This window comes from Lipophrys pholis (genome assembly GCF_963383615.2).
Source record: "Lipophrys pholis genome assembly, chromosome: 20".
NCBI lineage: Eukaryota > Metazoa > Chordata > Actinopteri > Blenniiformes > Blenniidae > Lipophrys > Lipophrys pholis.
Genome location: NC_137648.1, coordinates 15659507 through 15731595, shown reverse-complemented (window position 1 = coordinate 15731595; position 72089 = coordinate 15659507). Strand labels below are relative to the sequence as shown.

At 43.3% G+C, this 72089-nt stretch overlaps 1 protein-coding gene across 1 annotated transcript; it reads left to right on the top strand.

The window, feature by feature from the left end:
- Positions 1-33938: 33938 nt before the first annotated feature.
- Positions 33939-71536, top strand: tmtopsb (teleost multiple tissue opsin b). Its single transcript, XM_080490017.1, has 4 exons — positions 33939-34763; positions 43831-44159; positions 59688-59921; positions 69461-71536. Exons 1-4 carry the CDS (start codon positions 34376-34378, stop codon positions 69755-69757), a joined length of 1248 nt encoding a protein of 415 aa, XP_080346143.1. The 5' UTR covers positions 33939-34375; the 3' UTR covers positions 69758-71536.
- Positions 71537-72089: the final 553 nt, after the last annotated feature.

Genomic DNA, 72089 nt, shown 5'->3' with positions numbered 1-72089 from the left:
CTGAAGGAGCAACAATCCCCGCTTCCGATTTCTTCAACAGCCATTTGTTCCCGGCTTAACGTTTAACATCTTATTTGAAGGCGATCTCGCAAATGTTTTCCTCCCGAGGACTAAAAGGTGCAACACGAGCCGGACTGCCGCTGTTCGTCTCCGACTTTGAAGTCGGGCTCCGGGCTTCTCCCACTGTGAAAATGCTTCAGTGATGTCTCCCAACCTTTTTCTGCACACTTGTGTTAGATTACTGCTATAAAGACTTTGCTTAAGGGAGCCGCAACTTTTAGCAGCTAAATGCTATGTGCAAAGATCAAGGACGAGTTTGAAATGATGAAAAGAAATTCCCAAAAGCTTTGGGTTGATGTAACAAATGTAAATAAATGCACAATTCAAATATGTGCCAAATCTGATAAACTCATATTTATTCAGAGAATATCATAAGACTTCATGGATGTTGAAAGCGGACTTTGACGAAGGCAACACATTAAAAAAAAAAAAATAATGGAAAAGGGCCATGATTACCATTATGTGGCGTCCAGTTTACGTTTAACACACATGTACGAACATCTAACTAATGAAGACTTGGGAAGGAATCCACTCCACTCCCTCGACGCCCTGAACCGCAACAAAATCAGATCGGAGAAGTGGCACCGCCGGTTTGTGTTCCACCTTATTGACCTCATGATCGTGACCTGAGCTTTGGTATAAGACGAGACGTTCAAGTCATTCGTTGCAGTCCGTGCAAAAGTGGAAAGGACGTGGTCCTAAGAGGTCGTCTGAAGAAGACGCAACACCAATCCCGGTCCCTGATGTAAGCCTGGATGCAGTTTGTGCAGTTTTATTGTCTTCATCTTCAATGGCAAATGATGTTTGTGTGAATTTGCTTTTATTTGCATTCCACACGTCGTGCCAGTCTTCCTGTAATTGAGGACTGCCTGGAACAACGTGCGAGCCTTGCGGCGACTGGAGGTGAGGTATGATTTCACAAAGTGCCGCTTTGTTCTTCATACTGCATTAGTGCCACTCATGCTGATCACACAGGTGACACCCGGCAGCGTCACAAACTTGGAAGGCTAAGTGCCGACTTATGTTGGCATGTGAGACATGATGCTTGGGCCACTTTGCAAATCAAAAACTCAGGAGGACCGGCGCTCGGAGTAAAGATGGAGGCCCGTCGCTGGGGAGACAGAGCAATTTTGGAAAGTTACCAACGGATTGAAACTTCAGGCTTAACTAGAGCGTTCAGATTTCGACCATGTTTTTTAACTTTACACTTTTACTCGGGTGTCTTCACTTCAATCTATATGAAAAGTTTGTTCCTCCATTAGTTTGCACTTCACATTTAGAAGATGAACCGTGAAGAGAAGGTGCCTGTTGAATCTGATGTGTAAACCAGATCCCATTCACAGTTGTGTAGAAACAACTTGGAGGGAGAACAAACAACAACAATTACTCTGTTACAAATAAAAAAAGTGCCGCCTGAGACTTTTATTTTTCAAATACCTTCCTTAGCAAACCTGTGGTTGAAATAGTTTATTATTCATGCTTGCTCTAGAGAAGACCCGATTTAATCTACTACTAAATTCCTTTTATAAGCTCCTATTTATTTTTAATTAGTTGATTATTTTACTTAATTTTTATTTTTCTTATCTTTCTGATGTAGCCAATGTTTTAGCTCGATTTCTTTTGTTTTCATGTATTGATTGTGCATGCGTATGTGTGCTTTTGTTTTTATAGTATGTGAAGCACCTTGTGCTTCAGCCTATGTATGAAAAGTGCTATATACATAAAGTTTGATTTGGTTTTTATTTTGCGGTCTTTGATCAGCCACTGCTATGTATTACTTTAGTACCTTATAAGATTTATGTGTCCATCTCGGAGTTTAAGTTTAAAAGTTGATACTCGAACAACGGCAGGTGGTAAAGATACATTTCTCTAAGATTTCAGCTTTCATGCATCAACAGTGCATTTTTTTTTCCATCTGTCACAACAGTTCAAGTAGCATATTTCTCAGTACAGTTTCCAACGTCATCAGCAGCATATGTTTAAGACTTTGTTTTAACTGCAACTAGAATTCCAATGAACAATCACTTTGTTTGCACACCATATTTTTGATTATAACCTAAATATTGGGACAAAACTTCGTACTTTCTTGGGCTTACGTTAACACCTTAAGACCTAATGTGTCTATAAATCTTCAGGTTTCTGTTGCAATTTCTTCCCCAACATGTTCTTATCAGCCCCATACGTCTTCATCATGCCTTCTCTGATCACATCCAGCCGGGTTCAGCTTTGTTCTAAACATGGAGGTGATTTAAAACTGCTGAAAACATGGCTCAGTAACTTCAAGTGAAACCAGCCAGCTGAGACACAGGCAGTTAATGGAAATGCACCAGGCTTTTGTTGAGGTCAAACTGATGACCTTTCACTTATGGAGGTTTGTCTCTTAACGCTTCTCTCTGCCTCAGTAACCTCGGAGTGCAGTGACTGAAGTATAAAGAGAGAAAACTCTTTCCCTGCTGGTATTGATTGGCAGCACAAGCATCTGGCTAATGCTCTTTCTGTCTTGGGTCTTTTCCTTCAGGTGGAAGAGGGGAGTGAAATGGTCGACTCCTCCTCCTCCTCTGGGACGTCTCGGGCTTTATTTATCCTCCCTGTTGAGCTTTTATCTAAAGCTTCCCTCTGTTTGCGTATTCCAAATCAATTAGATTTTCTTTTTCTTATAGACCTTCAATAACAATTGAAATGGTCTCCAGACGCTGCACAGAGCCTTGAATCGCCAATAGCGAATACTGTAAAGGAGCATTGTTGAAGAATTCTTTCATTTAACAGGGAGGAACTTTCAACAGATCACAAGCCTGTTGCTGGTCGGGCTCAGTGATAGGAGACGGGCGGGGATGGGAGAGGCATTTATTTCCTGGATGCTTTGTTTTTTTGTTTTTTTTTAAATCCATATGCTGGAAACGTCTGCACAAGTTTCTGAAAAATAAATCACTTTAATTACTGTCCCTTTTCCCATTGAGCCAGCTTATAATGATGACACCATTAAAAGCTTTTGTTTTGACAGAGCCTGTTGTTGTCACTTAATTTTACCTGCAACTTGTTCTAAAAGTAATGCTTCCTTTAGGGGTGGAAGGCTGATTTCTCTCTTTGGAGTTACTGTCAGTTTTTCTCTTCTTGTGTTTAGAAGGACTCTCTTGCTTATCTTTAGAGCTGCTCATCACATGTTGGTGCTCTGTCATCAGCCTCCTCCATATCGTTAGTTCTTCCTCTCCTACAAGTTTGTTCAAGGCAAGTCGTGTTGATGCCAACTCACTCATGACAACAGTCTTTTCTGTCACACGCTCGAGTTTTGATCGGATGTGGATCCATTTTGGGATCACATAGGGTTCATTTCTACGAGGCCGGTTAGTTTCATGCGATCAATGATGTCTTGTTGCAATCGGGCTCATTATGAGAACAACCGCAGGTTCAGACATTAGGCTGAGGTGCCAATAATGCAGTGGGATTATGACTGAACACCTGTAAGGTTTCAAGTGAAAGCACTGTGGTTTTGCATTTTCAGTTCAGAAAAGCTTAGCTTTCCGTGGCTCTGAGCACCGTTGGCATGTACACTGGCCCAAAATGCAAGTAAAGTTTTCCATTTTCACTTGAAAATGTCGTGTAAACAGGGTTTAAGTCAGTATCCTCCTGAAATGTAACAATAATGCTGTGCCATGGAACTTCGGTTGGTCTCAGGTGCCCACTTGGAGGATGGTGGTTTGCCTCTCGCCACGCAGATCACACAAATTGGTGTTTAAGACTTGCACAGTTCTTTGAATGGACTTGGAATGGCCTCAAACATTCAACACAGAATTTGCACGGAGAGCAACATCAGTAATCATTTTTATGATTGAAACATTTTGACTAATGATTTAATAAATAAATAAACACATTTCTAGGTAGCCATGTTGACAAGTATAGCTTTGTTTATGCTTCGATGAGGTAACAACATACCCAATGAAAATAATACAACGTCTTAATTAAACTAAAGTACATGCTCTGTTGCTTCACGTCTGCACAAAACATTGTTTATTTTTTATTTTATATTTATGCTTAATGTTCCAAATGAAGTCGTCTTGGCCTTTCTTTGATTTCCCTGACTCCATACATTATTGCTCATTACAAACGTCACGGTCATATCTCCTGCCTTTTCACTACAGTTGGGTGCAGGAGGCCCTGCTATCAGAAACCCCCGGGACCGATGACATTTAAATCCACTGACACTCTCTTTAAGTGAGTCTGCTGGATGCTGTGTGTTCTTGCAGACCTTTTATGTGACAGATTACCTCTCAGAGTGCAAACGTAATTGCCCTAAACTGTCTAACCTGCGTGTTTCTTATTGTGTCGCTGACCGGTCAGAAACAAGGTTACAATTTTTTTTCCCCCTAAAAGATAAAATGCTAAAAGATAAATTTATAACCTCATCTTTTCATAAATAGGATACGTTGTCTGAAGTTCCGGGACTTGGGAAAGTGCGTGTAATGTAAAGGTTTGCAGATTCTGTACATTCAGCATCTAGACGTCCTATTAATATGGAAATATGTGCATCAGCTCTGGCATGTGGGTCTTCAACTGTTGCTCAGAGGTGCAGCGGCGCAGAACCGGGTGGGAATGGGTTGCAGGCATAACATTTCATGTTGCGGACTATAGCGAATGGGGAGAAAATGGAGAGTGTGACTTTTTGTCATTGTACCGCATCAAGCTGCTGATCATTCAAACGCCAACCTTGAGTTCATGTGTCTTCAGTTCCTGCTTATTCCACAAGGACACGCGGGTTGAAAGGGTGGAAGACATTGAAATGCAGCACGATGCACATGATTAGCATGTCTTTAGACTGTAAAGACAAGAAATTGGAAATGGAAATCTTGTGGTTTCTCACAAAATGTGGTTTTTCTCATATTTTTGTAACTTTTGTATCTTGGTTCGTGGTGTAACGTCATATTCCTTCCCTGATTGAATTGACTTTCACAGTCCAAAAAAAAAAAAAAAAAAAAAACTCAAATCACCTTTTACAGCCCACAAAGGGGGCAGATGCCAAAGTCACATATTAATATAAGACAAGGTTTTCAAAGAGCGCCGCACACGGGGTAGCCTGGAAAGGGACTAAAGTGTTTCACGAGCTCATTATTGATGTCAGGGCCCGGGGCAAAACACTGCCCCAAGCTCTCATTAATTTCTGACCCCAATGTTAACCGCTCCTAAAATTTAATTGAATGTGAGATGAAGAGTCGACATATCACTCTAGAAAATGAAAGCTTTTCCATATCCACTGTCGTAAGTTAAAGGAAAAAAGAGTGCTTCCGTTGAGCGGGGTAAAACTAAGTAGAGAAATTCAGGGACAGGTTTCCTGTTGGATTTGAACCGTCGTGCATGTAAACACACAGAATCTCCTCGGTACCAGTGGGACGCCGGCATCCTGCCGACTGTTTGGCCGAGGCTCAGGCACAAACCGCCCGTCACATCTCGCTGTCAATCATCAAATCAATACCGCTGCTTGTTCACAGTTTGTGAAAGTCTCCTTCAGACGCTGGATGCCGACTTGCTCTCAATGCTGTTCGAGCTGTGACCATTGTGTGGGTGCATGCTACCGATCATGTGACGCATGTTGAGACTACTGAAGCAGGGACATTTATATATCATTTACTGTTGGAGAGTGGATTTGAAAGTTCTCAGAATGTTATCAGTAAAGTTGGCATTGAAGAGCCCAACCAAACACTGTTAAAATGGGAGCTACTGAGCAAGAGCCAGACTATAAATACTCTGCTGCTCTCCCGAACAGGAGGTTGTTCAGAGAAATAGTAACCAGCGCTGCTCTTGAATGGAGACAACAGCCTCGACTAATGCTAATATTTGGATGTGTGTGCAGGACAGGGAGAGACAGGGGCTTGGAAAGTGTTTACATAAGAAGAAAGGAATAATGAGCCCGCTGGGACTCAAGAAATGCTTTAATATTTCCTCAATCATGAACAATTTCAATTCAATTCGATTCCCTTTGATTTATATAGCATCAAATACAACACAGTCATTTCTAGGTGCTTTTAGCAGAGAGAAACCCAACCTATCAAATCCACCTGAGCGAGCAGAGCGACTGTGGAAAGGAAAAACTCCCTGTAACAGGAGGAAGCGTTTGCAGAAACCAGACTCAGGGGTGGCGGCTTTTGGTCAATAATGCGTTACTGCTAAAAAAAACTGTCGCTCTATTTATTAGGTTTTTTTTAGTTTGCGTGTTAATTCTGATCAGACTTCCCTGAAATCTTTGTGTTCTTAAAGCCTTACCACACCGTGTTGAGGATAAAAGTTGCAGTACATTCCCAGAACAACATTCCTCCTCTGTTGCCTATCACATGGCGACTCTTCCCAGAGGTGTTGTCTGGTGGACAGGAGACTGGCGACCGGATCCAATGTGTGTGTGTGTGTGTGTCCGTGTGTGTGCGTGTCTGTGGATGCAGTGGTGGAGGTTGGGTAATGATGTGGATAAATGGATGCTGATGGCTCTCCTGACTCGGCCGTTTGCTGGCAGCCAAACGAGTCCCCCGATGGAGCGCAAAGAACCTGCGAAGGACGAGGGAAGAAAGAAACATCGAAAGTAAAAAGCAAAGGCGAGTCCCTTTCATCTCCTCCTGTCAATTACCTCCCCGAATTCTTCAATGAAAATTAATTTTAAAAACATTTGATTGAAGGATATGGAGTTGGCCCTTGTGCTCTGCCGCGAGCCCCCCCACCCCCACCCCACCCCCTTCCTTCTCCCTTTGCTTCCCCGTTCAATCGTCAGTTTACTGGACTGACGGCAAGAAAATCATCCAAATGAAACACCAAAAGCATTTCTTTTTTGATCTGGATGAAAAATGTCTTTGGTCAGTCACTGTTTGATGCTGCGCTGATTTGCTACAGTCGGCCGCCTCACCCTGAAGAAGAGCCTCACACATATATTTGGTTTGTTTTTCCACTTCTCAAACACTCAAAGGGATTCGCTGTCAGTTCTTTGGGCACGTTTGATTACGTTCTTTCTGGTCAGGTCATGGGTGAAATAAGCAACATATGCCACCTAAATTTGAATGAATTTTTTGCTTTTCGCAATAACAAATCGGTTGTGTGTGATGTGAATTATTAGTTATGTTGTGGCTAAGGTCGCTTACCTTCATAGATCTAAACATTGGCGTCTGGCTCGATGAGAACATTGTTCTAATTTTGGCTTTTATCAAATGAACATAAAGGTTTTTTTTCTTGCTATTGATTGAAAAAAAACAAAAAACTAAAATGTTTTAAACCATGTAATAGTACACTTAGCCTGGAGATATTTAACTCCAGGCTCAGTGAACTCGATGTTTGATCATTATAATGTATTCAAATTATGCCTCAGTTATATGCATGTAAAATGCCCAATATTATCTCTGGATAACCAAAAACACACGTTCCGATTGAAATGACTAACATGGGTTATTCAACATGCTTAACTATGCCTAAGATATTCCCACAATCAGTGGTCTGAAAATAACCTAAAGATCAGTAAAAAAAAAAACAAATCTTACTTGACTAATAAATGTATGGAAAATACAGGTGGCAAATGTTTTTTTTTTTCTTTTTTTTTCTTCAATTCCTCTGAGAATAAACAGTTGTGCTTTGACATTTTGAAGGCACATAGCAAGTAGCCGCTCACGAGGTATCCTCTCGGGGATTTCGTCACAGGCAACGGTGCTCCCTTGAAATGCAACACCAACACACACGTTCATGAATTCGTAAATCTCTCCCGGACGCTGCAGACAGGATGTGAAAAATTTGATATGTCTCAAAAAGAAAAAAGGACGTTTGGTCACCCTCTGTAATGGCTGCACGTTACAGTGTTTTGGCAAACATTGTGTGTAAGAGCTTATCTTGCCTCATCTTATCAGTCTTGCACCAGATCTGTGCAAGTTTCTGTGCAACTGCAGCTTCAACCTCAACCACTCACACTATACCCTGCACACCTCCCCATGTAAACTCCTTTGTCTTTCTAAAGAAGTAAAAAATCACTTCTTTTTCTTTCTAAATGATTTTCAGAACAGTTTATGGGCACGATTACTGCCATATGGATTATTGAATCAAAGGGCAGAGCTTCAGGGAGGTTGGAGGGAAGTCGTCCCATGGCCCGTGGAGGCGACTGCCCCCTTCGGACCCCCTGAAGCTCTGCCTCCAGCCCGGCCCTCGCTTCCTCCACCAGCAATTCAAACGCCTGCATTTTATTCTGGAATAAAGAAGAAAGAGCTTGAAGAAACCTGCTGACCCATCTGAAGTGGTGTTTGTGTCTTTTTATGCTGCTTGGCATTGTTGATGCTCAAATCAGAATTTCTTTGAGGGGCGTGGAGCCGCATGGTGGTGTAATGCTCCGTACTCTCGCTGCATAGAACATCAAGACTTTCTGTATGAAATGTGTATCCTCTCCTAAAGTGCGGGCTTCCTGAGAGCTCACTGAAAATGCATTGCGACTCTGTCGTCAGCAGGGAGACCGAACAGGTCACAGAATCACCTTTCCGCTCGTTGCTCAGTTGGCCCACTTGCGTTGCTCTAAACTCTGGTTTGATCTACTCCAGAATGATTTATTCTAATTTGTGAATTCTGATTTTAAGACATGGTTAGATGTGATCACAGTAAAACACATTCACAGTTCTGAACATTACGACGTTCATTCGTGTACAAAATAATCTTGTGTTTTTCCCGCGGTAAGAGAATACTAAAAACAAACATAACTGAGTGAACCTGATCTCAACAAGTCAACAAAAAAAAAACATCTCCAGACATTTATAAGTGGTCTTTGGGTTTCTATGCTGGTTTCTACTGGTCTGTTTCTGGTTTTTGGTGGTTAATGGTTGATGTGATGCTGGGTTAATCTTACCTGTGCTGGTCTGTTGCCGGTCTGTTGCTGGTTTGTGCTCCTTTGTACTTCCTGATGATCGTTCAGCTGGTGCAACATCAGCATACTTGCTCTAAGACCCAACACATGCCGGTCGGACAGACCGATGTTATATTTTGGTGCTGGTTTGCTGGTGGTGACAAACACTGGGAATCTGCTATTTCTTAATTAAACCAGCACCAGAATAAGATAGACCAGCAGAGGAAATAATGCCTGTATATGATAACTAGTGTAATCATATACAGGTATTATTATTATTATCTTTAAAGTTGATAACCTTCTGAGCCAATGAGGAGAGAGGAATTATGTAATTTGTGACACTTAAACATCAAAAACATGTATTTATTCAGGTTGAAAATAAAAAAAATAAAACCTGAGACACCAAACTGAGCAGGATCTCTTATTGTACTTGTGTTTGTGGAGGTCGATGTGAATATCACTGGAAGCAACCTTTAGTTCACAAAGAAAGGGAGACTGAACAGCAGCTTTATTTTCCATCCTTGTCCTGTTAATTGATCAAAAACAATCTTTTCGCCGGGGGGCAGGAAATACCGTTAATCCCTCCTCCGTGCTCCAACACCTGTCACTCATGTTGATGCGCTTAAGATGACACGTTGCCCGAGGCGGGGCTGATCAGCCGCTGTGAAGGCTGGAGGAAGAGGAGCAGCTGGCGAGAGTAACGTTCGCAGTACAGTGCGGAATCCCGATGTTAACTGGGTCTCGTCTCGGGGGGCTGTTAAAATATCCCCCATGCATATTGTGAACGTCTATTAATGCGGGAAACATCAAAGAAACAGTAAATCTGAATGAAGTTGGCCCTATGGATGTACAGTCTTCAAAATAAGTTCCGCTCATACATTAATGGGGGGAGGGAAGAAAAAAATAAAAAAAGCATAAAACTGCATTGATGTGAGAGTTAAGATGTCTTGTGCACACACATCAGCCTAATCTCTGTGATATCTGAGCAAACACTTGCAGTATAATAATAATACCTTTTCCCAGCCACTTCATGGGATCAGAAATCTCTTGGGCCGCTGGAGGAACTGACGGACCCTCGGCCACCTTGAAATGGCCACGACACTCCCCGTTATGTCGCATGACTGTTTTTACTTCTCTGCTCAATTAGCACATGTGGAGATTAGAAGCTCCTACAATAGAGGCTAATTAACACGCGCTGACCTCCCCCGTGTTTCCATGTTCACCTCTATTCACGCCACAATCCTGCAATCAGCGCTCAGTGGCCTCCAGCGTGTCACCTGTGCCCCTCTCAGTCCCTCTGGCTGGCTCGACTCAATGCACCTGAATGAGGCCGTTAATGAGCACTAATGACCAAATGCTTTGGAAATTAATCATCACGCTGAAAGACTGCACAAATAAATATTTTCAAGTAAATATGGTTTCCGCTCACTCAAAACCAGAGACCAAACAGATTTATGTCCGGCGGGCTGGACAAGGAAAAAGAGACAAATATGACCTATAATCACGATTAATCTAACCAGATTGTTTCCCTTTTTAATTGAGAAAAAGTACAAATGCATTAGGAAGTCAATTTTAATGCACTCGAATATGTTATTCAGTTTAATCTGAAGTCCTCTTTGCCCTTCTCAGACTAAGGGTTTGTTTACATGAGAATGTTTTTCAGGTGAAAACTCATTGCTCTTGCAAAGTTTTAATTTCAGAAAGGTTTTGTCATTTCACTGCAGTATTTTGAAATCGAGTTCCATTTCAGTTTCTTCGAGAATAATACAACCCACTGTTTAGTTCAAGCTCATTGTTGTTACATCTGCTCATTTGATCAGAACAGCAGAAACAGCAGCAGACAAATTCTTTCAAATGCATTGTCTTCTTACATCCATTTTTCGTTCTACACGTGTTTGACAACCCTGCCTTAGTTATTCTAACAGATCCTCCCTGATCTCCATTCCTCCAAGTGACCACAGTAATCTCAACTCGTCAGAAAGTGCCGAGTTTCAGCCGTCGGCGGTATTTGAACATGTTGCACTGCATGAGAGTATCAGATTTAATGAACTCATGTCACTTTATGTCCTCCTGCTTCATTTTCTCCTGCTTTTGGTGCACTTTGGTAACAGCACGACGTAAACCTGACTGAACGCGTTTCTGATTTGAGCAAAATCGGCTGAATGGACTCAATAATTTGTTCTGTCGGGGAAAGACATTAAACTCTGCATCAACAACAGCAACTGTAAAAGCAACATTATAGGAAAGATTTCCCTGTATTTACCTTGATGCATGGCAAAGTCGCTTTACTGACGTGTAAAAACGTCGAATCCTTCATTTGTATGTCAAATGATCAAAATATTACTGTTTTTACATAAGTAAAAGTACATTGTGTGCAATTTTCTGTTATCGAAGTGAAGTTTTATTTGGGTAAATAATAAATGATTGGATTGATGTGGTTTGCAGACGCTACCCGCTCATTAAACTACATTTTGCAGAACGATGCACGGCTCAGACGGCGCAGACTGCAGCCCATATGGTTATTTTCTAATACGTTTTGTTGCCAAACATTTTCGCATTTCGAAGTCAACATTCATTGACTCCGTTGGACATAAAGAAACTGAAAATTACAAGGATACTTGTCAAACAATGCCATCTAAACATCTTCAGAAACCCCAATGCCACATTTCAAAGTTTTCATGTTGATCGATTGATGAAAAGTTTTCATGGAAAAAAAAAAAAAAGGAATCGGAACGTGTTTGGATGGAAGTGAGGATCGACATGAAGTTGCCTTTTGTTTTTGTCTCGTGTGGCAGGAAGATAAATTGTCATCTCGGTTCGACGTGTGACACTTTGGTCACACAGAAAAGCAACGTGCTTCAGGGTCAGACAGACGGCCGAAGGTCACTTTTCTTCATTGAACGAGGAGCTACAACTCGGCGTCAGCGTCATAGCATGAGGTTTGTCACAGGGAAAGTATTATGAATGGAAAAAGGGCGTTATTGATAAAGATAAAAAGTTACTTCTCTGACAGACGGACGGATGGATGGATGCCCTGGCAATAACCTTTCTTCCTATTGTTTAGGCATTTTCTGATTAATGATGATTTTGATATAACAGAATAAGTGGACAATATAATTTTATTATCAAGGGAAACATATTTTAGTACTGAATGAAATGTTTTATTAATTGTGACGAACAGCAATATTATAACTAAAGGCTTTTAAGGTTTTTATAAGCCAACGTGACGGATGTGTATTAGTATTGTTCCTAAACCTGAGAGGCCCAACAACAGTTCAAGTGAAAATGCACAGTTTTTATGTTTCAAAAACGTTTTGCATTTACACGACAATGTTTTGGGAACAATGTGAAACAGGCAAACAGCAGAAACCCTGAAAATGATGTAGTGAGAATGCCGGGACAAGAGTTTGCGCTGTTGGTTGTTTTTGTAATGAAACCACACACACACACACACACACACACACACACACACACACACACACACACACACACACACACACACACACACACACACACACACACACACACACACACACACACGTGTAGAGAATAATGCGCTGTAAACATTAACAGTGAAAATTCATATCAGTTGGATTGTTATTACAGTGACTCTCAACCATAAAACCATCAAATCCCAGGAAAACTATGGACAAGACGTGATGACACTCTGGAGGTCTGCCGTTGTTGTTGTTGTTGTCAACGCGCCGGGGCACGTGCAGTAGCAACGTTTCAGAAACGTTGCGTGTTCAGTGGCTCCGAGCGCCGCTGTCATGTAAACTGAGGCTCAAAACGCAACGGAAGCTTTCGGTGTTTTCACTTGAAAAACGTTGTCGTGCAAACGGTCCCTCGTATTGCCACCATCATGTCGACCAGTCGTAATGTTGCCAGTTGTGCTTTGCGGTGATTGGTTGATGGGAGGAAAGAGGCGGGAACTGAACAGCGGAATCAAGTAAAACAGTTTTATTACAGCACAACTGGAACAGGTCTTTATTTCCACACCTGTCAGCTTTAACTTAAAGTCTTTAAGACGCCAGACCTGAAGAGTGACTGGAATCTATTTTGTACCACAAGTCAGACTTGGATCTTTCCAGAGTTTCTGATAATTATTAATATATCAATAATATTCCTGAGGAAAAAAATGCCTTCAAATGTTCCATAGTCCCACTTAAAATTTGATTCATCTAAATAAAGTGATTTTGGCCTATTCTGCCTGAAATTGTCATAACTGTTTTTTTTTTAACCAAAGTACTTCCAATTCCATTTTTAAAAACAAGAATTTTGGTAAGATTGGTTTTATGTTTTAATCTCCCGATGGGAAAAGGTATCCCCCTGAACCACAGGTAGACTTTTCTTTCTGCTCTCCGCTGCCTCCTAGAGGACGTCTGCCCCACGCTTTTAAAACCCACTGACTTTAAATGTCACTTTTACAGCTGAAAATGTCAAAAAATGGAAAATCTGACCTACAATTGAGTTCCCCAGCACTTTCTAACAAGCACAAACCTTTTCACATGAACATTTTAATTAACGCCTCTAATTTCAAGAAATGTTCTAGATTTCCTAAATTGCAGAAATGATTAAAACATCTTTCTGCTTGTCGTATTCATTTATTTATTTATTTTTAGGTATTTAAAGCAGATGGCGAAGACACTGAATTACTTGTGACATTTATGCAGAGTTTTATTTGATGGTTAATGAATGTGCCCAACTTTAAAAAGTGTGAAATATTGATGTCAAGCTCAAACTTCGTATTTCTCTTTTTTTTTCAGACTCAATTTGATGGAAGGAAGTAGGAAAAAACCTATGATCACGACTACATTAATAATGACGTTATTATTATTAATGCAGCATTGTAAAGAATTCCCTGATTGCATGGCTGAATATATGATATTACGATTTAAAAAAAATGTCAGAACAAGGGTACCTGCCTCCTGGGAAAAAACAGTGCTTGCAAATGTGTCCTATATTTAAGCTTTTATGAACACTGCTACATTTTTAATGAGGCAAATTTCATTAAATTAACTCATTTTGTTTAATTAATAATTCATATCCCGCTGGAGCACACCTGTTGGCAAGGTTACATTTGAAATCAAAGGGAGAGTAAAAGAGACGGAGACATGAGAGAGCGGCGGAGTGAAAAACGTGTTTCCTGCATAATAAGTTGTAGTTTCATTCAAATGACACGACTGGCTTTGCCGTTTGAAAGTATAACAGAGTGGCTTTTCAATGCTGAGCTAATGTGGGGTGTGTTTGTGCAAATAATCCTTCCGGTGACTGACGTCAAGCGTCGGTTTATGAAATGAAATGGAGAATGAGGTTAAAGTTCATGTCCCGTCGCAGCTGCTGTGTGAGAATGTTGAAAAAAAAAAGTCATGTTTTTAAGAAGTGTTGACACTTTATATTTTTACAAGAAATAATAAAGTTTGCTCTTTTTTTCCCCTCCTGAATCATCCTCTGTTCTCACTCTGCAGAATGATGACAGCCTCTCAAACAGCCCACAGCCAGTCATCTGCCAGTATTGTTCATTTATTAAACTGTTAAACACAATTCTTTGTTCAATCATAATTCAATAAATATTTGGCGTCGGAGTCTTATGTAAGGTTTCACCTTTTTAAAACATTTAATTGAGTCCGTAGGTATGAGCATGAGTGTGTGCGATTGCACTGTGATGATGGGCTGGCAACCTGCCTTCACTCACGACTCTACATAAGAAAAAGTGCAAATATGCGATAACGTTGAAAGTTTTTGGACAAGCTCAGTATTTATTGACCGCAGTCAGAAATGCATCATTTCATGTTTCATCACAAGTATTCCTGAAAGAGAAGGATACATCCAACACTAGCGTTCCCCTGGGTCAGTGGTTTTGAAAGTGAGATTCAGAGCAGCCACTGGGGGCAGTAGAGAGCTTCAGGAAGGGGGACGCTGTTTCCCAGTGAAGAACTCTGTTTTTTGTTATAGTATTTTTTCAATTTTTTGAAATAATTTAAAGAGAAAAAATACATTTGAGTGAAAAGTAAATTTTTATTATTTTAATAAAACACAATCCTTGGAAGGACTTTACCTGGAAGTTTGTAGTCTGAGCCTCCAGCCTCCATTTTTATCTATTTGCTTGTTGGGCTCTGTCCTCCACTTTTCTTTCCCTCTGTCCCCTAATACGCAACCGGAACAACACAAATCTACCACCTCTATTCCTGGTTCAGCAGGTTTATGCCTGTTTAAAGGCAGTTTTTCCTTTTCACTGCTTGCTCTTGTGGAATTGTTGGGTTTTTCTCAATAGACATTCCTTGAAATAACAACCTGAGTTCTAGTTCTAAATAAATCTGAAGAACAAATTTTGTCAGATTTTTTTATTCAAAATTCCAAAATAACTTACAATTATTACAGTTGCAGACCATTTGAGCATCTAACTAACAAAAAAGTATATATTTTATATGTCTTTGTCTAAGGACCCTCACAGCCACTAGCAATAATATCTTATAATTAGATTTGAGAGGACCTATGGCCGCCATGAAACTGACTCACATGTCTCAGTGGAGCCCGTGTTTAGTTTTTTGTCTGTTTCTGTGGGGACCATTTACAAACGCGGCATCATGTTTTCAAGGGAGAAGATGGAGAGAAACAAACCCACAGACTCTCAAGTGTTTTATCAAAAAACCTGCTTGTTAATGTAAATTGTCCAATCAGCCAGTCCGGTCGCAGTAAGAGGTTTAGTTGATATTCACAACAAACAGCATCAGAATGATTGTCTCAGATTGACTGGACGGTCTGAGGCTCTCTGAACCGGTTGATCTCTTGAGAATTTCACCATAAAAGCCTCTGGTTTGCTCCAGATGGTGTGAAAACATAAATACAGTGAGACAGAAACACCTTGTTAGTGGGAGAGGTCAGAAGAGAGGGCCATGCTGACTGACAGCTGACAGAAAAACTGTGGTGCCTTCCATAACCACACTTTCATAACTAGCTTCCATAACCATATTTTAGAACTGTGGTGGTCAGGAGTGCTACACAGAATTAATGATACAGACCTGCCTTGAGGCAGATCGGCTACAGGAGCAGACTGTGCCAGGCTTGAAGTCTCATCAACCAGGAAAATAAATAAGACAGTGATGATAGTAACAACACTGGAAACGTGCAACCGGTTTGAAGTATCCAGATTTTCATCTTTGGCTGTAGAGTTGCGAATTGCGAAATGAGAATCTGCTGTTAACAGCTTACATGTATTTAGCACAGCCATGAGTTTAATCAACCGGGAGCGATGAATTTTGGGAAGCCATGGTAAAAGCAGAAAAAAAAGCAAGAAGTGTGTGATTAGAGGTGGAAAAATAAAAACATTTATTTTCACATTCGAACAAGAAACGTTTCTTAGTTCACCTGAGGAATTTCTTTTCAGTTGCCAGCGAACTGATCATTCTGGGGCAACTTTTCAATGTGTTCAGTCATATATCCTGTGATTACTGAAACAAAATGTTGTTGGAGCCAAAATCCTTTGTTCACTCACCCTCATGAGGAAGGGGGGGGGGGCGAGGAGGGGGGTGAGCCACGTTTCTTTGAGAACAAAGAAACCATGTGCTCAACCCTGGAAAATTCGCCATTGATCACATGACCCCCCCCTGGGGGGCCCCCGGGTCCCCCCTCCTCTAGCTGCGGCACTGCAGCTCGACGGCAGGGGGACCCAAAATCCCGTCATCACCGGGTCACCGGCCCGGTGACGCGCAAGCCAACCCCGCGTGGATTGGCTGAACCACGGCCAACGCCGCGGGGAGCCCGGAAGACATCATAACGGTATAAATTCAGGCCCGGGAAGAGATCCAGCCTCTTCCAAAACGAAATCGCGTCAACCCAGACGCACCTTTTCGTAAGGAGACAAAGCGCCTCGTGTTAACGCACCTGGACCGGGCCTGAATTTGCTTCACCTCGCTGGACGAGCTCAAGAAAAGCGGGAATTCCCTTTATTTTTGGTTTCCCCTTCTTTTTTTTCTTCCTTTTTTTGTTTGCATCATCCGGACCCCGAGCGCGCGCTGCAACCGCACGCTCGTCTGCAGACCGACCTGAGCATCGCTTCTTCACTCCCCCCCTCATCGCAAGAAGCTGCTGATCGCCCCTCGGATCACACTACGGGTTTCCCCTCCGTAGTCCACGTCAGGTCTCTATTTTCTGGGACGCCAGAGAACCGCCCGCGGCCACAAATCGACGGATTTCACCTGGCCACGGAAGCACGTTTCCCCCTCGTCCAACCAAGTAAGGCTTAGAGTCTGGGCAGGAATTAGAATAACGTGATATTATTATTGCTGTGTGTTTATTGTTGGTACTTGTAACTTTGGGACGCCGATCCCTGTTTCTGAGTACTTTTGTGTCTACGCGTGGACGGCCATCCACGCGAATCATCGCACGCACGCGCGAGCCTCCTCATCCTCAGCTCACGCTTCTGCTCCCAGAGTCCATATCTGCCTGAACAGCCGTTTTTGGACTCTGTACGTGTAAGCTGAGGCGGTCGCGTCAGTGTACACAGTCAGACACCCCCTCCTCTCTCCTCTCTCTCTCTCCTCTTCTCCTCTGTTTCCCTGTTCACTAACCAGCGCACGGTACGGCCGCCGCTGCCTCCAAGCGCCTCCTTTCAGTGCGTCCCTGGGACCGTGTGTAGTTCACTGCGGCTCGGATTTCTCGGCCACAAGGAATCCGGCGCGCTCCCGACGGCTACGGCCCGTGCGGAGCTCAGTGACGTCACGCTATCCCAGGCAGAGCACGCCGAGCGCCTCTGGTGACCGGGTGGGTAATCACATCGATTTCCTCGCCGGGTCGCCGAGCCGTTTGGCGCCCTCTGGTAGTCGCGTGGGTAATTGCAACCGCTCGTACCGCCATCTGGTGGTTGCATTAAGTCATCACAACTGCCCCGCGCGCCGACGCGCACCTAGTGGCCAGATCGGGTGATTACACCGGACCGCCGACGTCTACCTCCCTCTGGTGGACGTTCGTGGTCATTACCCTCTCACCAAGTCACGCCCCTTTCGCTCCACAAACCCGCACACACACACACATACATCGCTCCCCACACTCGAACACACACACACCCACTCACACACACTCACACACACACACACACACTTTATTAGCCGGCTTTGTTTTGTATTGTGTTGTTTTATGAGATCTTGCTTGATGTTTATTGATTAGATGTGATTCATAGATTGATGATTTAGGAATAGACGTTTGTTAATAAACACTTAATAGTTGAATTGAACGATTCTTGGTGGTTTTTGTGTGCTTTTCAGCGACAACTGCTGGTTGTAACAGTCAGTGCTCGGATTTACAGCCTTCCTTTCCTGCTTCAGTTAAATTGCGATTATCATTTCAATCAGAAATAATAATTTAAACATTTTAATTGAACTTTCTTTTTTAAGACTGATGTTTCGTTTAAGACCCTAACTTCAGCTGGTGCCCCGACTTTGATTAAGTAACGGTAATATTCAATTGATTAATAGTTTGAATGGTTTAAATCAATGTCAATGATTTTAACGCTTTGGGTAATTTAACACACCTAGGAGGCGTTGGCGAATGAATGCAGGTTTTCCACGGGAATAACCCGCATTGCTTTTAAATAATTTTAAGTGCTTCATCGCATTTTCTGTGGTTAATTACCCGCACTATTATTGATTGATCTGTTACCCAGTTAACCTAATCACAACTTGAATTGTCTCTAAGCTATTGTTCATTTATTTTTGTTGCAGATAGATAATTTGTATGCTTTATTAATTAATAAATTAGTCAATTTATTCAATTAATACTCAAGAGTGCTTTTAATCATTTTTAAGTGGTTTTCGCGCATCTCAGCATCCAATTATCCAGTATTATTAATTCATAAAGCGCAAGTTTATCCAATTAATAATCCTAACTGCATTTAATTCAATTTCAATGGTTTAGCTCATTCAAATAACTCATTGTATTTAATTAGTAAACCCCGACTTTACTTAATTAATTCCAACTCCTCCTTGATTACTCCCGATTGTTCTTAGATAAATAACCAAACTTGTTTGATTAACAATCCATTCTAAATTACTTGCAGATCACCTTCGGTGGTCCACTCCACCGAAGTAATTCAGCCTCCCCTCAGTTATTGACTTACAAATCGCAGGTTTGTTTCATTGATAACTTGAATCATAGGTTGCTCTCCGTAATTTAATCATCACTCGTAATCAAGTACCGTTGTTCATTGATAGGTCAATAGCCATTTGTGACGCCTTCGCAGCTTGAGCTTTTCCCCGGTTACTCCAGCGAGTCGCCTCCTGTGGGTCCACAGGCGCTTCGGTAGGTCACGCCACTGACCCGCAGTTGTCAACAAAGGAGTGACCCGTCACGCCTGTTGACCGGTCGTGCCACTGGTGGACCGCCTTCGCGATTGGACCCCGTGGAGGTTCCTCCCGTCAGGCGACCCTTTTTAGCTCAAAGCTGTTGGCCGATAACTGACTATTTACTCCAATCAACCTTTATAGCTTTGCATAACTTACACTTGGTACATTACCTTAGTAATCTATTACTCCAGTAATCCATTACTTTGGTGGCCTACCGCTAGTGATCAGTAATTGTCAACCCGTAAATAACAATTTACTTCTGTTTGGCGATTCGTTTATATGTAAATTACCTCTGACAGGGTAGAACCTTCCGGTAGCCTACCACTAGGGTAATTTGCATATTCTGATCACACGCTGACCCCAACATAATGGTGCCCCGTGTGAGGCTGTTGTAAACCAGCATTGTTACGAATAACTGCACAAAATAATCCTGAATCGTTCACTTAAGGTGTAGCCGTTAACTTTATTCTCCCAGAATTGGTTTTCAAGATACACTTTTTCAGCACTGTCGAACAAAGTCACTTGTGGTGTGAAATCAGTTGTGAAGTGGTTAGTGCCTTGCTTTCCCTGCATTCTACGCATGATTAACACGCTGTGTTAAGATTTCTGACTACGATTAATAGACACTAACAATATTGCTCGCCAAGGTGTTAGACGCATCTGACTAACTTGGATAGGGTGCAGCTCGAGCAATTAACGAAACCGAGAGGTTTGCAAGACACAGGTACAGCCGTTACCTGTGCAGTAGCAAAGCTAATTTGCCGTTAACCACAGCTAACGTTGTTGACTTCGGGCGTAAATCTCAACCACTCAATGGAGGGTAAGAGTTCCCGGGCACAGGGAGCCGAGGCTCCGCCGGTGCTAACTGAGCCGGCCATACGAGACGTGGTGTCCCACCTCGTCCGTCTCTCCTTGGAGGAGAAAGCAAATCTCGAACGCTACAGCGTTGAGATTTGCGAAGAAAAGATCCGAGAGCTGGTAAGTTTTGTCAACAACCCAGGGGACAAGCCGGCACGTACAGTGCCGGACGTCCTGGGCCAGATCAGCCTGCTCTACCAGCGTAGAGCAGAGCTACAGTCAAAGGAGGCGGAGGAGCGTACGGATCGGCTGCGTCTGGACAACCAGAGGCTATCCAAGGACAACGCTCGCCTCCGACAGGAGCTGGACGCCTCCAAGGACGAGGATCAGCCTTCAGAGCCCGAGAAGCAACGGGCTCTGCCTCCTCATAAGGAGACGAAGGTCGATGAGTGCACACTAGAGAGTGAGCCTCAGATCCAGGAGTTAAAGGAAAACCTAGAAGAAGCTCAGTCGCTAATCGCGATGGGCATGGAGAGGGAAGAAAATCTCCGACACCAGCTTTACACTGCCACCCTAGGTGCGCAACGTGACCCTAATTGGGGTCGTCGTAATCTGGCTTCGCCAGAGAGGTCTGGCACTATCGACTCCTCATGCGCCACAACGCAGAGGTATGACGCCTCATATAGCTTAGATGGTGATTCTTTTCAGCCCACGCGCAGCCGCAGCACGGTGCGCTTCGACGACTCCGCCACTCCTTCCCATCTGCAGCCCCCACGCGACGCTAGCAGTCGGGAGCAGGGGTCCAGGAGGGTGCCTCTACACCCCAGTAGACCTCCCTTGTATGGCCCTAGCGGCCCCGACCCGCGTCAGACAGCAGTCCACGGGGAACTGTCGTCAGAGGACTCTGACGGCCCCAGTCCCGTGAGGGGGTGGGATGTCCGGACCCGCCAGCTCGAATCCCTCGCAAAGGACATCGAACGCTTTGACCCGAGCAACAAGGACGCGAGTATCGAGGACTACCTCCGTGAGGTTGAACGCTGCCTCCTCGACATCGCACGTCCTTCCATGCGGGAGAAGCTAAAGCTTCTCTGGAAAACAACGTCCAAAACAGTCCATGTTTTCATGGAATCCCTGCCGCCAGACACCCGAGACCGGTACTCCACCCTCTGCCAGGCCCTCCGGGAAGAGTATTCATTGTACAATGACCCTGCTTCGGCAACGTTTGGTGCATTCGCGATCACCCAACGGAAGTCTGAACCTCCAAAGGAGTATTACAGGCGCCTACGAGTGGCCTACTTCCAAGGCCGCAATGCACCGGGGTTGGAGGAAGATCACGCCTTCAAGTCTCTGTTTGTCAACAACCTCCACGACAGTGGGAGGTTCGATGTGGCTCTATTTTGCAGGACCGCCAAACCCACCATGAAGGAACTGCGCCAGCACGCGCAGATGGTGTGGGAATTGCGTCAATGCCCGGGTAAGAAGCCTGACATTGACCAGAGGGTCCTGGAAATGGAGCCAAGGGAAAACACGGATTTGAGGCTTGAGGGCGATGAGTTGCCGACACCCAGAACGAATGCTGGAGGAGGGTCTGGTACACCCTCTCCGTCTGAGCAGAAAGGCGCACAACCAAATCAAAAGGGGGGACAACAGAGCCAGAAGGGTATTCCACCGAATCAAAAGGGTGGAAAATGGGCCAGGTCAGAACAAAACTTCCAACCGAAGAAAGGGCCCGACCCGAATTCAAAGTGGAAAATGAAAGGTTCGGAAAGGGACCACGGTCGCTACAGAGCTGACCAGTTAAAGACTGAGCTACAGCAGTGGGTTCAAACCTGCATCAAAGAGGCTGTACAGAACTTGGACCTGTCCAACCAAAGGGGGCGCCACCCCCCCTCAAGGGGACGGGGACGTAGGCCCCCTCCCTCCTGACTAGAGCGGCGGCCCCGACCCACCACAAACAAGGTTTACCTTGTCGGGTGGGGGGGAGAAACAGGTGAGGCGGGAGAACGTTCAAGAACGACAGCTTCCCAGTCCACCGATTTGCCGTTCCTGACTTTCTTAGGCAATCTCGTGCACCGAGAGAACGCCAACCGCATCTACACATCCGTGGTGGTGGGAGGATGTGTAAACGCCCTCGCGCTGTTAGATTCCGGGTCCGAAATAAGCCTAATGTGTTCAGCCACCTTCGCCGAGCTTGCGAGAGCTCTGCTGTCTCTTGGAAAGCCACTGCAGGTCGAAGCTTGCAGCATTAACATCAGAAGCTTCACTCAGGACACTTCACCCATCACCCAACGCGTCTGGGTGGATGTCACTTTCCAAGAGATGTCTTTGGTGCATCCCATCTATGTCACCACGCTGGACACAGAACCATTACTCATTGGCCAAGATCTCCTTAACCGATTAGCCCCACTGATCGATTGCCGTCGCGGGTACCTTTGGGCCCAAGTACGCAACCCGACTCGAATCGGTCCAGACATGGACCCTCCCTCTTCTGACAGCATGAACGCTGCCATCGAGTCCAGAAGTTCTAATCCCATGTGTACGCCTTCCAAAGAATCTGGCTCAAACACCCCTCTTGTCATGCTCCCTGACGGCCAGCAGTCGCGGCAGTCTAGGAGCTATCAGTCTCTGAGAGAGCATCCATCATTCCTATGCGCACTGGCGAACGATGGATCTCCACTATACAATCCCCACATCGTGGGGGGGGTACACCTGAATGGGACCTTGGTCCCAGAGACACTCTTGGCTCTGTGGTCAGAGAAATCTGCCATTGATGCCGATCTTCTAAAGGATCTGTGCCAACACAACGCACTCCTTGTCCAAGTGCAGCACAGCCATCGCCTGCTTGCTGCAGGGTCGCCGCAGACACTAATCAAAGCAACTGGTGTATGTGCCCTCTCCGTGCAGATAGGGCAGAAGAAAGCCATGCACTATATGAGTGTCGTCCCGCAGCTCCGCCCTCCTTGTCACATAGGAGCGGATCTCCTTGTCAGGCTTGGAGTCCAGCTGGACGCCGTGAACCAGGTTTTGTGGTCACTGGCGAGCGCGGACACGCAGCATCTGACGACCGAGCCGGAGCAAATGGCATCCGGTCAGACGATCCCGCAGGCGTGTCACGCTGCTAGTGAGTTGGAAGCCACAATTCCAGCACGGACAGCCGGGTTCCCAATCCGTCTCGCACTGCTCAAGGGGCAGAGGATGCTTGGCCCACAAGCGTTCTTTCAACCCTTACCGTGCTTTTCTGACCTTTGCCTGACAATTTGTGGCACACCCCTTCTAGAGCTAACCAACCGCTCAGCCTACCTGCTAGTCCAGAACCTGACCCACAATCCGGTTCAGGTGAATGCGGGAAAACCACTAGGCGTCTTGGTCGACAGCTCATTTCACGACTTCGAGCTCAGGGTGCCCGTCATTGGCGACCTACCTCCATCCCTCATCAGGGACGAGACACTCGACAAGGTGTTGTACACGTTCCCCACCCGCATGATCACCATTGCTCGTCACGAAGCCCTCGCACAGGAGGCAATCTGTGGTTCAACCCTCAGCACCGAAGGTGACATGATAGTGTACGCGCTGGCGACTCAACCAGAAAGTGCTGAGAACCCCGGTGGGCAGCCAGGGTCTGCACCGGAGGAACCGTACTCTGGTTTTGAGTCAGAGATTGAGCAGCAACTTGAAAAAGCAGATGCTCTCACGACACGGGAACAACGAGAAGCACTCAGAAATGTTCTCCGCGAATTTCAAGCGATCTTTGCTAGGGATGCACATGATTGTGGGGTTACAGACCTTCACCTAGTGCGCATTCCTACCGACCCAATGGCGCCACCATCCTTCGTACGCCAGTACAGAATCCCGCTGGCTGCCTATGAATCCATCCAGGAGATCCTTGACAAACTGCGAGAGAAGAACATTATCCGAGAGTGCAACTCGACGTACAACTCGCCAATCTGGCCAGTATTAAAACCCACTGGTAAATGGCGGCTTACCATCGACTATCGCCCGCTGAACAAACAGGTTCCTCTTTCTCGCTGGCCCATGATCCACCTGGATCAGGAGCTGGCCAAAGTAAAAGGTGCTCGTTTCTTTTCCACAGTCGACGTGGCAAATGGATTTTGGACCATGAAAGTGGATCCATCTGACCAGTACAAACTTGCTTTTTCCTTTGGCAACCGCCAGTACACCTGGAACCGGTGCCCATTCGGCTACTCAAACTCACCATCTGAGTTCAACATCTTCCTCCACAAAGCGATGAGTGACGCCGCCGCCCGAGGCAACCTCATCTATGTGGATGACATCCTCATGAGAAGCTGCACCTTTGAGGAGCATTTAGCCGAGATAAGACACGTCTTGAACCAGCTCCTGGCGGCAGGCGCCAAACTGGCACTTCGCAAAGGTCAGTGGTGCCGTACCAGGGTTGAATACGTGGGGTTAACAGTTGGCGCTGACGGAATCGAACCCCAAGCGGGGAGGATTCGCGCCATCCAAGACATCAAAGCCCCAACTAATGTGTCAGAACTGAGGAGCTTTCTTGGGGTCTGCAACTACTCCCGTCAATTCATCGAGGATTATGCGGACATTGCCAGACCCCTCACAGAACTCCTCCGCAAAGACAAGGCCTTTGAGTGGGGAGCCCCCCAAGAACAATCCTTCCGCCTCATGAAGGAGAAACTCTGCGTGGCACCCTGTCTGGCGTACCCAGATAAGGACAAAGAGTTCCTCCTTGAGGCAGGGTTCTCTGCTCAATGCCTGAGCGCGGCTCTGGCACAGAAGTACGACACAGACAAGAGAGTCGTGGCCTACGCCAGCCGACCTCTTAGCAGTGTAGAGATTAAGTTCTCCGACTGTGAGAAATCTCTCCTCGCCACCGTCTGGGCTGTGGAGCACTTCCGCAGCTACATTGGGGGTCAGAAGGTGACAATCGAAACCTGCCATCAACCAGTCTCTTTCCTGAACAGCCAACGTCTCAGGGAAGGACGCGTGTCCAACAGCCGCATCGCGGCCTGGATGATGGCACTCCAAGGTTATGACATCGAGGTTAAATACGCACAAAACCACAAAATGGCTTTGGGCCAAGGTCTGGCTGCGTGCCAACATTGTGACTGTGAGGGACAGTCCAACATCCAACCTCTCCTGGTCAAGACACAGACCCTCCCTTCCAATCATCATTACCATGATGAAAACATCTGTGACGGCATGCCGAAAGTCTATGTCGATGGTTGCTCTTTCCACCACGACAGCCAAATGAGGGCAGGCGTGGGCATTGTTTGGGTCGGCAGAAGCGAGGTGCCTGATCACTTCCAGCTGGGTCCGAAAACCAGTCAGTACGCCGAAACCGCAGCAGCAGGCATCGGCTCGCTGTTCTCGATTGGCCTCTCCGCAGCCAACTCGGTCAGCCTGAAGGCCCTTCAGAGACATGTCGGGGAACTCGAAGAAGAAATGCCGGAAATCCAACAGAGACTCCTAATACAGAGTGAACAGTTACAAGGCTTGACCAAAACGGTTCAGGGAACCATACTCACTGTAAACTTGCATTCTGCTTTAATCAATAACACCTTGCATGCCTTAACAACCTTGTCAAGTATCGTCAGTGAGGACATAACGTATGTGCGAATAGTCAGGGATCTTATGCAAGATCTCCTTAGAGAAGTCAGTTCCTCCGTGAGTAGCCTCAGTACCGGGAAGATCCCCACGTACTTAGTTCCACTAACACTGGTTGAACAGATTCTCAAGACCACTACCACCACTGTTGTACAACCTTCACAGGTACATCTGGCATATAGTCTCGGCAGTGCTATTCCGATCTCTGTGAACCCACAGAACCTAGAGTTAGGATTTATCCTAAACCTACCAATCATTGAAAAGCAGAATGTGTACCGTTTAAAAACCGTATTGAATGTGGGATTCTGGGAGGGTAACACACACGTACACCTCCGAACGCCACCCACACTCGCCTACCACGACGACAACCCCTCACTCTACCTGGTCCCCAATCTCAGCATGTGCACAAACACCAAAGACATTCACTGGATCTGTCCCAGCAACCCTTTCATTAGAGATGTCACCAACTATCTATGTGGGCTGAGGGCAGACGCCCCGGAGCAGAAATGTCAAGGTAGTTTGTCCATCAAAGATGAAGGAACCGAGACCAGAGTAGAGAGAGCAGGTAGTCGATGGCTCGTCAACACACCTCATTCTGAAGCGACCATGTCCTACGACCGCCATGATATAGCCACCAAGCTCACCCTGCCCAATCAAACAATATTCCTCAATGTCCCACCAGGGGCTACAGTACACATTGACGACATAATCCTCCATCATCTCGATGCCGACCGACACGAGGTGGAGATTGAGATGATGGATGCATTCGTCGGGCACAATTTCACAATTGATGCCACCCTCCAAAGCCAGCTTCTGGCTGAGGGAACCAAATTGATTAAATTCAATTTAAAGCCCACAGGGCTCTCAGCCACTTTCCCTAGGCGGGCAGGTGGACACCCATACCAAGACCATCCCATCAGCATGGCAGCGCTCGGAATGTTGCTCAGTGGCTGGATCATCACGGCCGTAGTGGCGTACGCGATGTACAAGTACATCCAGAAACTACAGGCCCGACTGGATTCCCTGACCCTGGTCTCGCCACGTTTTGTGGGCCCATCCACAAACACACAATAGGCCAGCCCTCACCCAACCAAGAGGTGAAGGCATGGCCTACTAACCCTTTTCCTAACCACCCGTTCCCTTCCTATTTCTCACTCTCCTGTCCCTTTCCTACCTCTTTCATGTTCACTGGTGACGACCCTTAAGAAATGAAATGTATGTGTGCTTAGATAGTTAGAATAGAAATAGTAAGTCTGCCCAGACTAGCCTTAGCCTGCCCAGACTAGCCCAGCCTGCTCAGGAAATAACCTCACATGTGAACTGGTGGACAGAGAAGGACAGTATGTTTCACAGGACATGGGGACGTTCACAGATTCTATGGATTGTTCGGCCCAGGTTTGCTCCAAAGACTGTGACCTGCATCCCACTCTTCGGAACAAAGGGGGGATGTTGGAGCCAAAATCCTTTGTTCACTCACCCTCATGAGGAAGGGGGGGGGGGCGAGGAGGGGGGTGAGCCACGTTTCTTTGAGAACAAAGAAACCATGTGCTCAACCCTGGAAAATTCGCCATTGATCACATGACCCCCCCCTGGGGGGCCCCCGGGTCCCCCCTCCTCTAGCTGCGGCACTGCAGCTCGACGGCAGGGGGACCCAAAATCCCGTCATCACCGGGTCACCGGCCCGGTGACGCGCAAGCCAACCCCGCGTGGATTGGCTGAACCACGGCCAACGCCGCGGGGAGCCCGGAAGACATCATAACGGTATAAATTCAGGCCCGGGAAGAGATCCAGCCTCTTCCAAAACGAAATCGCGTCAACCCAGACGCACCTTTTCGTAAGGAGACAAAGCGCCTCGTGTTAACGCACCTGGACCGGGCCTGAATTTGCTTCACCTCGCTGGACGAGCTCAAGAAAAGCGGGAATTCCCTTTATTTTTGGTTTCCCCTTCTTTTTTTTCTTCCTTTTTTTGTTTGCATCATCCGGACCCCGAGCGCGCGCTGCAACCGCACGCTCGTCTGCAGACCGACCTGAGCATCGCTTCTTCACTCCCCCCCTCATCGCAAGAAGCTGCTGATCGCCCCTCGGATCACACTACGGGTTTCCCCTCCGTAGTCCACGTCAGGTCTCTATTTTCTGGGACGCCAGAGAACCGCCCGCGGCCACAAATCGACGGATTTCACCTGGCCACGGAAGCACGTTTCCCCCTCGTCCAACCAAGTAAGGCTTAGAGTCTGGGCAGGAATTAGAATAACGTGATATTATTATTGCTGTGTGTTTATTGTTGGTACTTGTAACTTTGGGACGCCGATCCCTGTTTCTGAGTACTTTTGTGTCTACGCGTGGACGGCCATCCACGCGAATCATCGCACGCACGCGCGAGCCTCCTCATCCTCAGCTCACGCTTCTGCTCCCAGAGTCCATATCTGCCTGAACAGCCGTTTTTGGACTCTGTACGTGTAAGCTGAGGCGGTCGCGTCAGTGTACACAGTCAGACACCCCCTCCTCTCTCCTCTCTCTCTCTCCTCTTCTCCTCTGTTTCCCTGTTCACTAACCAGCGCACGGTACGGCCGCCGCTGCCTCCAAGCGCCTCCTTTCAGTGCGTCCCTGGGACCGTGTGTAGTTCACTGCGGCTCGGATTTCTCGGCCACAAGGAATCCGGCGCGCTCCCGACGGCTACGGCCCGTGCGGAGCTCAGTGACGTCACGCTATCCCAGGCAGAGCACGCCGAGCGCCTCTGGTGACCGGGTGGGTAATCACATCGATTTCCTCGCCGGGTCGCCGAGCCGTTTGGCGCCCTCTGGTAGTCGCGTGGGTAATTGCAACCGCTCGTACCGCCATCTGGTGGTTGCATTAAGTCATCACAACTGCCCCGCGCGCCGACGCGCACCTAGTGGCCAGATCGGGTGATTACACCGGACCGCCGACGTCTACCTCCCTCTGGTGGACGTTCGTGGTCATTACCCTCTCACCAAGTCACGCCCCTTTCGCTCCACAAACCCGCACACACACACACATACATCGCTCCCCACACTCGAACACACACACACCCACTCACACACACTCACACACACACACACACACTTTATTAGCCGGCTTTGTTTTGTATTGTGTTGTTTTATGAGATCTTGCTTGATGTTTATTGATTAGATGTGATTCATAGATTGATGATTTAGGAATAGACGTTTGTTAATAAACACTTAATAGTTGAATTGAACGATTCTTGGTGGTTTTTGTGTGCTTTTCAGCGACAACTGCTGGTTGTAACAGTCAGTGCTCGGATTTACAGCCTTCCTTTCCTGCTTCAGTTAAATTGCGATTATCATTTCAATCAGAAATAATAATTTAAACATTTTAATTGAACTTTCTTTTTTAAGACTGATGTTTCGTTTAAGACCCTAACTTCAGCTGGTGCCCCGACTTTGATTAAGTAACGGTAATATTCAATTGATTAATAGTTTGAATGGTTTAAATCAATGTCAATGATTTTAACGCTTTGGGTAATTTAACACACCTAGGAGGCGTTGGCGAATGAATGCAGGTTTTCCACGGGAATAACCCGCATTGCTTTTAAATAATTTTAAGTGCTTCATCGCATTTTCTGTGGTTAATTACCCGCACTATTATTGATTGATCTGTTACCCAGTTAACCTAATCACAACTTGAATTGTCTCTAAGCTATTGTTCATTTATTTTTGTTGCAGATAGATAATTTGTATGCTTTATTAATTAATAAATTAGTCAATTTATTCAATTAATACTCAAGAGTGCTTTTAATCATTTTTAAGTGGTTTTCGCGCATCTCAGCATCCAATTATCCAGTATTATTAATTCATAAAGCGCAAGTTTATCCAATTAATAATCCTAACTGCATTTAATTCAATTTCAATGGTTTAGCTCATTCAAATAACTCATTGTATTTAATTAGTAAACCCCGACTTTACTTAATTAATTCCAACTCCTCCTTGATTACTCCCGATTGTTCTTAGATAAATAACCAAACTTGTTTGATTAACAATCCATTCTAAATTACTTGCAGATCACCTTCGGTGGTCCACTCCACCGAAGTAATTCAGCCTCCCCTCAGTTATTGACTTACAAATCGCAGGTTTGTTTCATTGATAACTTGAATCATAGGTTGCTCTCCGTAATTTAATCATCACTCGTAATCAAGTACCGTTGTTCATTGATAGGTCAATAGCCATTTGTGACGCCTTCGCAGCTTGAGCTTTTCCCCGGTTACTCCAGCGAGTCGCCTCCTGTGGGTCCACAGGCGCTTCGGTAGGTCACGCCACTGACCCGCAGTTGTCAACAAAGGAGTGACCCGTCACGCCTGTTGACCGGTCGTGCCACTGGTGGACCGCCTTCGCGATTGGACCCCGTGGAGGTTCCTCCCGTCAGGCGACCCTTTTTAGCTCAAAGCTGTTGGCCGATAACTGACTATTTACTCCAATCAACCTTTATAGCTTTGCATAACTTACACTTGGTACATTACCTTAGTAATCTATTACTCCAGTAATCCATTACTTTGGTGGCCTACCGCTAGTGATCAGTAATTGTCAACCCGTAAATAACAATTTACTTCTGTTTGGCGATTCGTTTATATGTAAATTACCTCTGACAGGGTAGAACCTTCCGGTAGCCTACCACTAGGGTAATTTGCATATTCTGATCACACGCTGACCCCAACAATGTAGAATCCTGTTCGCACCGTTTGTTTAGATCTGCGATGTTGATCTGACACAGGCTCGTGGAGTCTGTTTAGCATGTCTAAACTCAACAGAAATGGTCAACTTTCATAAAATGTACCACAAGCATCAGTCAACAAACCCCGGCATGGAGAATGGTTAAGAACAGCAGCAGGCAAATTCCACTCCTTGGTATCACCTCAGTGCTGAACATTTAGCAGTATGGATGGCCGAGCTAACGAGAAGGTTATTCCTGGAGTTATATTGCTAAGAAGAAGAAAAAAGAGAAGAAAAAAGTATTCATGTAAGTAGAAAAACTTGTTTTGTTGTGTAAACATACTATATGCAAGTTTGATTGAAGATTCATGTTGCTGCATTTTGAGATTTTAATAAAAGGTGATTGATTGTGATTGTTGACAAAACCTCTTAATTAGTGACATTAATTTCTTTGATCAAGTCCACCACTAATTTATATCCATCCATCCATCCATCCATCCATCCATCCATCCATCCCCTTGGTCACAGTTCATTACAGGGTGAACACAGAGAGACACACAATCACACACTCCCATTAATGCCAACAGGCAGTTTAGGGTTGATCAATTAATTTCACATGCATGGGCTTTAGCTGCTTTGTTTTCCATCTTTTGTTGAGGTTCCTGCAGAGTCTCTATCTCTTTCCAGAGGGGGAAAAAAGAAATCAAATGAGGGTGGGCGAGAGAGGTGAGCTCAAACGCATTTCTTAAGCCTTTATCCAATAAAGATGCACATGCTGCTTTGCATGTAAATCCTATGCTTACATTGGCTTGAACTTGTAACCATATATTCCGTTTTACCGGCTGTAGGAGGTATTTCAGGTGGTCTCTAACCGAACATGTTGGGTCTAAACAATATCTCAACAGTGTTTGGTTGTGAGCGGGCCATGCCAGGCCCGGCATGACCCAGCTCTGCGTGAGTACAATATATCAAACTCTCATTTTTAACCTGCAGTTTTGGCAGCGAAGGAGGTTGAATGTCATTTCAGGTTGCCGAAAAATGTCAGACGGCAAAGGATCATGAGTCTCAATCTCTGTTTGAGATTGTGGACCTTATGCAGTAGATCCTCCAGACGCGTCGTTACTTCAGACCCACGCAGCTCGCTGGCCCGAAACCAACATTTTGGGTCATTGAAAAAGACGGCATTTTTCATGTGCAGTCTGCCACACGTCAACAGCCAAAGACCGATGTTATTTGTTGTGCAGCGATATGAAGGATGTTTTCCCGGCACACTTTGGGCGGCTCAATCAATCATCATTGATTTGCCCCATCCTTCCCAGTGCACGCTTCCTTCATGACGGCAGCGTACCAGTCAAACGATCTGAATCCAGTTGAGATGCACCAATGTGCGGCTGACAAATCTGCAGGAATTATGTGACGCAATCATGCCAACATGTAAGAGAATCCTGAAGGGAAGTGTCCTAACAGCTTGTGGTAAGCATGGAGAGGAGATGCTGTTTGACAGCTAAGAGGGTTGCTGCGATCGGCATCACATCTCCTCCTCATTATTTTAAAACATCAACTCTATGAACTTGATTAGAACTGGTTGATTCCTTGATAAGTTATTTTATTAACCTGGCAAGCAATATTGAAGCATAAGCATGAGAAAACATACCAATAGATATAGATTGGGTCATTTAGGATAATTGTTCAGATCATTGTTTAGGTGGTGCCTTGAATGATGGGGTAAACAATGAGAATTTCACGGAGAATAAACTCAGAATTCTTTCATCTTTACACTGTATGCCAATGGTAAATGTGCCAGGTGCAGATAGTGCAAGTGCTATGTGATTGTATTTTCCACTTGTTCTGAGCGCGAGTCGCAGGAGTGACCCTTTCCTTGAAGACCTTCTCCCGATGCATCAGCAACTCCCCCTGCATTGATGAAACATGCCTTTGAGATCTTGCGCAACAAAAAACGAAGCGTTACAGGAGGAACATCAGAACCTTGAAAGACAGAAGCTTAAGGCAATCGTAGTGATAAAACAGATTACTTGTGCTCGACCCTTGACTCTGCGTTGTGACCCCATCAGTCACTAGATCACTCTGAAAAGCAAAAAAATTAATTCAAGGCAGGCGGAAAGCCACAAATCCGTGAGGGGGAGGGCTATATCCTGTCACCAAGTGCTGTTCAAGGGTAACTTGTAATGTTGCTTTTGAGAAAATGTTGACCTGTCTCTCTAGCTTCACAGTATTTCATTTCAATGTAAAGAAATGGGCCCCTTCTCTTCAGGCTGCAACATGCTGATCTCTTGTTCAGTGATGTCAAGATTTTCCTTGTCTATTCCTGAAAAGAAAGCACAGACTTCCCTTAATGAATCATCAACGCCTCAGAAAAAGTTTGGGATATTCGGCTTTCGGGTGAAATGTCAGGGTGAACCTAAAATGAACTGTAGCCTACACAGCTGAACTTGATGTTCACTAACAAAGAGCTGAACAGCAAAATACCCAAAAGGTGTATTGATCCATGGATGGATCAATACATACCTGGTTCAATTAGAATTGTTATTTAAACAGTCCTGCTCATGACGCTGATCACATTTTGACATCAGGAGACCAAGATGATGCCTGACAACTAATCAACAGTACCTCGACATTGGAGGCATCCAACAGGATGTTATTGGATGAAAGTTTTCCACTGAGCTTAGCGCATCACAGAGTGTCATCAGCATGCTCATTGTAAGCGTGGCTCTGTGGAACCGGATGATGAAAGCCACATGACTCCAGGCACGTTTAGGACTGGCGAGAGGCACCAAATATTCACGTCAGACCACTGGAAAGCGTTTACATCAGTGTGGTCTGACAGCGTGGTGCCGGACGAGCAGCTATAGTACCTGACCACAATATAGGCACCAGGACCATTGGGTCTCGGTGCTGTTCTCTGATGAAAGTCCATTCAAGTTGAGCAGAAATGATGGCTGCCAAACGATGTTGGCGATGTCAAGGAGAGCGCCATATATCAGCCACTGTTGTCACATAGAAAACCTCTGGGATCAGCTGAGTCGGTGTGTAGAGGCTCGTAACTCTGTACCCAAGAACCTTGATGACCTTCAAGAAGAGTTTGATGCCTCAGCAGATGATAAGTTGACTTGTGAACAGCAGGAGACATGATTGTCAAGCTGTAATTGATGTTCAAGGCCACGTGACATATTATTAAACATTGGCATTTTCTATTGTGGTAGATACTCTGTTGTTGGCTTTTCTTTAAATAGAATGTTTCAGATTAGGAAATCCTCATGCTTCTACATAAATGTTCTACTTTTAAGCATAAACTTTTTCACCTTTTCCATAAATTTCACCTAAAAGACAAATACGTGAGAAGTACAATCGTGCTAAGATTGTTTGTCTCAGCCTACAGAATCTGTCCGTGAGCTTTAAAGTGACCAGGCATGATGGTTAAGTATTGTTATGTAATTCCTTCGCTGGTGTTGTTTCTGAAGGGGGTTTGAGACTATCACACACACACACACACACACACACACACACACACACACACACACACACACACACACACACACACACACACACACACACACACGCACACACACACACACACACACACACACACACACACACACACACACACACACACGCGCGCGCGCACGCGCGCCTCTTCTTGTGGAGTTGGTCCCTCGGCGCGTCAAAAGGCGCTGCGGGTGATAAAAGCTCCGGCGCACTTAGCGCTTGAACGGTGGCCGCGCGAGCGAAAGGAGCGCACCTCTCCAGAGCGCACGGCACCGCGCGCCGCGGCACAGGGGGGCGGATCCAGCAGGACACCGGCATCTGCTCTCTGGGACTTCATTCAGACGCCGAGGCGAGCTCCCTTTGGTCTGGAGAGACGATCAGTTGAGGACAGTTTGCCTCCTTAAATGCGCTCCCGCCGCACCAGAAGATTCCACCGTGCGCCTTCGCTCCTCCAGATGAGTTGACCGAGTGAAAAAGCACCGAGATCGGACGTGTCCGTCCCGCGGTGCAAACTTCACACTGGACCAAACTTTTGCTGCTCGGCTCGGCTCGGCATGATCATTTCCAACGCGAGTCTGAGCTGCGCGCACTGTCCCGGGGGAGAAGCAGCCCGCGGCGCGGCAGCGGTGACGGACGCGTACGAGGAGGTGTCCGGCTCTCTCGCTCCTCCGTCTCTCAGCCCGACAGGGCACCTGGTGGTGGCGGTGTGCCTCGGCTTCATCGGCACCTTCGGGTTCCTCAGTAACTTCCTGGTGCTGACGCTGTTCTGCCGGTACCGGGCGCTGCGCACGCCCATGAACCTCCTGCTGGTGAGCATCTCGGCGAGCGACCTGCTGGTCAGCGTGCTGGGCACCCCGTTCAGCTTCGCAGCCAGCACCCAGGGGCGCTGGTTGATCGGACGCGCCGGGTGCGTTTGGTACGGCTTCGTCAACGCCTGCCTGGGTAAGAAGCTGTTTCCATCATTCTCCTGCATGCGCTTATAGAGATATATACGAGAGAACACCGAAAACACTGCATTGCAAGTCAGAATCTTTCTTTTCAGCTCAAGCCTTTCAAGTGAAAGTATAGGATGAAATCTCGATTCCCATTTCAGTGTTGCAGCCAGACTGATGGGCAGTGCTCGGTTTCCTCAGCAAGTGTAATATGTGTCGTGAAAGTGAGAAAACTATGTCTTTTTATGCAGTTTTCACACATCCAGTTGAGAATGATATGAAAACGATTTCTTTGGGTGCATCTTTCAAGAACTTGATGTAAATATGCGCTTCACGTCTGAAGCATTGGGCAATGCAAAACTCCTCATTGATGCCTGAATAATTTCATTAAGATCATGAAGTTCTTAAAAGTTGTGCAGGAAATGTGTAGCTATTAAGGAGATTCAGTTTACAAACTCATAAATAATGCCATCCTTAAGTAACTCACATGTGGTCCCAAATGTATCAGGATGAGATAGAGGCTAATTAAAAGGCATAAAACATGTAAAAGTACATGTCTGATGTATTACACGATAAACGAGTTCCCACTGGACTCTTTTCTGAATCTGTACATGGTGCGCATGTCCCAGGCTGTTTAGAGCTCTTCACCAGTGCTGGGATCAAACCTGTGACCTGTCCTCTTCAGGACAGTCACTCTAATTACTGTCAGGGATTGATTGATGTCTCCCCAGTGCTCACACTGAGGGATCCCAATTTTCTGGCCACTGGAGCGTTGAAACTAAAGAGAGAGACAGGCAGAGCGGGAGACACTGTGCATTTGGGTGATTCTGTTGTGCAAGTCAGCTTTTTACATGCGTTTCCTGAATTTTGACGATCTCTTTATGTGCTAAAGAGACTTTAGATTTCATGTGATCGATCTACAAGCATGCCTCTTCACTCTGAAAGTGATGTAGGCAGATTTCTGACAGGAAACACCCATAAATATGATTTTATTTTGTTTCATTCTGGAAGTTTGAGCATTTTCCTCCTGGATTCTATAGTGCCTTTGAGACACAAAAAAATCCAAAATACCAAATAAATGCCGAATAAAGTGAAGTCTTTTTTCTTATTATGTACATTTGTGCAAATCAACCTAAGTTAAGCATTGTGCTTTTCACTCTTTGAGAAACACAGTTGAAAATAATTACTCGGTTGAGAAATAAATCGAACTTAAAATTGATAAATGTCACTGAGCTCCAAGAAGCCAGTAACTGAAAACAATGAAAAGAATAAGAATGAAAGTGGCGCCTCAGCACTTTTCTGTCCAGAGTCTGTATTTTGAGGAAAGTGTGCTCGGAGAAGGATGTTGCTCTTCAATCAGTTCTTTTCTCTTCGGGGGTTTGAAATCACAGCGACGTGGCATCACTGCTTTCATCGGGGTATTGCTGCTCCTAAACCTGCCAGGTTTTTTCTTCACAGTTTTGATTTCGAGCACCGTAAAGTGTGACGGGGTGAAGTATTGGTCTTAAATCTCTTGCTTCCCTATAAGAGTCAATTGCATGAAGGTGTTGTTGTCGCTCATAAATCCGGTGTGTTGTGTGGACTCGCTGTCCAGTGAAGTGATGAGAGAACACGTTCTTTAATTTCTTGTTTTGCTTTTTGGAGTTTAGTGCTTTAACGTTGTCCTTTCATCTTGACTCTTGTTAACGCGTTGCTGTTCTTAAGTCTGTTGTCTTTCCACTGAACACTTGGACCTGTCAGCTCCAGTAAGTTGTTGCTCTCAACTCTCTTTCTTTGTCGAGTCTGGAGTCCTTTCATCACTTGTGAGACGTTGCTCCTGAATTCATTTGCGTTCTTTTGTAAAGCCAAAAGTAGACGGTGGTTGTTGTTTTTTTTTTTTTTGTTAGTTTATTTATTTTTTTCTTATTAACCTGGAGGATACTGGCGAAATGTCTCGACTGCATTTGACAGCCGTTGAGCTCATCTTCACACAAACTGATCGTACCCCTGTGATGAGACCCACACCTCGTCCTCGCGCCCCAGAGTCCAGAGGGAATGCGCATGATTAATTCTGCGTGGCGTCTCGCGAGCAGCTGGCGAACAAACGAGAAATAACCCGGGAGCGTCAAAAGTGTATGTGACGGGATGAAAGGCTCACAGAACTGAACGGGTTGTTTATGGAGCGATGGTTGAGTGTCACACATCCAGAAAGTGTACATATAATGCTGTTTACAAATGCAATGATCAGCGGACACACGTTTTCTGACGTATGGCTGAAGGAAGGGAAGCTGGATAGTGCTTGGATCATTACGTGACAGAAACACACCACCAACTACTGACCTGTCATGCAAAGTGTTTTAAACATTGAAATTATTCCTGAGTGTGCAAAAAAAAAATAAAAAATGAAAAAAGGTTTTGAGGTGGGTTCCATTAAAAATAGGTTATGTGAGCTGGTAGGAATTGATCCACACTGTGGATGAACAATACGACTTGAAGTTAACTGAAAGGAGGAAGAAATAACTTTACCATCCTGTTGGCTGAAGTTGAGACAGAAGTATTCATTTATAACATGCTGGGGGATTTGATCTTTATAAGGGAAGGAGAGAGAGAGAGAGAGAGAGATAGAGAGAGAGCAAACTAGAAAGTGTGGTAAGTGGAATAAATTTCAGCCCCAGGAGATTTTGCTTGATTCGCATAGCTTAAAAAAAAATGCTCACACACACACACACACACACACACACATACAGTTTTAACCACAACATTCTCGTGTTAAGTGCATTAAATCTGTGCAACAGCTTCAAAACTGAGAGCAATTTGTCTGCAAGCAAATGGCCTCAATGTTGCTTTTGTTGTTGTGAAGGGCACAGAGTGAGGCCAGATTCAGCTTGTTTTCTCCAATTGATGCTTATGGAAAGTCAAAGACTCTTAGAAGTGATCCAAACTGTGAAAAATAATTTTTTTTTAAATGAAATTCAAAAAAAAAAGAGTAGAAATGCATGCAAAGTGTCTCAGTCAAGGCTTGTAATTCATGACTTTTATTCAAAGTGACCATGGATGTGCAGAAAATTGGGAGCTGGGTCAATTTCAGGCTGAATAAACGGCAATGAATCTGCTCATTTTGAAGAGGCAAAAGAACTAAGATCTCTTGTTTTACCTCCCTTCTTAATGGAAAACTCAGTGGCTGATAAAGCAGCGTTGATCGGGTTCATTCCTGTCATATATGAATCCTTGATGCGTTTATTTTCAGAAGTTGCACCAAACCTGTTGCTTCCTCTCCTCATGTTCTTGTCAATCATCTTTGGTTTTACCTTCAGCTGCATATAAACTGCATCCCAGTCTGCGCTTTTCTAGAGAAATGCATCACTCTTCACAATTTCAATGTTTCAGTGCTCATCCTGCTTTCCATCCACCTTCTTTGTCCAACGTAGAGTCCGAGCCAACCCTTACAAATAACTGAACACATTTAGAGAAACCATCAGCCTAATAAGCACGTCTTCGGATTGTAGGAGAAAGCTGGAGTACTTTGAGCAAATTGGTCCACATACAAGTAGAATGTGCACATTCCTCCATGTGTCATCTGTGCTTTTCAGATGTGTATCAATCAATCAATTAGTCATAACTATAAACCCGCCCCCTCAGTATTGTGAACCTCCGATCCTCTGATCTCTTATGATGTGCCTTGATATCTGTTTTTGAAATTTTATAATAAAATCTTCCTTCGAAGGTGTGAAATGTGAACTTAGTTTATAATGTAAGATCAATATAATCTCAAACAATCAGCAGAATGAGACAAAACAATAGTTCTGATGTCGTCTCAAAGAGAATGCTGTCATGTGCTGCTGATTTGCCGATCGATCTCAGCAGGACTCCCAACTTGCCATAGCCAGGTTAGTCTTGCAGTACGTGTTTGCACCACAAGATGGTGTAGTGAGTCACTTGGAGACACTGCAGGAGGTCGAGGTAACACAACAAGGCTGGAAGTCTTGCTAATAAACAGGAGAAGTGTACACAGGGAGCCGCTAAATGCCTTTCACCAACTAAAACAATTTCAGAACCAAAAGCATGACTCAATATGTTGCATAGAGCCCCTTCAAATGAAATAGTGAGCTTACTCTTCCAGATTACCCCATTCATTGCTCAACTTGGAGCTCGTCCTCTGTTTTTCCCTCCTTCCTGGGACCTCTTTCAGTGGATACTGACCTCTTCAGACCAGGATCACCCCTCATGAGAATAGTGTGTTTCGTTTCACCTGTCAGTGGTCTTAATGTTATGGCTGGTTGGCATATTCCTGACTGAAAGTATTTTAGCAATTTATTCCTCAGTCAGATTGAGGAGAATAAAACAGTCATAACAAATACCAAATATAACAAATATGATCGTAATCCAAAATTTGATTCTTATCCACAGTTTCTACACATTTTCTCAGACTGGATTAAAATGTGTCTTTTACATACATACATACATACATACATACATACATACATACATACATACATACATACATACACACTGTGTTGTCTTACATCTACATCGTGACCACAGCTGTTCATGAAGACACACTGATAATGTCTATGTGGAATTTTAATCTTATCACTTGCAAAAACTGTGAACAGTTTGTCCTCCTGAGATGTGACTTAAGGAAACAAATCTAATTTCCTTAAATGCTGAACGTGGACTGTGTGTCAGTTTTATACATTTTATGTGTTGACGTCTCAAGATGGAAAGAATCTTGGAGTTGTGACTTGTTCAAGCCAGAAAATGATTTTGTTTTTAGAGAGAAGTGCTTGAGTTTCAGCTGATCGTATCTGATGATCTACTGGAGGTGGACAATTAGACCCTTTGGCCTCGTTCACATTGCAGGGAAATGCGAATCACATCTCACCTGTTGTGTGGCCATGTTAAAGCTGCAATTCCATTTTTTTTTTCACACCAGACCCAGGCCTGGATCATATGTGGTACCAATTTGGATATTTTTCTACATGCGACTGCGTCATCATTGAGGGAGGAAGCGGCTCCGCCAAAACGTTAAGCGCCGTTAAAGGTTGTGCTCTTTTTTTCTCCTCATTCTCCTTCTTCTTTCCCTCCGAATTTTGTCTCGATTTTGTTGGCTTGTATTTCACAACGCGTTGACCCGTGTTGCCAGATATGACGGGTCTCCCCCGATTGAGGAGCCTAATTCTCTTACCTTTTAACTTTGTTTAATTTGTGTGCTTATGGCGTGTTCTTTATTACACAGTTGACAGTCACCTGAAATGGCAATTTGGTTCATCAGTCCATACAAATGTCCATCATCTCCCATTGTTAATGTTTATAGCATATTGTTCTATGTGTGTGGTTTCATTACAGAAACAAGCAACAGCACCTACTTGTGGCCCCACATGAAAAATACATTGTTTTTTAGCGTTTCTGCCATTTCTGTGCAAACGGACATAGTTTTCAAAACGCCTTGTAAACACGAGACTTTTCTGGAACGAAAAGTTAAAAGCGATGCGTTTTCACTTGATACATTGTCGTGCAAACGGGGCCTCTACCGCTCCCAATCGTGAAGTAAGAAAAAGAAAATATCGCTGTTCATTCCTTTGATCGCCAATACATCATTGAATCTGCAACCGGATGATCTACTGATGTTTTCCACTGATTGATGAGGAATTAAGATTCTTTTCAGGTCAACATTTCAACCAACTCAAGTATAACCAGTAATAAAAAAATAATAACACATCTATTTAAAGCTCTGTTTGCTTTTTCTCTAACATGCTCACATGCTGGATTTCTAGGTTGTTGATCTTTTTTTTTTTTTTTTTTTTGCCGAAATGTACAAATCACTTATCGCTTAACCTGATTATAGAAACCGGATTTGTCATTTACGTGACACTGTTGGAGTCGGGTTTGCAGTAAACCCAGTTGCTTCCAGTGAACGCATGTACGCAACGCAGATGAACGGGCTGGTTTCATTGAGGAATGGTCTGATTTGGCACAAGAAAGCGCCTTTTCATAGCCATCAGCACCAGGATCTGAAGGAGGAACAGAAGAAGAGAGACTCAGAGGGACACAGCAGGAGGTGAAACACAGAAGAAGAATGACACGGAGGCAAAGAAAGAAGAGGGGTTGAAATTGAAAGGAGCATTAAAGCAGGAGACAATGGGAGATGATTAGCCCCCGTGCTGACTCAGGCACTGGATGTCGGGTCATCCATTTCTATCTGGAATATATCGGAAGACGAATCAGGCCTCAGGTGGAAAACCCATTAAAAAGCATGCTGGAGCATTAAAGTGGGGCCTGTTTGAATCAAAACTGGTGTTGGCGACCGAGATTCCCGCCAGGCTCAGAGAGCAGACTGCAGTCATCACAAGGAAGAAATGAATGAAAAATGCTTGCTGTTAAGGAGTTGCCCTTTTACTGAAGTAGCAGTTGGTTTATACTCAAATCCTCAACGGCTGGATGGGACGCCCCAAGAAGCTGCTACTTCCCATGTTTATTCAGGAATATTCATATTTCTGTGCTCCATGTGTCTGGTAATCCTGAAAGCAACTCGTTTGTAGTCAAATATGACGATAATCTTCAAGCAAATTCAACAGATATGAGAAAATACTACTTCTTAACTTTGTTGATCTATTAAAGAAATTCATTTATAAGTGAAAATGTGGCTTGTTTAGCAGTTTTTACTCTTATTAAAGCCACTTTTTTACCAAACAAACCCATTCTCTCGCGCTACGCAGGAGCACAGGTGGATTGTAGGACAGTGCATCCCGGGGCAAACAAGAACACAAACTGAAAGAGACACGTTTACATTGATGTATCGCACGAGTTTACAAAATGTTCTGATTATTTGACATTTCTCGGTGTCACCTTCGTTCATTTAACACCTCTTAGTGAGCGTTTTGTTATCAGATGTTGCTTTTTGGGAGCCTTCTGTTCTGGTTTGTGCCTCGTCATCAAAGGGCCACTGTATTGAATGACCCGAGGCATTTTTGATAAGATGTGAAGTGACGTTTCCTGTTCATTTGACCCCACTTGTACAATAATCTCTGTATATCGTTGACATTTGCTTGCTTTATAGAGCTCCTTGTTCATTGTCCCATTGGCCATTCGACATAGATCAACTTAAAACCAACCATATTTTGAACAAACGGACACAATAGCTGTGATACTGCAAAATCCTTTCACTTTTTTCTCCACGCTGTGATGATTTTGCTGTTTTTTGTTGTCGTTTTTTTTTAGCTTGCCTTTTATTGTGGCCACCCCGAGGTACACTTGTGCAATAATCATGCTGTCGCATCAGCATCTTGATATGCCGCACCTGTGAGGTGGGATGGATTATCTCGGCAAAGGAGAAGTGCTCACTAACACAGATTTAGACCGATTCGTGAACAATATGTGAGAGAAATAGGTCTTTTGTGTATATAGAAAATGTTTTACATCTTTGAGTTCAGCTCCTGAAAAATAGGAGCAAAAACAAAAGTGTTGCGCTTATATTTTTGTTCCGTGTATATAAAGTTCAACCTGGTTAACGTCTCCTTTTCTTTTAATCTCAACACAAAGTGTAGTTTCTGACTCAAAGCTATGAAAGAAGTATAATCATGATATCTGCTGATTAAGCTGATTTATCCACACATGCATGTAACACACCCACCACTAAATCAAATTTAAAAAAAAAAAGGTTCAAGATGCCTGAAACATATCAGTTTTCCATCAGTAAATAAATTGGATTTGTAGTTGTAGTGCACCAGCACTGGTTGAGAGGGTAATGAGGGTTCCTTTGTCCTCAACCTTGTCTGTCAGGCACATAATGGCATTCAGGAGGAAATTGAGGGGAAAGAGTCTGATCGAACACCGCTCTGACAGACTGCAGCCTTCGGACGACACAGCTGCTGCTGTGACACACAAACACAGATGCACAGCTCTTGCCCTCATAGCCAGCCTGCACACACACACACACACACACACACACACACACACACACACACACACACACACACACACACACACACACACACACACACACACAGCCAACATGAAATCATCTCCATCAGTCTCAAGACTCTCACTCTTTGCCGGCGGCCCTCAGCAGAGCCTCTCGGGGCTGCGGCCTTCTGTCCACACCAAACATGCTTCAGCCAATCAGCAGCTTTAATTATGCATCGAGATGTCGTGATTTTCTGTAATCAAAGTCTCTGTCCCCCATAATAGATGTAAAGTGGCTCTGGACCGGCACTTTAGCCTGCATGTGTTGATTGGCTCTGATTTAAGACTGAAGTCACTTCAGCAGCTATTTACTCCAGTGGCGCACGTTCGCCAATTAGCAATTAACACGGAGAATCGGGCTGCTCTTAAATGCAAATCAGCGTATCTCTGAACGTTTGTTCAGCTCAGATCAAATTCATGCTCTGCTCATGCTTTGATCCTCCAGCGATACTTCAAAGTTTTCGACTGAAAATAAACTGACTGTAACAAAAATGCATTCAACTCGGAAAAAAGCTTCTCACTCGCCGACTTCATCAGACGTGTTACGGCCGAGCCTTGACATCCTTCCCCAGTCTGACAGATGACACATGATCACAAATGCTGCAGCCCAAAAACACTTCAGTTATTTGAGTGAGACAAAATAAAGTTGATCTCTAATGACTGGAAGGGGTGTATAAGATGCCAACTAAAACAAAAGAACTAATAACAGGTAAAATCTGTGTTAACAAAAAGGGCCTTCTTTCTATGATCCAAGCTTGTTCTGATTTTATGAACATTTAAACGGAGCTGAAAACACACAACAAGCTTCAGTCTCGTCTGCTCCCCGAGCCTGCGTTACAGTACTGGCTTTGCATTATTACTTACTCTAATCATTGAAATTGATTTGTTTTCATTCTTTATTCACAAACTCTTAATGCATGTAAGGAATTAGGCACAACTCAACTTTGGATCGCTTGCTGCACATTAGATCTTTGAAATTCGTCTACAGATACTCACAATATCTATAGATTTTGTTGACGTTGACTGAATTAGAGCCCAGATACTCTAGAACAGATGCTGCATGAGTTGCTTTTGTTGACAGAATTTGGTGAATGAGAATGTCGTGATGGCCTGATGACCGCCTTTTCGTCCCGCAGGCATCGTGTCCCTGATTTCCCTGGCCGTCCTGTCGTACGAGCGCTACTGCACCATGATGGCGCCCACGATAGCCGACGGCAGAGACTTCCGCCCGGCGCTGGGAGGGATCTGCTTCTCGTGGCTCTACTCTGTGGTCTGGACTGTACCCCCGCTGCTGGGCTGGAGCCGGTACGGGCCCGAGGGCCCCGGGACCACGTGCTCGGTGGACTGGAAGACGCAGACTCCCAACAATATCTCCTACATCATCTGCCTGTTCACCTTCTGCCTGCTCCTGCCGTTCAGCGTCATCCTGTACTCCTACGGCATGCTGCTGCGCGCCATCAGACAGGTGACATTATGCAGATGTGGATTTATTTATTTTTTTACTTTCTCAAAAGTGAGAATATTAGCCTTTGGGCGGGGGGAAACATTACGCCGACACTGTGATGAGTTGTGAATTTAAAGCTGGTTTCTTTTGTACTCCAGGTGTCTGGGTATGAGCCAGCGAAATGACTTCAAGGTAAATTTGAGATAAGACACCAGAGGAAAAAAAAAAGAAAAGAAAGTTCATTAATATGCGATTCGAATGCGGCTCACTCGCTTATCTGCGACCTTAACTGATCCGTGACCGCATCAAAAGCCTCCGTCCAGCCTCGGTGCTCCGCCCCGGGCGGCGGATTTGACAAGAATGAGAGTTCAAAACATTTCAAAGAATTTAGCTTGAAAGCGGAGAAATTTCAATTTGCGATCAGGTCTGACATGTGAACAATGCACTCTATTAAAGCTGCCAGCGTTAATTTCTTCTCATGTCTGCAGCTTTCCAGCATCTCGCCTCTGCTCGGTCCAAATGAAAAAAACCCTGTCACATTTATTTTTTATTTTTTTTAAGCCACGTCGTGTTTGGAAGGGCATAACTTACTCCTCTGTGCATGAAGAGCAGATGTAAGAAATGCTAAAAAGTGTGATGTGGATTCTGGATGACTCATCATTTGTGTCCTGATGCCGCTGCGGAACCAGTGAAGTGTTGTTGTTTCCGCTGTAGGTGAGACAATTTGATGGTTGCATTTACAAGAACACAAAGGAGGAAAGTTAGAGGCGAGACTCGACGATACGCATCAAGATTTGCTATGCCTTAAGATATTGTTTGGGTTTAGATATCATCTCTCTCTTTAAACCTGGCTCATAAATAAGGCGCTTGTGTAGGAGTTTAGCGATTTATAGTGGAAATTCTGTGCAAAACTCAGAGAGAAACTCTTCTACTGATCATGGCGGCAGAATCTGATGCCAAAAGAACAGCACGGATTGAAGGAGGGGAAAAAAAGTGAGATAGAGTAGTTTGGTCGTGGCGAACTTGAGAGGTTTTTGTGGCTCCTGAGAGATTTTGAAAAGCAAGAGAGCAGCACACAAGTTCAGTCTGCAGGCTGGTGTTAATGACAGGATTACAGACAACTGTCTTCATTACACACTGCCGAGGCGCTTCATTAAACCGGCGAGCTGCAGACCTTCACACCCACTGTCTGCTAATCATAGCAAACAAAGCTCCGCATCTCGCTGCGTGTGTGTGTGTGTGCGTGCGTGTGTGTGTGTGTGTGTGTGTGTGTGTGTGTGTGTGTGTGTGTGTGTGTGTGTGTGTGTGTGTGTGTGTGTGTGTGTGTGTGTGTGTGTGTGGTGCGAGCATGCATGCATGTTTAGCACTGATGACTTCGGCGAGCACTCCTTCGTGTTATTTCTGGTCATGTGGGGCTTTCATTGACCTAAAGAGGAGGTCATACCCGACACATTCACATGAATTATTCACGGTTGGTGTTGAGTGTCAGTTAATATTTGGTGGGACTCGTACGGCAGCCTATTGTACAAACAGGCCATTTGACAGTTTTATTCAAGAAAAATTCTCAATTGGGGGAGAATGCAGGAGCTGTTTTCTGAAGTAGTCAGAATGACTTGATTGTCTTTTTCTCCGATGTTATGGCAGTAGAATGGTTAAAATTGTGCAATAACTGAATGTTTCTGCCTCTTTTCAAAGTTTTAATAGTCAGCAATTTCTTTAATATCATTTTATGTTCTTAAAATAAATGTGTGAATTTTTTTTAATTTATCTTAAGCACAGTAATGTGAGTATTTGTAACTCATTACAACAGCAGCAAATGTGTGGCGAAAAGTACAAAAATTGAGTTATGAATTGTTTCGTAGTTTAAGTGTGATTACAACAAGACCATCAAATGCGGCGACTCTTCTCCTGTTTCCAAATCTTTGCTGAATGTGTGGGAGGGTAAATGATTCAGCATCCTATGTTTCACACACGTAGGGATTATTTACATGAAACGACAAAACAATATTCTTTCAAGAACGACGCACGTTTAAAAGGACAAAAGGTAATCCTCCGCCGGTCACTGACAGGGCAAAAACATGTACTAGAGCTCAATTGCATGTGATGCATCAGCGTGTCTCCTCCCTTTGCTTTAAGATGTTAGATCACTGTTATCTGTGCTCGAAATTATATATATATTATGTAGTGTAGTTAATGTTTCTAACTTGATTCTCTAAACCACTGCAGGTCTTAAAACCACCACCAACCACTTTGTACTGAAAAATGTCTTGATTTAAAAAAAAATTCTAAATTATCCATTTATATTGCAGTTATCCTGAACCGTCATCTGTAGTATTTTCCAAGGTGTAAAATATATTTAAAAAAAAACCACTTGTGTGATAATCTGTGCCCATCAACTGGATGGAATGCTGCCGCTGCTGATCACTGCTTTGACGAAAAGAAAAATACTCCCGATGAATGTTTTGAGAGACTTAGACATCTATCCTTTGATATATGAGCAATTAATACGTGAAATTATCCCCCGGTGCTTTGTAATTAGTACAAATGTCTCCTGCCAACTAATTTGAGTGCGTCAGTAATTCAGCAATTTTCCCTTTTCAATCATAAACTTGGGAATGGTAAGTTTAGTAATAAAAGTTTTTAAAAAAAGGGACAATAGGTAATAATATGAGAGATGAATGAGCTATCCTGTACGACTAAATGCAATGCTGTATGCATTTAGTTTTTGTATTAAATAGAGCAAATGGAAACAGGATGGACTGAGCTAAGTAGGCCGCATAAAATTTATTTTCTGGTCAAATCATCAAGAAGAGTGTTCACAATAAGAATAAGTTTAAAACCTACTAGTTTCGACAGTTATTGAGCAAACATATTTTTAACAGTATTCGAAATTACCCTTGAATCAACTTAGGTGTCAAATGTAAAGCTTGAAGGGCAAAGACCTTTTAATATGACATATTTGGTTGTTTTATGTGGAAAAGAAATCAGAAGTGATGCAGTCATGAAGACAGAACGTAAACAACTATGATGAAAGCTGACCAAGAGCTGATTGTGACAGTAAAGGAAATGAAAAAGTGACAGTCGGTGTCACCATGTAGAACAAAACTAGACTAGATTCATTGGAAATATTGGTGTGAAGCTTGCGTCACTACATATGCAGATACTCCAGAATGAGCCTGTTGATGATGTGAAACATAGCAAATTATCACATTTTGATATCCGCGTTAATGTGTCAAACACAATTATTACAATTATCTAATTTCTCCCAATTATCGGACCATTATGGCTCATCGATGGCAGCTTTTGAATCAGTGTCATTTCTGTTCATTTGTCCACGGGAGGTTTGGAAATAATGCAACACTGATTCTCGGAAACTGCAATGTCCGTACAGAAGTAAACGCCGGCTACATACCTCCATATAGACAAAATCTGTATGGAAACCCTGCACGTGTGAAGTATTATGTATAGAGCGAGAGAGAGAGAGAGAGAGAGAGAGAGAGAGAGAGAGAGAGAGAGAGAGAGACTGCAAAACAATCTCAGAATATAGTCATACCATGAAGGTCAAACTGGTACGCAACTAAAAATGAGTTTGACATCCACGCGTTAGATCATCATGCTGGACGATAAAAGTGTTAAAAAGCACATTTACCCATCATGAATGTGAAGTGTATGAATTGTTTAACGGTATATTTTATTGCGATTGATTGTTGAAGTAACTCTGGCATCATAGTCTTTCTGTGATGCTGCTTGTTTGCTTGTCTGACGACACATTATTCCTTTTATGCTCATCTTTTTTTCTGGTAGCGACACACACACACACACACACACTTTTTGTTTTTCTTTTTTTGCTTGTTTTTGGGAGTTTTGGTTTAACGAACCAGTGAATAGATGTTCATGAAAGCTCCTGTTGATACACCGGCTGTGCTCATAAGATTTATCTATGGCGCAATATGAACACACACGCGCGCGCGCTTCTCTATGCCCGATGTAATCGTTCAATACAAGAACGACATAAAAGCCAGATAATTATGGAGGAAACTTCTCATTTTCTTTTCCTCCACTTTCTACATTTACATCCTGTGATGGAAACGTACTGTGAAATTTGTCAGTCATGAGTCAAAGATTAAGAAAATAATGATAATAAAAAGAATTCCCCTCGAGGGAAACATCTGCACCAAAAGCGAGATACCGAGCTCTGAAAACACTCATATGACCAATGAGTAATAACAGTGGAACAACCACTCCGCGGCATATTTAACCTGTGGTTGTGAAGAGAGCAATAGTTTCCAGCGGAGAAGGAAATGACTTCCTCTTCACTTCTGCACGAGATAATTTCCGTTAAGTGATCGTGTCAGGCCACCTGAAATTAACTTGCAATTTTCACTCGGCGGGGATGAGACACTTTGTCCATCACAGTCTGATTTCGACCTTTCAGAGTGATGTGAGGCTATATATCCTCATTTGGAGCGGCGTGATGTGCAGCAGATGAAGTAAATCACCATTAAATGCCTTTAGAGTTGGTGAAACGGAGGCGGTGGCGTCTGGACTAATAGAGACGGCGTCGCCTCCGTCTCATTTTAATTAATTCACACGGAGTCACTGGTGAAATATCTGAGGAATAGAGAGCCAGATGTGCTGAGAAGTTTGTCACTGATGACAGGAACACTGATGGATCATAGTAGGTCTACAAAAAGAAGACGGAAAATAATAAACAGGAGACGGGATAAAAGATGACCGCGCAAGAGTGACGGCAGACATTTTTCTAGTATGTCACTCTTCCATCCCTCTGTTTTTAACCACACATTGGTATTTGACGTGCTTGACGCCAGTCACTTTGTCTTCTTGTCATAACACAGCATTCTATCCCCCCCCCCCCCCCCATCTTCATAGATATGTGTCATGATGATAAATGCACATGAGTTACATCAATGTCGCTGCACAGCCTGCACACTATTTCTTCTCAAGATAACAACTCGACGGTATCTGTCATTTTGTTTCTCTTATCAGCATTTCAAGAGGCGGAGGCATCAGCGCTTCATTCAATAACAATAGGTTTGATGCAGCTAAAGAGGGAACGCACAGCAGAGAGCAAAGCAACGCTACCGAATCATCTGCGTATAGCACAAGTTTGCGCCGCCGAGGCTCGCCGATGACTAATGCAGATGACTGTGTTGTGGAAAGCGGTGCAATTTCACAAAGGAATAGTGATGTTCAGTGAATGCCTCGTGGCGAGGGGGCTTTAATCACTCAGGGTAAACAATGTCGAAATACAACATTGTCACAAAGGGAAAGCTTTTGAAAGTCTGCCGACACGTACCAAACTGGAGCTGAACGCCGAAGTCTGTGACAACATACAAGACCAATTCCCAACGCGAAGTGACCACCGTTAGTCTGATTGTTTGTCTCATGTTGCTGCCGAGTCTCGCTGTACACTGGATTATATAATGCGACAGAGCATGTGAAAGAGTCAGCTCTAAAGATATTACAACTTTATGTCATTTTGTTTACCATTAAACCACTTTGCAGTTCAATATAGTAAAAATAATCTATATATTTTCAGTAAGCAAAAAAGTGTTGGTTTGCTTTTAGCATTAATTACCTCATTGAATACCTCAGAAATAAATTATCACTCTTTTATTATTCTTAACTGACATGCTTCAGTAATGGTGTCTATATTTCTACATTATTTCTTGTGATTATCATCGTTATCAATCGCAGGACAAACAGCTTTTTCTCTTTAGGACAAGGTGGCTGTGCACTTTTTTTGTTGTTTTTCTTGAAAGAAACCTCAAAGTTTCCACACAAATGAGCATTGTTGAATAACCCGCGTCAGAGGAATCATTGTTGTTTTGCCTCTAAGCCAAAAACGGAGCCTGAATTGTGAACGATAATTGTGCCGATATCTCAGTATTGTGTTGTGTCTGTTACCCTGGCTTCCAGGTTGTCAACTACCTGCTGTTGAGACTTTTTATAACATTGCTGGTTTGTGAAAACTGTAGTTCAATAGAGGCTTGGTCATTTGGTATCATATTTAAAATGTTCTGATTTGGCGTGCAGGTTTTAGTTATCATGAGATGTTCAAAGTAGAAAACTGTCCCATAAATGCAAACAAGGTTCATGTTGTGAATGTTTTCTTTTGCATTTGAGCAGAGCGATCAGATTAAACCTCTATTTTTTTGTGTGCTTTCTTTTCGGTTCATCATATAATCTGCTGAGTAAACCAAACTAATTAAAATCTTCTGCCTCATAATGACATTGAGAAAAGCTTTTGTTATTTTTGTTGTCGTTGCTTAATAAAGCCCTATTATTGCAGTGTTGTGGGCGATCCCTGAAGGGTGGCAATAATAGACAAGATACTGAGATATCATCCACATTACAAATATGATAAATGAGTCATTAAAACAAACATGTTGCCAGAATCTGAAAATAAGAATAGTGAAAAAAAACAACCTCTTTGGTTAATTAGCTGATAACCAGCCTGATAATTCTCGGTTGTGTTGTGGAGCGGTGGTTTTACAATCTAATGTTGTGTGAAGTTCCACGGCAAAGTTGTTGGTCAACCACAACAGCAAAAAATGCTCATGGCGATAAAACTCAATATTAGACGTGGGGCTTGCTTAATTTTGTTGCGCGTGCGTGCGTCCCGTCTCACAACAGAATAGGTGCAAGGTTGCCTGAGGCGAAGATAATCCCTTGCTTACACAGCATGCGTTTTCTCACTCGCTGGTCAAATGCACGCATCAAATCATTCTGAGAGTTTTGCAGGGTGTGATTAAATCTCTCGAGTTTTCCCTGAAACCCCAGAGATGGTGCCAGGGCGAAAACTGAGGAGACGACTTCTCCTTGCACTCTCCTCTCTGTGGGTGGGAACACTGCAATACATATACATTCTATTTTCATATTCTAGGTTATCGAGGAAAGGTGTAAATGAGCCGCATCACTCAAAATAATAAACACAAAATTAATAAATCTATTTAAAATATAAGATATGCTTGTGGTCTCGTATGAGTATTCAGCCTAATGGCAGTGTGAACTTTCTTGGTCATTTTTGTGTATATTATTTGTTTCCTCTGAACATAGTATAGTAAAATGTTTATTAAAATACCCAAAACAAAACATAATTCTTTTTTTCAAGGCTCATGAATCACGTAAAAAATTAAAAAAAAAAAACCTCCAGTTAAACTTTCAGCAGAATCAGAATTGTAGAGAAAGTCAGGCGAGACTAAGAAATCATCTCAATAAGATCGTTTTGGACCACAGGAACTTTTCTGTTATTCTGAAAACTTTCGAGAGACTTTTTTTCGCTGCGCTTCACACACATCTGGTGCTTTTGCCTTCCTTTCCTCCTCCCAAAGGGAAATTGAAGAGATTCTTGATATGTTTATGCATTGTCATTGGTCAGACATGTGAGTTAAACGTGTGAATACGTTTGGATAAACTCCGCAAAAATAGGAACATCCCAAAAAAACGGATGAATCTAAGTTTTGCTGCAAAACTACATTATTGACCAGTTGTTTACAGAAACAGAAGTTACCAAACATTAAGCTCTATGTTGTTTCTTACTATCTGGCGTAAGGTTGATGTTTGAAGAGTGAAGAGTCTTTTAGTTCAGCAGAAATCCATGAGCGGTTCCTAGAGATGCGCCAATATCGATACCGGTGTCGGGTGTGATACTGCACGACGTTCTCGTATTCAGAAAAAGCTCCATGTGACGACCCGGTGAGGCTTACATGACATCATGTGTCAGCAACGTCGCCCTTTGATAGGCAAGAGAGCCCGAACGATGTCCGCGGTTTGGAGATACATCAATATCAATGAGAACGGCAAAAGCAAGACGGATTGTAAACTAGGTTCTGCCTACATATCAAGAGCAGGTACACTCTACCTGCTATACACTCATTACCAGCGAGGGCCAGCGACAGGACAGTGTGTAGATGGACGCGACGCACTGCTATATGCGACCTCGACCGTGAGGCTGTTGGAGGTGCGGTGGAGTCTTCAGTGAAAAAGAAAAAGAAAAACAAAAATCCTCCAAATGACTTGTAGCTAAGAAGGAAGGTCATATGGGGGAGATTCCTCAAGACAAAACCTTTGCTGGCTGGTAATTGTCATTTAAAGTGGCAGTAGCCGGTCTCGCAAGACCAAAGTGAAACCAGTTACGCAAACTCGGCGATCGAAACTTCAGAGACAGAATATCGAGAGCAAACTGTTGGCCGCACTGCAGTAAATACTCGGCTCGTTGTCGGAGTCTTGGCTCTGCACTTTGACGCGCTCTCGCGTTCGAAAAGCAAAACAAGTTCCATCCCATCTGTGGACCATCTCTCAAATTTGCTTGGCGATGAACTTTACGGGCATCGTGTTCTAATTTCTCTCTCGTTTATGGCACGCAGGCTTCAAGCTGCGCGAAATCCAACAAAAACAAAGCAAAGATTTTAGTTAAATTTGAATTTCTTCTCTATGTCTTATTGAAGGACTGATTTTAGGGGTTTTCTCATTACTTTTAAAGCCCTGCATGGCCTGGCTCAAGGATATACTGTAGATCAGAGCTGCTGTCCACCTACCAACTTGTAGCTCATCAGGGTGAAACCTGCCCACGGGGATCTCTGCAAATCTACAGGGGAGTTTCAGTCATTAGATGAATGTGGCCATGGAACAAATAAGCCTGAGTAGTTTCAATTTGCCTCATCTTCAATAAATTAGTTTTCAAATTTAGTGTTTTATCCAGAAATCTTCCTTTGGCTGCAAATGTAGAAGCAAATCTGGTGTTTCGTGTTTGTTCACTTTATATAACCTGCACACGCCTATCGATATATTTTGGTTTCACATAATAGGAGAAAGTAAAAAAAAAAAAAAAAGAATTTATCTTTTTTAATTGAGTTAGAAAACAGATGCTCATTTAATTGCACTTTTGCGCAGCGTTATGGCGTTCAGGATAGAGCAGTGAGTTCAGCCAAGCTGGGAGCAGCCAAAGCATAACACGGCACAATGTTCGGGGTTTTCAACACTGCAAAACTGTGAAGTTTCACTTTTTTTCGTCCGACTGACACCTCATCTCGGGACACTCTCACCTCTCCCGGCATCTCCCCGAGGTTTACGCCAATCATAAATTGCTGGCTGCGACTCTTTCCCTGTACATTGTCCCGTCTCAGGTGAAAAGTATTTGCTATAAACGAAAAGTTAGGAAAAAAGTTCAGTCGTATAACTCCTGGAAAAGTCACAATAATAAAGATATTTCATGGATGAGGACATAGAAAAAAACAGCTTGGGTCAGCATTGTGACAGGGAGATCAATACAACTGTCATTACATCACTTAAACATCACATTTAATTTATTTCTATTCCTCCAGATGTAAACAAACTGCTGGTAGTGAGTTTATGCACCCGCACTGCAATCCGCTTTTAATATTCTATAAGCCTTTTAAGACGCAAACACATCTTTTGACAATAAAGAGCACTCATGTATTGCTTGTTGGATTTCGATCAGCAGCTCTGTTTCCCTTCATCCCTGTTTGTTTGCTCATATGTGCATTTCCGGAGACGCTCTGCTACAACAACATGATGGAGCATGTCCTTGGTCATCTGGTGTCTCTTCACTTCATTATTGACCCGCCGCTGTCACACCGTCACGTGTTGTAGTTTTTTTCCGCCATGCGGCAGTCTTTAAAACGTCCCGGACGTCCAGCTGACGCAGCAGCTGTCAGCTGGATGGAGAGGCTTCGGTTTCCTCGTGGTAACGTAGAAGTGAATCAATTCGCCAAAAAGCATTGTTCAGGCGGTGACGGTTCGGAGATTGACACGTTGTGGAAAACGCTGACTCTCCCACTGGGATTGTCAGGAAAGATTCAGGCTCGAGTGCAACCAGAAAAAAAAAAAAAAAAAAGGATTTGTGCCTGACGTGGTTCTGATTAAATTACAAGTTTGAATTTATTTCTTATTGGTCCAAGAATGGACTTTAAACTCTTCGGTTTAATGGCCGGTTTTGGGTGATCGGTGTGCAAATACTTCCACAAGTAATAGAGGTGAGATGAACCTCAGTAACAACCTGATTGACATAATTTAGATATTAAAACAGCCGAAACCTCCATCCTGCTGGTGCTAAACCATGTCCATATGTCACATGGCAAAAACTGAAAATGTTTAACTACACAAGAGAAAAAGACACATCGAAGACGGGGAACGCTGGAGGAGCTCACGTTGTTGAGCGTCTCATTCATTAACTTTTAACCCAGAAAATGTGATGATCGCAGCAGGATTCAAACTTGTGGCCTATTGGCGTCACATCAGACGAGGAGTGAGAGTGAGCCCGCCAGAACAAGTTCTCCTCTCCGAGTGAAGACACACAGAACCCAACTGGCATCGCACAGTAAGATGGCGCGCAACGTGGAATTCATTTATGGGTGTTTATGTGTAGAGTCCACCTGTTACCGCCATTGCACCTTGCAGAAATCACTGAGAGAACTTACTTTTTACTGCGTTGTGTTTGTATTTACCATTTACACACATTTTTATTCTATTTATTTATACAGACATAAATACAGTAATATGTTTCTACATTCTCCAAAAGGAGTAGGAGGAATTTTAAAATTATGGAGCCATCCTCTGAATACATGAATATTCTTATACTAAGAAGTATGTGATTAAATACTCACATTGTTCTATCCTATAGTCTTAATCTGTCTAATAATACATCTAAATGTTGATGAGCAGTTTGATATTATTAGACTTTTCAGTTTCTAGAAAGTTATTTGTACATTTACCATGATGCAAATATAACATAATATGAATATATATATATATAAGCTGAACATGTACCCATACATACATACATACATACGCACACACAGACACACACACACACACACACACACGTGTGTACATAAATCATGAAGTATGTGTAATGTCGGTGTGCGGACCCACACACACACACACACACACACACACACACACACACACACACACACACACACACACACACACACACACACACACACACACACACACACGTGTGTACATAAATCATGAAGTATGTGTAATGTCGGTGTGCGGACCCACACACACACAGCAGTCGTCAGGCAGTGGGCGGTGTGTCTCGCTGGCCTGACGCCGTCACCTTTTGTCTGCAGTTGCTCAGCACCGAGTTCAGGACCTTCAGTTTTAATGAACACGTGGAAACAGAAGCTAAACCTGAACAGTCAACACAGTCCATCCTGCGGTTTCCAGGCCGCATGTGTCAAAAATTAAAACACAGCCTGTCGGACGATTCTGCATATTCACTGGAGGTGCCATTAACAGCGTTTCTTTTCTTCAGATTTCGTGGATTTTGAAGTCGATACTACTGCAATAAATGTCCCCGACTATATAAATCTCAGTTACCCGCTGATTTACAGTTTGAATTGTGCGGTGCCAGGCTGTCAGTTTCACTTTGTTATCACCTTGTTCACGTCCTGCCTGGTCTGGCAACCGGTCAGAATGGCATCCAGCTATCTTAGACTGTGACATCAGATGAGAGAAAAATCTGATCTTAAACTGTAATCTGTTGATTTAAGAAAAGAGATCATCCAACTAAACTCACCCTCACTCTGACCCAGAGCTTGAAAAAGGTTATTTTTCTCAAAACATTTTACATTAGCACGCATCGCTTCAAGGCTCCTCACCGTGTGCTACTACATGTATTTAAGGGAACTGAAATGCAAATTATCGGCGAAAAGCTTTAAAAAAAATTGAAGCATCGTTATAAAAGATCTCTTGACCTTTTTTGCCTCAAACCTGCGTGACACGTAAAATGTGGCTGCAGGTTTTGAACGGCTTAACCAAAGAAGATTATTCCAGGCAAAGATGAATTTGAAGTGAAAGTGGACACTGGTGTGATTAGCTGCTCTCTTTTAGCTCCAACATGACAACGACCACTTCCACTTCCAGTTTACTGCGACCCTCACGATAGATCCAAAGCTTCATTTTTGCATTTTGCAAGAGAATCAAGAATATCGATTCCGCATCAGATGTTGGAAGTGAGACATTTTGCAAGACTTGGCAGATGGCTCATTGTGAAGGATCTCCATGGTTTTTCAGCTGGAATTTGAGGCCAGTCACACATCTCGTAGAAGTTCGGAAAGTGGCAAGTTAAAACTTATAATAGATGCCTCACATGAAGAACACAGCTGGATTACCATTGTTCAAATAAACTGTGGATAAGACACACCGATGGGCATTTTAGAGTAGCGTCTCCAAAGTTAGGATGTATAGTTTTGATTGCAAGTTTTGACGTGTGTAACAAGGATCTTCACACGCGTCTGTTTTAAAAGCGGGCAACTAATGTATGGTAAATTGAATTTAATTTATACAGCTACTGCCATTATTTAAGCTGTCCCCAGAGCACTTTACACTGTTAATCACATTCAGCAATTCACACATGCAGCAACCGAGCCTCAGTGGCTTTACATTTCCAGTTCTCTTGATTTCCAGCTCATTCACTACAGAATGTACAAAAAAAAAAAAAAAAAAAATTCTGTATCCTCACTGTATCCTCACCATCCCAACCTGCTCAGCGGTTATTACATGTGACCCGCTTGCACTTTAATTGATCCATCAAATGCCTCTCTGTGCTGTCAGTCAGAGGCTCGCTTGTGCTCGAGTTCCTTGAACAAGGATCTGCCGCTGCTGTTCGGGTTGTTTTATAATCCGGGTTTCGCTTCAGAGCAGAGAACAAGATAACAAGAGGAAGCTGTGGGGATTCGGAGAGGTGATGGGTTTGTGCTCTGAGGCGCCGTTCAGGGGGCAGCTCCTCCTGGTTATTGTTGTATGAAGCCTTATAGCCCGAAGACTGAAGGAGTGAAATGAAAGAACCTTGACATTTGGCTGAACCAATATTGTATTGTTCTCTGGCTCTTGGAAAAACCTTCCCAGTCAACTTTTGACCGAGATGTTAAGTTACGTGTTTTTACAGTGATCGTAATACACAAATGTTACTGTTTCTGTTGATGGGTTTTTATATCAAATACAGGTTGTCGCGGGTCTAATCGTTCTTTGTTCAAGCAGATTTTAAAATGCTTGAATGAATTTGCTGGCAGCCATCCTTCTATGTCTAATAAAGCTAAAGATTAAGGCTCTGTTTACCAATGTTTTCAAGTGAAAACTAAAAGCTTTCATTGTGTTGTGGGTGTCCACGCCACTGAAAACACAACTTTTTGAAAACGTCTTGCAAAGTGGAACTTTTCAAAAACGTTTCGACTCTGAAAACTGTGCAAAAAAAAAACGATTTCAGTTTAAACGTCCTGTAAACGGTGCCTTAACCCATTTAACCAGCAAACTGGACACACGACATATTAAATTCCCAAATTGGAATGTGGGAAGGGCTCTGTTAAAAACCCACAATATTTGTTTTAATAGTCATTTTTTTGTACAGCAATGCAAGTTTTAGAACAAATCTTAAAACTTTAAATCTTACAATGCAAACATTGTAGGACCTGATGAAGCCTCATTATTTTCCCTGCTGGTGTGTTTCTTTTAAATATTGCATTGGCAGTTCGTATCAAATATTTAGTAAAAAAACAGTCCAGCGGAGTTTGAACGTAAAAGTTAGTTAAAGTTAGTTAAGTCCCAAGAAAAAGTTTGGGAACCACAGAATTATTTATCCATATTTTATAATGGAAGTAAAGCAGACCTTCCCCCTCTTGAGCACAAAAATAAGTGTTGGTCCTAATGAACTTTATGAAAGGATACATTTGTTGATTGTTTTGGGACTCACTAATTTCCTGATTTATTATGATCTCTTGTCAAAAACAATACATGAAACAAGGCGTCACATCCCGATCGTGCCACAATCAAACCAAGCAAACTCATTTCGACTGCCACTTTCTGCCTCAGGAGGGTTTGTTTTTGTTTTTGTTTTTTACTGGAGTGATTCATTGTCTGGATCATCTGTATTCCACAGGTCCATATAGACTCTACATGGAGTGGTAGAACTTGAGATTCCACGTCAATGCACACATTATTACCCAGCTCTTCGTGCTGCTCCGTGAATTTATTGGAACTGCGTTTTTTATTAACATGTTATTTAAATGAATAAATAAATAAATAAATAACCATTTAAGCTGTGCAAAGGAATTAATTCAATTTGTTGCTGTTGGGGCATTATTATTATAACCACTATATTAAAAACTCTTTCCTGCAGTGGCTGCCACTTCATTTAGTACATTGACAGCTCATCACACTGCTGCTGATGTTTGTCCCTGCGTTCCATCGGGGTCCGCTGACGACGGCCGCAGTTTAAATCCAGTCTAATTATTCTTGGAGCTTATCAGGTGGAGTCCGGCTTCGCTCGTATTCAGGGAAAATAAACAACCGCACATCGAGTTTGTGTGGGTCATTTTGGGTGAAGCTGTGGTTGTTTCTGCCACAGACAAATAAAACACTCGAAACACTTGATCCAGCATCAGAAATTAAAGCCACTGTGGGCAAAAATATAAGAGTTTTCAGTGAAAATTGTAAACAGAGAGCAAGAGAAACAAATTCGTGATGCTGTAGACAAGCTTGAATTGTTTGCAAAAATGTAACCTTCTTTACGTATTTACGCTTTACTTTTTTACTATAACGACCAATATCATAATAATTTTGACCATTCGTAATGTAATCAAGCCAGTTACGTGATAACTTGCCAATAATTTAAATGGTTAAAAAAACACATACATATAAATCCTCAGTGAATGACTACGACTACCTATGCTTGTTAAGCAAACTGCAGAAAAAGTTATTATTTCCAAGAAATGCAGTTTTATTTATTATTGGCTGCATCATTGCATTTTGAAAGGTATTTTTTAATGTTGATTCAAACGTGTAATAACTTACAATAATGGATCAAATATCTGATGACACTCTTAGTAAATTATAACATTTTGAGCTTTATTACATGAAAAAAACAAGACAAAATCATAAAACTATTGGCCATTATTACTTTATTGATTGCAGTTATAATATTTTCTAAGTTTTTTTGTGTTAATTCAATCATGTATAAAACTTATTCTACTTTTGCAAAAATGCTCTTACAACAATTAATCAAATATCGTATTGCCCTATTGGCCAGTTATTATGTCCTGAGCTTTACTATATTGAAAATGTCAAACAAAATGATCATGTTATTGGCAGATATTAAGATATGGGCCATTATTACATCATGGGTTGTTATACAGGTTAGTTTCTCCCTGTTGATGGTCTCTTGTGGTTACCACCAGTTTGCAGGTTTTTAAAGAAAGTTTTTCTTTTCTTGTGTAGTCAGATTTCTTCCCGCAGTCAAAAACCATCAGTTCCAGGGTATTTTGTGAGTTTAAATTGACTGCAGGTAAGTGTGTATCTGCATGTGGATGTACTCTGCCGATGTCAAAGTTGGCCCCACTGCCTTCAACTAGATAAAGCAGTTCGATGGATGACGTGTTGTTGCTACTCCAAGCCTTGGATGAGAGCGAGTCTCTGTGTCGATGCAGGTCCCTCCGGTCCGGTGAGGCCGAGACTTGATGCGTTGATCCCATACTGAGAAGTTGTTTTTCTCCCTCGCAGGTCCGCAGTGTGAGCTCGGTGGTGACCCGTCGCAGGGAGCAGCGTGTGCTGGTGATGGTGGTCACCATGGTGGTCTGCTACCTGGTCTGCTGGCTCCCTTACGGCGTGGCGGCTCTGCTCGCCACCTTCGGCCCCCGCGACCTCCTGACGCCGGAGGCGAGCATCGTTCCGTCGCTGCTCGCAAAGTTCTCCACCGTCATTAATCCTTTTATCTACATATTCATGAACAAACAGGTGAGTGTTTGTGTGAGCTCCCCGTCTTTTTGGAAGCCCAGGGCTCTGCAGACTGTTTAGCCCCCCGTGGTGGCTCCACAGTGATTTAAAAAAAACAAAAAACAAAAAAAAGAAACTAACAGACATTTGTTATTTTGCAATAAGAGGTGATACCCGAGTGAAGTCACATTTAATAATTTATCAGCTGAGATAAACGAGGTCACCTTCCTGGAGTTTTATTCAGCGTGGACAGACGTTGCTCTTTTTAGTGCTTCAGACTTCAGCAATATTCTACAGTTTATTCTCACACAGCAAAACTACATATGAAAGCTCATGATTGAGGTTTATCTCCAATTGGAAAGTGAAATAAGCTCCACAAAAGACATTCGATAGATCGAGGGCAAAAACGGTGCTCTTGGGGCCTGTCCACACGAGAAAGCCGTTTCATGTAAACGCATCCTTTTTGACCCGATAACCCTGCAACGTAACTTAACAACAACAACAACAACAATGGCGGACTACACAGTCCAGGTCGTGATGCAGAAGCTACTGATGCTAGCGGGTTTAATAAAGCGATATCTTGGATTCCTCGAATACGAGGAAGTGCAGGAGTATTCACTGTGTCTTCTTCTACATTTTTGGTGTATTTCTGTGGCAGAGTTACAGTGCCACCTAAAGGCTTGGCATATGTACTACATAGTTTTGAGCCGTGCTCAAAGTGATGTTTGGGTGGAATAATTTTTTTTTTAAAGAACAACAAGGAGAAAAAAGATTCTATTGCTAACTGAGAATCTGAATATGGGGATATCAATGTCAAATGAAGTGGAACTGACCACAATTAAGTGGGTATATCAACTGTTTGAAAGAACAGAAGAAAAACGTGAAATGTTGAACAAAGTCAACGTGCGCCGTAAATACCGAAGCAACCAACAAAAGCACGAACAAAGTCTTAAATCTGAGCCATCTTTCCTGTGTCTGACAACAGATCAACTCTAATGAGCTGTCCAGTAAGAACACCCGACAAAGGCGGTCAATAATTGCAGTCATAAGTGATTCACATCCAGGCTTGAGCACACCTCCACCCTCCGTTCACCGCCTCGTCATTGACACCTTCAGCCAGGCGCACGTGCAAACACATCGGCACAGATAAGAGATCAGGCAGTGACATTATTAGAATCCCGTCACACTCACAAAAAGCCAGTCCGCCCCCTGTGCGGCTGCGATACACTCCACTGACATTCAAGGGCACGAGCGCACAACAGAGAGTGAGAGAGGAAAAAAAGATGGAAAATTAAAACGAATGAGCACGTAATCTGGTTGCTGCCACACTCGGTACAAATTGACAGCTAAGTAAACTTCAAGGTGGGTTTGTCCAGCGTTTTCACCGTCGATAAATCATTAAAGCGCTCATTAGTAGATTAGTGTGGTAAGAGTAAACAGATATGAGAGCACAGACACACACTGTTTCCACAGGTTTCCACACAGACAAATCCTTCTGAGCTGGTTTTGCTCCAACATTACTCACGTTCTCAAGCTGTTGGGAATTCAGATAGGTTATGTTTACGATGATATAATCAAACGCTAAACATGTGCTGATTCACAATTCAATGGTGTGCTCGGCTGAAGAGATACAATATTGTTGTTGGGGTTTGTTTTGTTTTTTCTCTCCCTTGGTGATTGTACCAGAGGTTGGAGCAAATGTGCTGTTAATGCAGCAAATCTTGTGTTGATGACTGATTCAGTGATTCCTGATGAATGAAGCCTGATTCATGCTGATGGGGAAACGACCACTGTGGTGTGTTTTACTTGGAATTAGGGTGGCAGACTCCCCCAACTTGAATTATTTACCATTCTCACGTCTCCTTGGTCATCGCTCAACCAGTGCAAACCAATAAGCTCATATAGAGACTATTGTAAGACAACACTGTTTTATCATTCATGTTGAATGTAATGCAACTACAACTTTGCATGTTAACAGCGACACCTGTGGCCTGCAGGAGGAGTACCGTTACTTTGTGAAACTTAAAATAAAAAGATTACAAAGTAGGTTTTTAGGTAATTCCTCATTTAAAACACACACATTTTTCTGATATGAAGCATCTGCATTTTTGTATTTGTTTCTTTTGCTTCTTTTCTAGGGCAAAGGTGTGTTGTTACCTTTACGTTTATATGAACTACTAAAACAACCAACAGACCGGGGAAACTACTATTTTACTAGCTACTACTAGCTTTAAAAGCTGATAGTAGAGGAAAGCTCGAGGAACAAAGTTAGAGGAATAGAATGAAGAAAAGAAAAGTATCTGTGAAACTTTTTATGAAAAGCTTTAATCCATTTTTTATTGTTAAATGTGGTCTGTGGTCTACTCTGGTCGCTCTGGTTTTATTTCCCTGAACTGGCAAATTAGCAATCCAACCACAAAACGTGTTTTTATTCATTACTATACTATGAAAAGTTGTAAGCATTATAAAAAGGGTTGCTGATTAATTATTAATGTGCGCTCACCAATTTCTCAATGACTGTATGTGGTATTAGTCACTGTGTAAAATTAGAAAAACCAAAATAAAGCGCCAATCAGGAAGTCGAAGACTAAACTTATGTCCTTGATTACACTGTTAAATACTTCTGTTTGATTTGTTTTTACCTGATTGAAAAACATCTTATCTGTGTAATGACATTTGTGCGACTGTTGTGCGAAGTTCAGCACAAACCACACCGGAAAGTCTGCGGACGACACGACATTCGAGGGGATGAGGAGGAGGACTACAGAGAGGAAGTGAAGGCCTTTGTGGAGCGGTGTGACGGGAACAATCGGATCCTGAACGTCGAAAAACACCAAAGAACTGGGAATCGACTTCAGGAAGAAACAGCCAGTGCACACCTCACTTTACATCCTGGACACTGCAGTGGAACTGGTGCAGCACACCAGATTCCTGGGCGTGCATGTGGCGAACAACCTCACCTGGTCTCTCCACACCTCCTTCACCGCCAAGGAGGCTCATCAGCTCCTGATCTTCTTGTGGTGTCTGAAGAGAGCTCAGCTGAGCACATCAGCCCTCACCACCTTCTCCAGAGGAGCCATAGAGAGATGCTGACCAGCAGTTTCTCTCTGTGGCATGAGAACAGCACGGCCTCTGACCGAAAAGCACCGAAGAGAGTGGTGAGGGCCGCCGAGAAGATCATTGGGGTCTCATTGCCGCCAATAGGGGACTCGGCAGAAAAACATTGCCTGTCAAGGGCACTGACGATCACCAAGGACTCCACTCACCCTCCCCTGGACCGTTATCTCTCCTTCCATCAGGCAGGCCTGAGATGTAAAACTGCCAGGTTCAAGAACTGTTGCTTTTTTTTTTTCCCCACCGCCATCCGTCTTTTAAACAGAGAACTGTAAATACTTATTTATTCTTCTGTTTTGACATAAGTATTTCATTTGTATTTCCACTTATTTATTGCTGCACTGCATTTTAGGCACCTTATTTTGTCTCAGGGATTTTGACGTTATTTTATCTCCGTTTATCGTTGACCCTCCATCAAAATTTCCTCCTGCAGTGCATCTCTGATGTAATTGTCAGAATTACAAAGTTTCAAAACATTGCGAACATTTTCTGAAAGGAAAACGCAAAAGCCGTGAGTTTTCACTTGTGAATTGTTGCTTTGGCAGAGCATGAGTTTCTGTTTTTTTTTATTTATTTTGTGTGTGCATTGAAGTTGCACTAAAGAAACACATTCTTAAGAGAATTCTGTATCCAAGGGGACATGTGAACATGTCCAGCCTAATTCTAATGTTATGAGTGAAAAATGAAGATGCCATCCTGTATATGTCCTATCGACAAAAAGAAAAAATAAACAACCCAACCAACTACACAAACTGCACAAAAATAACTTTATATACACCCCAAGTTCTCCTCGACTATATTTGATATAGTTATTATTGTACCTTAGATTTATTGGTTGTGAACTGAAATTTAATCTAAACACTTTAAATATTTTGGGGGAGAAAGTTTAATTTCAGTTGAGATTCAGATAAATTAACCAGGACTATAGTAAAGGGTTTTGAATACAGCCAAAGTTGTACTTGTTTGATAGTTTGAACTGTGCTATCTTCTCTCGCACAGAAGCAGCAACAAGAGGATAAAAATGCTACGAAAGTCTGTTAAGGAAATGTGGCCTTGTAAAGGAGGAAAAGTAGCAAATCATGGCAGGAATGAAAAACTGAAAATAGGAGAAGTAGAAAAAATGAAAGCAAAGTAAATCCTATTTGTGAGGGGAAAAGAAACGTCAGGGCATCAAATAAAAAAAAGGTGAAGGTTGGAAAGAACAGATGACGGACAGGACCTTAAGCAACAGATGAAAGAAGGAAAAGGCTGAATTTTTCAAGGCAGGAAGTGTTGGGTGTGAACACAAGATGAAAGACAGGTGGGAAAGAGAAAGGTGAGGGGCCGGTGGAGTGAAGGATGAAAGCAGTTTTTTTTTTTAATTTAATCTCCAAAAGGTAAATGCAGCTTTGATTTTGATTAGCGCATGATGTTACTATCAGGGAGCGACACACTGCGGCGGTGACCTTTCCTCCACAAGTCGCTCATCCACACGCACGCTTTAATCTGCCTCTGCCTGGTGTTATCTGCTCCTCCCTCAGTCTGTCGCTCAGGTTTGCAGGTTGTCATTTTGGAATTGTAAGACATTTAACTTTTTTTTTTTTTTTTTTTCTTTCACATGGCTGACCTGTTACAGCAGCAGAGTTTTGTTTTTTTAAATGATATATACGGCACTAACCAAACTTTCAGGTGGGCTGCTGCGCGTGCAGGAGGCCTCGCTGTGTGGCGCTTTCAGTCTTCAGTTCCTCCCAGCCCATAACTATGGCAGCAGTGTGTTGAGGCGAGTTGAAGACTTCAAGCGCTGCGCAGATTCACGCCCCGGGCTTCAGCTGTCATCCAACAAATTACACCCGTGCACCTGTCACGGGCACATTTCCTGCCAAAGGTCTCATTACCGCTTTTCTGTTCATTCGCCTTATTATAGACTTGAAAGTGGACTATTTCACATCGCCGCGTTCACAGGTGCAGAAATTAGAGAACAGGTCGGAGGAAAAAAATAGAAGCAACTGCAATATTCACACTTTGTACGTGGTTTTCCAAGCAGAAAGTCTGTTTCCAAATTTCAGTCCGGGGGCTGCACAGGTTCCTCAAAGCGAGGATATCCCTGGTTCAACTTTAAGCTTTAAGTTTCCTGCCGCTGTCCAAATACAAGCTGTTTAGTCCATTAGTGACTTTGAATTGACTGTAGTCAGCTGGGACGGGAAGTTGGATAACACTGAATGGATGGGTTGAGATCAGGACTGATTTGTTTTCTTCCTAAAAAAATATATATATATATATATTGCAGTTAGTTACAAGAAACATACTGAATCACATGAGGCCAAATCTGAACCAATCCATGAAAATGACGTATGCCAAAGCTGAAGTGAGCTTGATTTACTCTGGTTAATTTATCTGTCACCGTGCTCCCCCTACACTTCAAAAACCACTGAAACAGAGGCATGCTACGTTGTTTTGAGCTGAATGCAGTAGAGTGCATGCTGTGGTAAACAGTTGTGATCTGCTCACCACTTTGTTGATCATCAAATCTGCACAAAAACTAATTTACTGCAGAAAAGGTGTTTCTTACGCTCACACCTGTGCGGAACACATTCTGGGTTTTAAGGTGCAGCTATGAAGCCTGCGTGCTTGGTGTGCATCAGGGTACAAACTACAAAACAAACGTACTAAAAATGCAAATACCGCCAGTGTTTTATTATTATAATTTTTTTCATCAAACCAGACAACGCAGCCAAATGGCTCGCTCCATCGTAATCTGGTGTTCTGGTCAGAAAAAGGTCAGAATATTAAAGCACATGGGAGAAGATTTTTTTTTTAATCTTTTTTAATAACCCTACTATCTGTAGCCTAATATTTTGAAATGTAAAGTAGGTCTGTGATCACAATCAGCATTTCATTGCTTCTCCGCACATTAAATGTCATCTGTGTTTTCTCTTGAATTAATTTGTCCGTAACCCCCCACTCCCCCCCCCGACCTACTTTCAGCTGCTGGAAAAGAGTTTTTCCATGTTAGTAGTCGCTATATCTTGTATTTATGTGTTACGCCACTATTCTGGACTCTGTTGTATTTCCAAATCTCTGAAGCACTCAAAGTTTTTGGAGTGAAAATATTTCTGTATGTTATTTTGTTGTTTTAATAGCACGTCTGTGCAAACAATGCTCCGCACTGCAGACGCCCTGACAATAAGGACCAAATATGTTTAGCGGAGAATTTGACCCCGCTTGGTTTTTGTTCAGCTCAAAACATAATGAGAAAAAGTTTATTCATCTTTTAATTAATAGGCTTTCTTTCAGCACAATGTGCAACTGAGAAATTAAGGTTTTGTTTTGTGTGTGTGTGTGTGTGTGTGTGTGTGTGTGTGTGTGTGTGTGTGTGTGTGTGTGTGTGTGTGTGTGTGTGTGTGTGTGTGTGTGTGTGTGTGTGTGTGTGTGTGTGTTAAACACAAACATTAGTCCACCTATACCAAAAATCTATTGAATTCCACAATATCTGGATAATATTGACGGTGTTTACACACATGCAGTTATAATTGCAGTTACAGTACAATGAGGTTGTTGTTTTTTCTTTCAATGAAGAGAAGTTATGAATAAGACTATTGTGATTGATTTCGCAGCATATCTTAAACCAACTGTCAATTTAAGAATCCCAGCCTTCGAGTAATTTACTTGCCATGGCTGCTTTGAAGCCATTTTTTTCAAATTAAAATGATCAACTCATCGTCCATCCATCTTCTATATCAGCTTTTTGTGGCAGTCGCGAGGTTCTATCTAACAGAAGATAGAAAATCTATCAAACGACCTGCGTGACATGAAGAAATCTCAGTCATAAGTCATTGCTGCTCTTTGCCCCGTGTTGCCTGAAGACAGACTCCAGTTCTCTGTGACGTTCTGAATAAAGCCGACCCTTAAGGTGGATGGAGTTAAACAGTACATTACACGTTTCATATTCTTTCTTTTGACTTTTCATATTCTGAACTCCTCAGCCTCTGAAGGGAAGCTAAATGCTGTTGGACACGCCCACTCACAACGCACGAAGAAGCATTCAAAATGAAAAGAGTGAGCAGTTTCACAGGTCCACTCTATGTTACGGAAAGCGTATTATTTTAGCTTTCTTTGACATGTTCAAACCTTTATTTTGACATCCTGCGAGCAGGCAAAGCCTCGAGACCTTCGTTTGATCCCAGGTAACTCCCCACAGATGTTCCTGGACTCCAGGCTGGGAACCGTTGTTTTAGATTACATAACACAATAGTTTGTAACCCTGATGACATAAAGAGCTTGTGTTGCACTCCTCTCACCAACTAAAACTTTACCAAAACATCATTTGGAATTCAGAAACGACAACACACTGACTGTTTTAACTGTCAAAGCAAATGAAAACAATGGACTCTATTACGGGACTTTCAAAATAAAAGAAATGGCCAGTTCCTAGGGCCGCTTCAGATTGTAGGAAGTTCAATTCAAATACAACAACAGTCATCTCAAGCAAAATCCAACGATCCTACTTGATTGGTCGTGTGGAAAGTAAAAACTAGAAGAAACAGGAAGGAAACCTGCAGAACCAGACTGAGCGGTGAAGACTTTCTGCCGTTGGGATTCGGGGGTAAAAAGACAGAAAAGGACAACAGAGACAGAAAGCAACCAGCAACAAGCAGATTGTCATAAATCCACTTGCTGCAGACGCGATGGGTACAAGTGTGTTATTTGACGTTGACACAAGCAAATATGGAACTTAACTGAACTTTCACTGAAAGAAATTTAAAAGATTTACTACTAAAAGTTGTATAAAGAATTAATTTTTTTTTAAGTTTTCTGAAACGACAGAGATGCTGAAAAGCCGCATACATGCAGACCCGTGAACTGACCGTTCCTTTACACACTAAGCTGGTTTCGGCTGGTTTTTCCTTCCAGCTGTTGTCCTAATCATCTCAGACTGTCTCCACAGAGTTGGGGGAAAAACTGGGTTGAGTTTGTTTTGGAATATAACACGTCTCCCTCTCTTATCCCCCCCCCACGCCTCTTCAGTTGTGTAAATGCACAGAGGCCATCACGGTAGTATCTCGTGTTCATTGGCGTTAATCACAGGAGGTTCTCCTGAGGATTTGGTCACTCGTCAGACTTAAGATCCCAATCTGTGCCTGATCCCGGCTGTAATCCCTCCTGACGTCAGCGCATCGTCCTGTTTCTCATGATTCCTCTCTATTTTCTCCTTCTCACTTCTTGCTCTACCCCCCCTCAACCCCCCACCCCTTCCCCCCTGGTTTTTTTTTTTTTTTTTTGCTTTCAAACTCGCATCTTTTTCCTCCCCTCCACTCAAACGGAGCTCTCCAGTAGATTAATTCACGGGGATCCAAAACTCGAGAAGCTTCAAGACGGAGAGCTAATTTTGAAAGCTGCATAATTTCCTCGGGGCGGCAGAAATTAATTGGCTCATATAGGATAAATTGTCAGCCAACTGTTTAAGTGTCTCAGTTTAAAAGCACCACAAACGGGTCTCATTCGTCATATCAATCAGTTGATGTCATTTTTTGATTTTTTTTTCTTTGTTGTTGTTGTTTCAAAGAGTGAAAAACCCGCTGAGGGGAAACTGTGCACCGTGATGATGTAATAAGATGTGCGGCGGTGTAATGCTTCCTGTAGCACGCCGGTTTGATCTGCGGCGCCCTGGGGAAATGTAGTAGACTTTAAGTATACGTGTGCAACCAGAGAGTATACTAAGTACACTACGTTTATCCAGGGGATGCCTGCTGGACTCCCGAAACAGAGAAGATGGAGAAATCTGATGCTGGATCTGTTTAAAAATAGTCTGTCCTCTTTTCTTCTTTTCAATGACGTAACCGCCACGGTTCTCGTGACAGTTGGTGTTGGTAACCGATAATGTAACACAATTACTTTTACTGTACTGCAGCTTCGTCTGCTATTTCTGTCATGGCACTTCAGGATATAACTGGATTCACTTTTATTAGAATAAACTACTACCGTAACAATTTCTACCATTTCAGTGATTTGACTGAAACTACTACTGTAGCACATTAAGTCGGGAGCTGTGACCACAGTCTATTTTTGTCCTACGACCCTGCTGCCGACAAAACTACAAATTCAACCGTCAACCGTCATTGGTAAATGAAATAGTTCCAAACCCACTATATTAATTGTATTAGTAACTTTTTCAGTAGTTGGATATCTTTTTTTTACCAGGGTAGGTAAATGGTCTTAAAGCAGCTTTTTAATGCAGTAGATAAAAAATAAATATAATTAAAAAAAAGTTTGATTAATGGCTACTAGCTTTGACTTCAAATACTAGTACTGCTACAGTTTCTTGTTTAAATGTGTGCATTTGTTGGAGTCATTTTTGTTCATGGGAAAGTGTTTACAAGCATCCTGTCATTTCTAAAACAAAACCAAAAGCTCTTTATAAACACGGTACCTGCTGCGCGTATCAGTGATACTCCTCTGTGTTTGTGTAGTTCTACAGGTGTTTCAGAGCATTCCTCAACTGCTCCACCCCCGAGCGAGGCTCCACCTTAAAGACCTTCTCTCGAGCAACCAAGACGCTCCGGACCGTCCGCCAGGAGAAGGACGTCCACATGTCGGCCGCCGGCCCGTCCACAGCCATGCCCACCCCGGACTCCCACCGCAAGTCCACGCAGGGAGCCAATCACACGGCCCCAGCGCCGTTCAGCCCAGACTGTGGCGTTCCTCAGGGTCCTGCCTCTGCCGGGCCCAAGCCCACACTGATTCTGGTGGCATACTACAGGGAGTGACAATAAGAGCAACGGGGGCTGAACGCTGACAGGAAAAAGCAAGAGGGGGGCAAGCGGATCGAGGCGCAGGTCTCCAATTAACAAGCAAATCCTCTTAATAGCGCAAAAGAGCGAGTGCAAAATGAGCTCAGTGGGAGTCTCGAATGCAAGCTGGGACGTTTTAATCCACGAACAGGTTATCGTTTCTCAGTGAGGTCGGCAAACAGGGACGCGCGTCTCAACCGGAGGCCCTCTGTGTACAAAGCAGGGGGAAGATGTGACGAATAGGGCTACACGCAGTGCTTTGTGTCGAGGTTACACACTCCGGCAATTAGGACGTATCTGCCACGAGCTCAGCCACAAGAGCCACAAACGTTGCTCCTCATTCCCCTCCTCCTGAACAAAAATCAATTAAAAAAAGAAAAGAGACCCCAGAGGGATTCGCTATGGATTCGCTATTTGTAAGGGGTTTCTCTCACTTCGTTTTGTCGGAGGGGGAAAAAAAAAAAAAAAAGGACATGTCACGGTTGCGGGGTCAGACCACAGCCCACACAGAGCCAACGAGGGGAGGCCAATTACTAAACAATGTGCCGACTGTTTGGGAAAATTGTGCATACTTTTACAATGTGATCTACTCATGCTTTGAAACATTAAAAAAAAAATGTATTTGGGGAAAAAAATGTTTAGATTTGAACAGGGATACATGAAGATAGGACACTTCATTTCAATTGCCTCTTTATTCTGTATTTTGTTTTGCAGTTTATAAACATTTGACGGCTGGTTTATAACACGGCGGCGCGCTTGTAAGCAGATAAAAAGGACATTCTCGAGTAAACTCAGACCGGGATATATGTGAAGATTTTTAATAAATGTTTATGTGCTACTTGAAAAGCTGCATTGGGAAAATTAAAGCAGATGTCGTCATTAAAAATTAAGCGAGTTTTTTTTTTGTTTTTTTTTGGTAATAAAACCGTTTACTTGTGTGAAATCAGATGTGTATATTTTCTGACGGAGCCGGAAAAAAACGAGGCTATGCGTTTTTAGCTCGGAGCGTCGAATTAACATGTTTATTAGGCTGCCGTTAGCTTGTTAGTAATGGACATGGAAATAAGCACGATTGCACTTTACCGATTGGGAGGAACCGTGGAGAAGGAGAAGATGTAGAATTACGTTCACCGCTGCCCCAGAAATTCAATTACAAATATAAAATCCACATAAGTGGGTCAGCGCTTGTGTTGGATGTGTTTCAGTTGCATAGTTGAATCGGTGGGGAAGAAATTCAGGAACAGTTTGGTGAAGCACGGCGTTCTTCGGTGGCAAGTTTATAAAGCCGCTGATGACTTTTATTTATATTTCTAAACGGGGAAAGAACAAATTGTGTTTGCTTCGGTTTGGAGCAGGATTATTTTCTAACAGTAATTTGGTTGAAGGTGCGGGTAAAGCCTTTTTCACGACCCCGTTTCCCTGCCTGATATTTGAGGACTTGAAACAGAGTGTTAAAGACTTGTTGAGCAATTTTATGCAATTTCGATTTTTTTGGTCGTAATGGCTGTATTCACACGTCGCTGCACATGCCCCCCCCTCCCCCTCCCCTCCCCCGTCATCAGAGCTGGGACTGTTATGAAAGCCATTCAAAGGGATGTTTCACCACGTTACCTGGGACATGTAAAAAGATATCACTGTGTTCAGTTGCCTTGATGTATTCGGAAGCAGCTGCTTCCCTTTGTTAAGTGCAAACTGTGGTTTTGTCTTGTCTCCCAATGTATTTTCCTTTATTTAAACAAAATGAAATCATGTCACAAACAGATTTGGATATCAGAGTGTTTTTTTTTCATTTTTTTGCTCTTTTCACCTCACCCGCTGTGTGTTTGTGTGTCTTTCTTGAGAAACCGGGGCTCTATTACTTTCCTCCATATTTCACACTTGTTGATTAATCCATGAATTATTAATACAGCATTTTTTTTTTTTTTTATACAGGGAGAAAAGCAGATTAACGCTCCAAATTACAACCTTCGTCTTGGTAAAACAAATAGCCTTTGGAGCTTTCCTGATGAATATTATGACTGACGGCTATGAAAGCGTGAAACTAAAGCAGGATGTCAGGAACACAGTTTGTAAGGATTTACTTCATCTCACGGTTTGGATGTGAAAACCTCGCAGGACAAGGGAGAAGTTGGATAAAGCAGTAAAAAAAGATGGATGTTGATCTCCGACATCAGTTTGCGCTCTTTATGAGCCCAGCAGGTGCTTTCAGCCGTATTCATTTTAAGTTGAACAGGTTTTTTTTGGATGAAACAATTCACTAGATTCCTGGAAAGGGTGGAACGATAGTTCGGTTCGTCGACACATTCAT

Coding starts and splice junctions, on each gene's coding strand:
- tmtopsb (XM_080490017.1), top strand. CDS start 34,376: ATGATCATTTCCAACGCGAGTCTGAGCTGCGCGCACTGTCCCGGGGGA. Junction 34,764..43,830: donor CTTCGTCAACGCCTGCCTGG/GTAAGAAGCTGT, acceptor TTCGTCCCGCAG/GCATCGTGTCCCTGATTTCC. Junction 44,160..59,687: donor TGCTGCGCGCCATCAGACAG/GTGACATTATGC, acceptor TCTCCCTCGCAG/GTCCGCAGTGTGAGCTCGGT.